General features: G+C 34.1%; 6 protein-coding genes and 1 pseudogene across 8 annotated transcripts; 2 read left to right on the top strand and 5 right to left on the bottom strand.

Moving 5' to 3' along the window:
* Positions 1-1,996: 1,996 nt before the first annotated feature.
* LOC140808429 (DNA replication complex GINS protein PSF2) lies at positions 1,997-5,560 on the bottom strand. Its single transcript, XM_073165564.1, has 8 exons — positions 5,414-5,560; positions 5,248-5,322; positions 5,041-5,155; positions 3,961-4,057; positions 3,856-3,886; positions 3,680-3,775; positions 2,865-3,017; positions 1,997-2,332 (listed from the first exon to the last, which is right to left on the bottom strand). The coding sequence occupies exons 1-8, from the start codon at positions 5,459-5,461 to the stop codon at positions 2,312-2,314; spliced, it is 636 nt and encodes a 211-aa protein (XP_073021665.1). The 5' UTR covers positions 5,462-5,560; the 3' UTR covers positions 1,997-2,311.
* Positions 5,561-7,018: 1,458 nt separating this feature from the next.
* Positions 7,019-10,881, bottom strand: LOC140807084 (receptor-like cytoplasmic kinase 176). 3 transcript variants are annotated; one of them, XM_073163761.1, is made up of 7 exons: positions 10,540-10,879; positions 9,535-9,851; positions 8,792-8,927; positions 8,559-8,701; positions 8,355-8,478; positions 7,834-7,876; positions 7,469-7,742 (listed from the first exon to the last, which is right to left on the bottom strand). In XM_073163761.1, the coding sequence occupies exons 1-6, from the start codon at positions 10,589-10,591 to the stop codon at positions 7,869-7,871; spliced, it is 780 nt and encodes a 259-aa protein (XP_073019862.1). In that variant the 5' UTR covers positions 10,592-10,879; the 3' UTR covers positions 7,469-7,742; positions 7,834-7,868. The 3 variants fall into 3 exon arrangements, with proteins under 3 accessions (XP_073019859.1, XP_073019862.1, XP_073019861.1); XM_073163758.1 differs by lacking the exon at positions 7,834-7,876 and having other exon boundaries at positions 7,019-7,742; positions 10,540-10,881; XM_073163760.1 differs by lacking the exons at positions 7,469-7,742; positions 7,834-7,876 and adding an exon at positions 7,884-8,256.
* Positions 10,882-21,353: 10,472 nt separating this feature from the next.
* LOC140806879 (heat shock 70 kDa protein 18-like) lies at positions 21,354-24,190 on the bottom strand. The gene is made up of 2 exons (XM_073163398.1): positions 23,824-24,190; positions 21,354-23,122 (listed from the first exon to the last, which is right to left on the bottom strand). The coding sequence occupies exons 1-2, from the start codon at positions 24,035-24,037 to the stop codon at positions 21,354-21,356; spliced, it is 1,983 nt and encodes a 660-aa protein (XP_073019499.1). The 5' UTR covers positions 24,038-24,190.
* A 900-nt stretch (positions 24,191-25,090) lies between these two features.
* LOC140808358 (heat shock cognate 70 kDa protein-like) lies at positions 25,091-27,582 on the bottom strand. The gene is made up of 2 exons (XM_073165458.1): positions 27,334-27,582; positions 25,091-26,969 (listed from the first exon to the last, which is right to left on the bottom strand). The coding sequence occupies exons 1-2, from the start codon at positions 27,545-27,547 to the stop codon at positions 25,357-25,359; spliced, it is 1,827 nt and encodes a 608-aa protein (XP_073021559.1). The 5' UTR covers positions 27,548-27,582; the 3' UTR covers positions 25,091-25,356.
* Positions 27,583-44,137: 16,555 nt separating this feature from the next.
* Positions 44,138-46,469, top strand: LOC140808097 (heat shock cognate 70 kDa protein-like). The gene is made up of 2 exons (XM_073165118.1): positions 44,138-44,391; positions 44,703-46,469. Exons 1-2 carry the CDS (start codon positions 44,178-44,180, stop codon positions 46,319-46,321), a joined length of 1,833 nt encoding a protein of 610 aa, XP_073021219.1. The 5' UTR covers positions 44,138-44,177; the 3' UTR covers positions 46,322-46,469.
* Positions 46,470-52,429: 5,960 nt separating this feature from the next.
* Positions 52,430-53,994, bottom strand: LOC140806878 (uncharacterized). The gene is made up of 2 exons (XM_073163397.1): positions 53,518-53,994; positions 52,430-53,458 (listed from the first exon to the last, which is right to left on the bottom strand). The coding sequence occupies exons 1-2, from the start codon at positions 53,992-53,994 to the stop codon at positions 52,430-52,432; spliced, it is 1,506 nt and encodes a 501-aa protein (XP_073019498.1).
* Positions 53,995-59,714: 5,720 nt separating this feature from the next.
* Positions 59,715-62,088, top strand: LOC140808123 (heat shock cognate 70 kDa protein-like; annotated as a pseudogene).
* The last annotated feature ends 7,568 nt before the right edge of the window (positions 62,089-69,656 follow it).

Genomic DNA, 69,656 nt, shown 5'->3' with positions numbered 1-69,656 from the left:
ATTTAAAATAATTAATTTTTTTAAAATAATTTTCTTGAATTTTACATTTAAATTCTAATTAAATTAATTATGTTATTTATTGAGTTCATTTTAATAATTTTCTAGGACTTTAATTTAAATTCTAAATTAAATTAATTATGTTATTTATTGTGCTATTTCAATATTATTTGAATAAACTTAATGATTTATTAAAAATAATTATAATGTAACTAAATTTTAAAAAAACTTCAAAAAATTATATTATGAAAGACCTATGATAAATAAAATAAATTGAATGATTAATTGTTTTAATTTCTCTCATTAATTCTATTTTATTTAAGTCTCTTCATAATTATATATTATCAAATAATACTTAATTATAATTATAATGCCATGACAATTTATTTGCAATCGTAGACTTATTCCCATACGCATATATAATGACAATAATATTGACAAAATGATAATCAAACATCAACTAAACAAATTCAATAAATAATTAATTTGAACGAAAAAATATAATATGTTTTGAGCTCGTTCACTTCTGTTATTTTTCTTTAATAAATTGACTTCGTTGCTAAAAGGATTTCGATATGTGTGGTTGAATATGATTAGCTTATATAACATTGTTTGTCTTTTTATTGTTTAAATATAGACAAATAGTGATATTGTGAATTGTTGTTGAATTATAAAAATATGTGCACATTTGACTTGAAAGAATGTAAATAGAATAATTTGGTGCAAATATTTATTTAACCAATATGATAATTAATTGGTTTATAATGAAATGATTATAAGTTAATTATGGGAATATATGCATTAAGTTTTTTTTATTTTTGATTATTTGCTACTGTTAATATTAATGTGAGTTAAGTGAATTGATTTGTAATGATTTAGATAATATTAAATTTACATTCGTCTATACACTTGTCATTGCATTGTATGCGATTACTATTTAATTTATGCTATTTATTTATTTTATATTTGTTACTATTAAATTTATATTTTCATTTCATTAAAATATAACTATTGTTTTTGAAAATTTAAATATGTTAATAATTATTTTAATTAACTTAGTTATACAATAGTAAAAATACCAAATCTACATAGATCGAAAGGCTCTTTAAGAACATATATTTAAAATTTTAATATCACAAGACACTTATGGAAATTGTATTTTTTTTATTAATTTTATTATTCTAACAAAATTTATTCTTAGGTTAATGAATCAATGATCATGAATGTCAAATTAAATGTTAATATTAACTAAATTTAAAATCTATAACCATTAATTCTCCCTTTAATTTCTTTGAAACTTACAAAGACACCACCTTATTGCCATTGTTCTTTGGAGTATTTGTAAATTGCTAAAGACTTAAGATTAAAAATTTTGATACTGAAATTGTATTTGGGATCATAGTTTTGACCTTCAGTTTCTCTTAAAGAATTGTACATGGGCAAATGAAAAAAGAAGATAAAACAGTTCATTTAATTTACTTGTTTGATTTTTATTTATTTTTTGCTTTTCAAGTGTTATGTCATCCATTTTTTCTTCATTGTACTTACTATATATCTCTATGATATATATTTAGTGATATGTTATAATGATAGTAGATGATTGAGGTCAAAATATAAATTTGAATTAACATCTGCTATGTTATTTATATATTATGCATCTCATTTCATCTTCATCTAAATTATTATTATTTTTTTGTTACTTTCCCTAATGTATAGTGTATTAATCAATAAACATTTTTTGAGTTTTGTTTCAATCCATATTGTTTCATGTGTTTTATTTATTATCATTTACTGATAATACAAGTTTTTAAATTGAATTTTTAACTTTCTATATATATATTTTAATTCATATCATATATAATTAGTTTCAATGCACGTACTTCATGTTAGTATAAAAAGTATACTAAGCAGAATTATAAAGTGGTTTGTTCGATGCATCGTTACTTTATGAAGGATTCTTATAATAAATCAAGCACCAATCTTTAAATTAATAAGCTTTTGTCAACACTCACACTTTTGTCAATTAGTATCCTATCTCACAACCAGAACTCAAAAGTTGCTTCTTTAATGAAACATCAGAATCTAATTTCTATGCAAATTTGAACGGCAAGCTGAATATGATTGTGTAACACTATACTTGAACATGGTACAAATGAAATGATAACATCAAAATGTCATCAGTTAGGTACTCTCACTGAAATGTTCACAACAAAATAAATCTAGTAAAGAAGCACTTTACTGGTAGCGCGAAGAACTCCGTCGATGCTGGTCCATACACGGTTGCAAAGATTTTTCACATCATCTCCAGATCTACTCATCTGTCTTTTAGTTGCCGCTGAACATTAAAAGAAGCGAGGTGTTTGAATTAATAATATCATGGCTTACAAAAATTTAAACACAACAAAGCACTTACGAGTTTGTGACCAAAGGTTGCGCATGGATTGATAGATTTGATTTGGGATTTCAGGAATAAATTTCAAATGTCACCAATTTTGAGTGTATCTGAAATCCACCGTAATTAATATTGAAATTATTTATCTTGATATAAAATTGATTTGAAATTCAATTGAATTTTGACAATCCAAACAATTCAACGAGTTTGAAATCGTAAATTTGAATCCATCATTTTAAATACATCAATCCAAGCAACAGAATTACGCTTTGAAAACAATGAAGAGAAGCAAAAGATCTACAGTATAGAAATTTGACAACAAAATATAACTTTTGGTTTAGTGATTAATTGAGTCTATTTTCATCCAAAATAAGACAAATGTCCATATAAAAAATTTAAAATGATTCATTTTGTAGGATGGAAAAATTGCAAATTCTGAGTTGGGAGAGACGAAAAGCACAAGAGGAGAACTTACTCTGGGCCCACGATTGGTTGCTTGGGGCTGTCTATTGGATATGTGGTCTGTTTCTTGTATCATCTCAGAACTGCTAAGCTTATGAAACGTCTCAAGAGCTTTTGTAACAAATGGGCGAACTATATTTGCTTCCATAGCAGATAAATTTTTAAGCTGCAAAATTTCAAGGTTCACAGTCAGGAGGGAAAGCATAAAATTACATTAAACCATAATATCTCCACGTGATATAAAACCTAGTCCCTTGCCATCTGCACAAAATTGATTAGCAAATTGACATTCATGTTTCCAATCACAGTTCATCTCATGCAAAAAAAGAGCAAGGACAAAGAAGCAGATTGCATGTATAAATGAGGTTTCCACCTAACTACCACCTCTAAGCAAAAGGCTCCCCGAATCTTCACAAGGTAAGGAAATTGGCTTGAATTGAGAAACAAAGTTCCCATATGAAGTGAGTATGCTCAATGTAGACGAGGGAACAGCTAGCAAAAGCCACAATTTTCTTCTTGTGGTATATACTATATAGCAATCAATGGTTCAAAATCCAATCAAAATACAGAAAAATGCTAATGCAGGAAAAAAGCTACTAACTAAATTTCTTGTGGAAAATCAACCACATTCATTTCTGACACAAGGTTGTTTTAGTGGTTTTCTCTAAGGACAATTTATACACCATGATAAAATTTTCAACGGCAAAATTCATCTGAAAAAATAAATTTCCCTTAGGCATCATCAACTTCCATATCAGAAGTAAATCAGCATTGCCCCATATTCGAAGCAGTTGAGCAGTAATAAAAGTATTATCACACAGTTCATACCCTTAGTGCATATGTACGTTCCTTCGAAATTATTTCCAAGCCAGTCCCAATTTTGTGAAACCGAACGTCCTTAATGTCCTCAATAAGAGACCTAACCTACATATACATTGAACACCAGTTTACAGAAAATATTACCAACAAATGGAAGGTATGAACAACCGGTCAACTTTACTAACCATATATACGTCAGGAATATCTTCCCGAGCACTGTATTCAAGAAAAAACATGACAAAAATAGCCATAAACATATACTAGAAATGCTCAAAAGACAATCTACTTACTGATCAAAAAGAAGCCTTGATATTTCTACATAATGAAATGGTAAAGGCTGAAACTTCTCAGAATCTCGCTCTGCTTCCAGCACTTGTGTCAACTTTTCTAATGAAAAAGGGATAACATAATATTAAATCTACTCCTGCAACTTCACATTAGTCCTTAGATATTTAGAAAAATTAAACCCGAAAAGAAACCTTTACTGTGAATCAAGATACCAAAGAACAATTAAACACAAATGCCTATTAACAGAAAAGAAATTTCTGCACCTAAATCATAATTCGAAGTTAGAATAGAATTTACACAAAACATTAACAGCGTTCCCTTGAGAAGCTTTGAAAGCAAAAGGAGTTATTAGAACTTGCATTAGTTCCTCGGTGCTATGTTTGATTCCAATGTAATATCGAAAAAGATGGAAACAGTGCATCAATGTCTAATGCAAGGTAACTTGTATGCCATTCCAAATTGAAAAGGTACATTTACATATTTTTTTGTGCTTCTACTATCATGGGTCATCACATATTTCTCATAGCTCATGTTGTCCCACACAAAGATCTGTTCTCCCAAGTCAAACCGGTTCCTTTTGTGCTGTCTTATCTAACATCACATACAAGGGGTAGTTTAAATACAGAATTCCACAATCGCATGTGATTGGGATATGTTGCGGTGCGCCGGTGTCATATACTGATGGTTTGATTAGACTGTTTTGACGTAATAGCTTTTAATGGAGATATGTGTTCTCCACAATTTCCAAGCTCATTAGAACAGAAGGTCTACTTATTTTGGTTTTTAATGCATTAATGCCTCAGTTTTTCTAGTTTCTCTGAAATGTTAAACATGCAGACTGCACAGAACTAAGTAAATAGAAAGTATCCCAACAATGCATACACGGAAAGAAATAGTTAGCACCCCATACAAATGGTTAAGCAGCAAGTAAAATCATAAGAAAATGAGGATTGGATAATGTACATATTTACAGAAAGGGGAAATGTGCAATCAAGTTTGTAAAGAAAAATTAAAAGCTGAAGTAAAATTGCCATTTAGACAAATTCCACAAAAATAGTTTACTGTCAGATGTTGCAACTCACCTACAGACATCCATTCAGGAGTCCGAATTGTGCACTTGCCTCTCTTCCTCAAGGACACGGCAAGCCAAAGCGGAACTTCAGTTGGTATTTGCGGTCTAAAAGGGCCAAAATCCCCCTATCAATTGCCAGGGGAAAAAAGTGTAAAGACTGGATCACGAACAAAAATGAATTTTTTTTATGCGAATTCACTAATGGAAATATACATACAGAGATGAAATTAAGTGGTTCCATCCTCATATTAGGCACAATCTCTATCATTTCATCCTCCGCGAGAAATTCCATCTGCGGACTCGCATAATTACCGAAAAAATTCAAAATTGATGCATCAACAACAAAAAAATTCAGCAAAAAACGTGGGAGAAACAGAGCATACCTCTGCCGCCGAGAAGGCGGAGGCATGGGGCCCCGATACGCCGGCCATTTTCCTTGATCTTAGCAGATTTTGTGGTCAGTTTGGAAGTAGAACTGCAGGCAGTGTCAAGTGTGTGAGTTGACAGCCCTAGTCGGGAATGTATACTTGATTCGCCTAAAATATAACAAATTTTAACATAAATGTAAAATAATCATTTATCTTTTTTTAAAAAAAAAAATAATCATTTATATACACATAAAAATAAAATTAATATTTTCATTTCATCATTGGTAAAAATTAAATAAAAAATTTCTTCATAATAAATGTTCAATATTATTTCCTTTATATTTTATATTCTAAATTTTAAAAAATTATTTTATCATTTGATTAAAATCATAAATATTTTTTTATAACTCAGCCGATCTCACAAATAAATATTAAGGTAAAAACTTGTGTGAGACAGTTTCACGAGTCTTATTTATGAGACAGATCTCTTATCTGGGTCATCAGTGAAAAAGTATTATTTTTTATGCTAAGGCTATGTTTGGTGTGTGATAAGGAATGGATAGATTCTTAGTCTCATGTTGGTCTCATTTTTTATGGGCCCAATTAATCAAGAAGCCCATGATTAAAAAAACCTATGTGATTGATAAGGCAACCCATTGGTTTGAGAGGATTGTCAATCTCAATCCTAAAACATACCATAAATTCCAATTTGACCCTTTCGTTTTCTCTTGATTGCTAATCACCATAAAATATTTTTCATTTATGTTTATTTTGTAATTAAATTAGTACTTAAAATTTTATTAATTATTATTTTAAAAAATAACTATTCGATAAATATAAGCTAAAAACTAGGAAATAAATATATGAAATAGCTAGTTCGGATAATATAAAGTGAATTTAATGAAAAATAAATTACATAATTTGAAAAAAAATAATAATATTACATAAGTGGTGAATATTGGATCAATTAATTTAGGGTATTTTTATCTCAACAATAAAAAATGTAAAATTTATCCTACTCATTAAAATCTTACCAAACAAAACATTCTTTATCACTACATATTATATATCCTTAACTTGAGTTTTGTTATCAATCCAATTAATTATCATATCCTACACACCAAACATAGCCTAAGAGTATTATTTTTTATTGTGAATATCGGTATGGTAGACCCGTCACACAGATAAAGATTCGTGAGACCATCTAACAAGAGACTACTCAAATATTAATTAGATATCAAATGGATAGAATCCACCACGAATAAGACAAACTTTTTTTAAAAAAAAACACCACTTAACTCATGCAACCCACAAAAACAAAAGGAGAAAGGCCAAAACAAGTGGAAAAAAGATTAAAAGAACCCTTGTGGAAAGTTGGAAGGAATTGCTTTATGGTTTTACTATTTTCTTTCGCTCTCGCTCGTATGATAGAATTATATACGACCTAAGAATGATATATCAGTATATATGTATATAACAATAATAATAATTTATAATGATATTTTTTTAGAGTTTGAGGTAAACATTAGATGAAACAAAAATATACAATGAACTAATACCACATCTTTCGCGCGCAACGAATTCATTGATTTAAGTTTATCTGGTTGCGGGTAATGAAAATTTAGTCTACATATAACTTATCTTTCAATTTCATACAATTCAAAAGCATATCCATACAAGTGTGATGAATTTCCCGGCTGCTCTCCTGTGAATAGGAGTTGTACTCTAGAATTCTTCTAATGGAACAATTTCCAGTGTCATTCATTACAACAAAGAATGACAGACTATACAGTACACATCTCAAAGTGATGGTGCAACCAAATAAAACTCCCAAAAACATGATGGGTTTCATTCAAATCACCGTTTTGCACTTCTATTAATAACCTTAAAACTTATAAATACAGATGAATTTGCCTCCGCTTCTTCCCAATTCAAGCAATGGGCGAGGCCGAAGGCCTCGGATAAGAAGCAGCCTTTCTACTACTATCTTTAGTACTTGTTCTGCGTTGCTTCTCAGTTTCTTCGTTCCTTACGATTCCAGTGTCTTGAAGTTGTTCCAACACGTGTACCACTTCGACCATTTTCGGCCTGTACTTTGGTTCTGTAGCCAAGCATTTGATAGCAAGAGTTGTAGCCTTCAACGCCACGCTTTGCGTGTATTGACCTTGTATACGGGCGTCCATAACTTGGAGTACTCTTCTTTTGCTAGCAAGATAAGGTTTTGCCCATTCGATAAGATTGTGTTCTCCATGGGGTCGGTTCTTGTCTAGCACACGTCGACCAGTTAACATCTCAAGTAGGACGACCCCAAAACTGTATACGTCACTTCTTGCAGTTAAATGACCTTCAAAGAAGAAAGGAACAAAATATCAGGCAAGAAAGTGAAAAGAATTGTATTTTTACAATCGCATGGATCATTCTAACTCTGAGCAGACCTCTTCAAATTTGGAAAATTGGAATTTGTGGGAGGTCAAGTTCCTGAATGTAGAAAACAGAAGCGATAAGAGGGGCGGGGGAAGGGGTCATCTAGAGATTATGATAGTGATTAGTAAGCAAGTTCAAGAATAAAAAAATTTGTCCGCGACGTCTGGTGGCTGCTCTTAGAACAGGCATCTGCATTGATTGCCAGATTTTGGGACTACAAGATTTGTTATTTCGTTGCCAACAGCCATATCTTGCCTTAATGTTAATGTACGCCAAACGCTCAGGTAAGGATATTGATGACGAGTAAATTTCAAGAAGTATTAATTAAGCAAATCTATCAAAATTCCAAGAGAAATGAGATGCCTTACGGCTAAAGGACCCACGTTTTGAAATGATCTTCCTACCGAATGAATACATTTAAGTTTCACATGTTTCTGCACTTGGATTGAATATTTTGTGAGTATTCAGATTATGTAATATAATCTTGACTACATGATTATATTTGTTTCGGTAATTTAAGGTAATTAATTACCTGTGGCCATATACTCTGGAGCTGCATAGCCATAAGTGCCCATCACTCTTGTAGATACATGGCTTTTACCATCTTTAGGCCCATCCTTGGCCAACCCGAAATCAGAAAGTTTCGCGTTGTAGTTCTATACATCCAAAAGAAAAAAGCATAAAACCGGGAAAATCTGACTTTTTTAAAAAAGTGCTGAATTGTTAATCCATGTACCGTATCAAGCAAGATATTTGAGGTTTTGAAATCTCTATATATAACTTTGGCTTCAGGGCTGTGAAGATATGCAAGACCTTTTGCGGCACCAAGAGCCACCTTCATTCGGACGTTCCAAGATAATGGCTGGAAGTAAGATGTCCCTATTGAAATTCATTCAACGATTATAAGTTATCATGACAAATAAAACTCTATCTGCATAATATGGTGAGATCAACAAAATGTCAACATACTCCTGAAAAGATGATTTTCCAAGCTGCCACGAGGCATAAACTCGTAAACCAAAAGTCTGTGCTCCTCCTCTAAACAATAACCGATCAATTTCACTAGATGAGGATGGTATAGCTGCCCCAGATAATTGATTTCAGTCTGTATTCAAATAGGGATAAACATAAGCATTCACTTTATTTTTATCATAACAAAAGTATGGAATGCAAAAGGTGGCATGAAACACTACTACAATTGATAGTGAGATTGGAGCGATTATTAATACATCAAAAGTTATAGCTGATGGTGTGATGCAACTCAAATATTTTGAGTAGTATGATAACCCAAAAGCTGCATTTCATTTGCTGTGCTAAATAAGTTAGCTACTTCACAATAGAAACAATTTTTGCTCTCAAACAACTCGCCTTTCAACAATTGCTCAAATTTCCAACTCGTGTGACTCGAGCAAGCCATTTTTGCTCGCATACCAATTGTAAGACCGACAATAGACGGTTGTATTGGTTGTTACACGCATGATCACCACTATCTGTACAACCGAGCACGCATGCCATAATTTTATAAGTTAAGCTTTTACTACAATGATATATGCTCGGTTTTATAGGTTATAACAGTCACGCGCTATTCACATTCCTTGTACAGTATTTCAATGCAACAGTGTGGTGTTCTTCATCGTGATTTAGCCTACTGGCTTAGTATAGCCGTCCCATACAACATGGAAACGTTAAACTTGCAAAGTCATCATACTCACCAACCATTCCTTGTGACCTTGGAGACCCTCTTGATTCAATCGCTTCGCGGCAATAACCATTCCAGTCCCGGGCTTCGCAGCTTTAAACGTATTTTCGTCAATCCACCCTTTGAAGACACAACCAAAACCACCTTCTCCTAAAACACTGTCAGGCCGGAAGTTTCTTGTGGCAATTCTGAGATCGTTAAAGCTGAAGGTCTTCAGTTTCGATGATTCCAAGATTTCATTCTCGCTTCGAGGGGTCAAAGGAACGGAGAAAGACGAACGTCTGCTGCTTGTGTCTCTCCCATCAATGCCTACATACCTTGAACTTGGTCCTGTGATAACAGTACCCAAAACTCCACCGGATTAATAAACTACAGTTTTTTAACATCTTGGTGAGGCAAAGACATGCCATTTATAAATAGAATTCAAGATCTGATAGCCAAAAAAAGTTAAGTAGAAAGGGAAATTTTAGCATATACTTTCGGATTCCTTTTCAAGATTGCATCTAGGAAAATTAGCTCACACGTATGCGCTCGCACACAAAATGAGAGTATTATCTTAATCATGATATTTATTCCTAAATTTGGATTATGTTGAAAATAGACAGCAATTTTGACACAAAAAATAGACCAAATCTGTCAGAAAAGCATAGCTACATACTTGTACTCTCAGGGGGGGAAATGAAACGATCATAAAGAAACACGATGCTATTATACTTCAAATTCACCATGCAAACACAGAGGAGAGCTCCATCTCCAAAGAAACTTGGAAGCCAAAACAGATCATTAAAATCTACAAATTTAATGCTTTTAACAAAAAGCTTTAGTCTGGCCCCAAAAAAACTTTCGCCCCAACCTCAAGTTTAGGTTCTTGGTTTCTCCAACCCAATCTGAACTTGACCCCAAAAGAAACTCAAACAAGCACAAAATCACCACTAAACTATAATTTACAAAGATTCAATATTTATCAAGAAAAACAAAACTGAGGTAACACAGGCTTTGAAAAACAGAACCCACTAACCATCTCTCCGAGGACTATCAGCCCTTATTCGAACGCTGCAGCAAGAACCCATTAATCAAACACCCCCAGAACTCCTTTTTGAGCTGCCCCTTCAATCTTTCCTCACAAAAACAATAACGGGTCAAAGAGAAAAGGGACTGAAAATTCACTTTAGCGACATTTGTATCACACCACACCCAAAAAACGCAAGCGAAATTAGGCCAAAAGGTCAATCTCGAAGGTGTAAACACGAGTGCACTATAAATATATTTGATATATATCCGTGAATGGAAAAAAAATGTTGAATTCTTTTACGTGTGCTGGGTTGGCATCACGAGAAGCTAGAGCTACAATATTTTATTTCACAGATATAATAATAATCTCTGGAAAGGCCAAAAGGGTTGACTTTTCGTATAGAGCTAAACAACTTGCTTCAGATACAGACACGAGAATTATAGATACATAAATGTTCTGTATGTATGCATTTAACGTGTGGGGTTGGGGGCTGGGGCGTAGTAAATGAAGGGGAAAGGAAGAGTCTTTATCTTCTTTTGTCACAAAAAGTCTGCATTTTTCGGGTTGCATGTATTTTCAGCCATTGGTTGAGTATTAGAGCTGGTCAATTGGTTTGAATGGTATCCTGTTTGATTTGACCCTTTTTCAGTTAGCTTTGAAATCTTTTAAAAGAAATTGGAATTTTTGTTCAAATGTGTTGTTTTAATTAGTGAAATTTGTTAAAAAGTATATGTCCGAGATTCTTTAATTGTCTTAAAATTATATTTAAGAATAAATATTTATCAATATGTATGAGATTAATATTTATTTATTATGAAAATAAACATAAATGACAAAAACTTGTGTGAAACGGTCTCACGGGTCGTATTTGTGAGACAAATATCTTATTTGGGTCATCCATGAAAAAGTATGACTTTTTATGCTAAGAGTATTACTTTTTATTGTGAATATCCGTATGGTTGATCCATCTCACGGATTAAGATATGTGAGATGGTCTCACATGAGACACACTCAACATAAATTTGTTGAAATTTATAGGTAAATACCCTTATTTTTAACTTGAAATTTGTGATGGTCACATATCTAAATTTTGGGTGTCCAATTTATTAGCATTGTAGATTGAGGTCCAATTATCAAATTCCAAGATTCTCGTTTGAGGGATCACTCTACTCCCGATTTGGCTGTCTCTATAATCGATCATTTTTACAGATCTCCAAGTTCGAATCTCATAAAAGCATTTTCTACTCTAGTTTGTTTAGCTTTATTTGATACGTTGTTTGTAGGCTACTGTGTATATATCTTGGATTTACTAGATCCACTTATGAGAGTAATCACAGCGAGTTCTTTGTTTTTAAGAATGAAAAAAATGAAATATGGATTAGATTTTGGTTTGGGGTTCGAATGTAATTCAATATGAATTGAGTTTGCTCAATTAAAGTATAATAAGACAGACAAAAAGATAGAAAAATATGTAAAAGGAGATAATACTTTTCCTAGAAAAATAATAGTGATGATAATTTATTTCCTAGTGCTTGTTATAATTATGAAAATAAATTTTAATTCCCATATTACAAAAAGGAATAAAAAAGTTAGATACAATATTATTGCTCGTGCCATATTTATCAAATTTTTGCAATAAATTTTGTATTTCAATTTGATACTCACTGAAAATTTAGGATCTGGTTCTTGCAAGTGACACTAGTCCAGACGCAGGCCGGTTTCGAATTTGCACTGAGCCTGAAATCACGAAGAAGACCGTTAGAAGGGGGACCGAGAGGGTGTCCCGGCGTAGCCCGTCCGAATGGGAGTGATCGCCAGCAAATGCCCTTCACAATGCCGCCATTAGAGTTACGGGATACACATTCGTAGCTCGCCCTCCTTGAGTTTTAAAAAACCGCCGCGTCAACATTACACTTTATCCGATCCATTTAATAGCAACTTCTTGTAAAAGGTTACTTTATGCTACACTTGGAGTATTTCTCCTCCTATGATGTGGTCAAATGTTAGCGTTTAGATCATCAAAATATTTGTCAACTTTCATAAAATACGTGAGACTTGCATGATCTAATGATATTTGAATATAATAAACACTCCCGGTATTATGTTTACTAACTAGTTTTGTACAAGCAATTAATAATTCACAATTTAATGTTTTATCTATAATCAAAGTACATAAAATTTGGTTGTGATTAATTAGTGAGGACAAGAAGGCAAATCTAGATTCACGCAATCAATAACGGAGAACTTCCATAAAAAAGCATGAGTTATTGTATAGTTTAAAATATTAAAATTATGTTTTTCCATGCAATAAAATTCCCTGCTTTATTGTATGCTATATTTTCAAATTTAAAAAAATATATATATAACAATTTCAATTAAACAAAGACTTACTTGCTAAACAATTAAATTAAACACTAATTCAACATATATATTTGTGAAGAATGTAATGTACGTAGTACAATTTGGAACAAAGTCATTTCACGTTATCATCACCTATATTTTTTGATAAAATAGCTGATACTCGATCCAATAAGGCAAATCTAAAAAATAGATATGCAAACTATTTACAAAAGTGACAATATAATAATTTAAAAATAAAAAATGGCAATGTATCCAAAAAATGAGAATATATATCATCGTCATCAAACGCCTAACTACCAAACAAAGCACCAAGGAAAAAAACACATCTAAAAGTTAAAATTTGCGACACTTGAAACTCGTGATAGGAGTGCTTTGTTGTGTTTTTTTTTACCTTTTTTGACAGAAAATAAATATTAAATAACGTTAGGTAGGCGTTGATTTATGAACAAGTTAAAGACCAAAAAAAAATTCTAATATGTGCTTATAATTTATTTACCGGATTAAGATATATATTTCCACTTTGTCTGGTACTTAATTGACTTTTGATATCATATATTCAATGTCGTGATAATATGCCAATTTAAGACATCATTTGACTCTTTGGATGAACAAGACCATGTGCATTCACATGCAAGCAATACATGCAAGTTACAATAACAGGCATTCTGATAAAAAAAAATTACAAAAAAAAACATTAATTTCTATATCACTAAAAGAAATTTTACATTTCGCGACGTTGACAAACGTAGCAAAATGTAAGCGAAACACGTCGTCGAATTTTTGGCTACGTCAAAACTCATCGCTGAGTTCACGGACGGATCCAGGAATAAAAGTTGGGGGGGGGAGCTTGAACTCAATATGATAAGTTATATATTATTAAAAAAAATTTACATTATATCGTTCAACGAAGTTATGCCCTACGAGATTTTAAAACATAAAATTCATCAATATGTTTAGCTAAATCTCGTTCAATTTTATTGCGAAGTACCCTCTTCACATGCTTCATTGCTGAAAAAGCCCGCTCAGTAGTGACAGTAGACACATGTAATGTCAAAACAAGATGAATCAATCTAGTCAACATAACATAAACACTTGACCGTCCACTCTCGGTCAATTGCTGACACAACTCAACAAGTGTAGAAACCTTTAAATTCTGCATCACATCAAGTTTATAATGTATCAATTCATACTCCAAAGCAACAATTTCTTGATCTGTGAAATCTCCAGGATAAAACTTCTTCGCAAGCTTGCAAATATCATCACTGTTTGAATAAACCGTCGCTATTAGCGACGGTGTAATTAAAACCGTCGCCGATCCACATCGGCGACGGTTTTATAAAACCATCGCAAATATTAGCGACGGTTGTTGAAAAACCGTCGCTAAATTATTAAAAAAAGAAAAAGTGGGATGGGCTACAGCCCAGTACAGCCCTAGAATACATCCGTCTCTGGCTGAGTTACGTCGCAAATTGTTTGTAGGCAAATGTCAAACGGCCATTTGGCAACACGTACGGAAAGTGAAACGCTACTAACGATGTACGCATTTCGCGATACTGATCCTACACGTCGTCAAAAAATATTATCATGTGGCGACGCCTTCTTTGCGTCGCGAAATGTAATTTTTTATTCAATTTTCTTATATTATTGTAATTATTTGGCGACGAAAAAAACCTCATCACCGAAGATATTAGACATTTGGCGACGCCCTTAGCATTACCGATTTTTCTATTTTTTATTCATCCTATAAAAACATTGCCAATATGTGTCATTAATATTATTTTTGTCTATTAAATATGAATATCAAATAAAATAATTATATATTACAAAATTTATTAGATGTACAATTTACTATTCAGCAATCAAATATTTTTAAAAAAGATAAAAAAAAAAAAAAAAAACTAATCAAATCATGTCCAAAAACAAAATTACTCAAATACTAATTAGATAATGTTGCAAAATAAAAAAAAAAAAACAAACTACATAGTCGTTTCTGGAGGCGAGGGAAGTGATGGAGGAGATCAAGTGGAAGAACCTGTCGGTGGAGGCTGAAAAGAGAAACCAAGAATGACCGGTTGCAAGTGTTGCAATAATGCATCAAATTTTTGTCGATGCTCGCCTATAGTATGTTGCTGCTCATCTATAGTCTATTTTTGTTCATCAATCATTTGTTGCAGAGCCATAATTTTTTCATCATCATCATTATGCTTTGAGATGATGTTTGTCGCTCTAGGACCACCCACTATAGATAGTTTAGGTAATGGACCTAAACCCTGGACGTAGCGAGATCGTGAGCCTAAGACTTGCGTCATGATATTAACATCTTTGGGCTTATGCACATTATCAATAGTAGAGACAGACACTTCACCCTCTGGCTGAGTCAAACGAACTTCCAACATTTCAGCATTAAAAGAAATTAAAATATTAGTATTTAAAAAAAATCATGTTACTAAAAATATAATGGGAAAAAAATATCTCTAAAATTAAAAAAATAAAGCATTTAACGGATTTCAATCAATTATTTTCTCTGATCCAAACAAAGAAGCTTGACCATGCCAAAAAAATCCAAAAGCATAAAATAAACAAACTATTAGAAGGAATGACACTCAAAAACACTAATAACAAAACCCAGAAAATATATACACCAATGAACATAAGAAAACCAAGACACATATACATCAAGAGGCAAAAATTGGTATATCACAACCAAAACAATCAATATTCATGGATACCCTAAAAAAATAGTAAAAGATACTTACATTTTGTGACGCCCAATCATTCTTCCATTTTCCTCTTTTGTGAAACAATTGCTCAAAGGCGTCGATGGTGTCGATCATGCTCGGAAGCTCTCCCGTCACAGGATCGGCCTTAAAAATAAAACAGTTATTATCATATAAAATTTTCAAAAATTAATATTATTTTATAATAAAACTTACAACAGCGTGATAATATTGAACCAAAGTCTTCGATCCATGAGCACCTTCAAGTGGTCTACAAAATTGATTATTTGTATTCTTCTCGGATTTTCCCTAAAAAAATAAAGAATAATATTAGTGAAAGTAATAATAAAATATTTATCGACTAATCTAATTATTACTAATCATTTGTTTCTTCTTTCCAAAATAATCACAAAGAAAATCCTAATCATCTTGGCTTACTCCCTTATATGACTTTCTCTTTGGTGCATCTTTATTTTGCAGCCCATCGAGTTGCTTCTAGTGCCTCCTTATCTTACATCTTCATTCTCGAATTGCTCTCATGGCAAGCCACTCTACCTCTGCCTTCATTACACTCGTCTTTGAATATGTAAATTTGTTCTTCCAAAAAAAAAATCATTAATAAATAAATTATTATTATTATATCATTAAAAGTACATAATGTAAATTTTCAAACTTACATCAACACGATCAAATATGAGTTGTTTTTCAACCAAAGTGACATCCTCCCAAGCTATAACACGAGGAGATATTGTATCTCGGACTATTTGAGCTATCAAGTTGTTAAACTATTTTCCAGTTTCTCCAACACTACCCACCTCCAATTTATCATTTTTTTGCTTTCTCTATGCTTTCTCGAGAACTTTACTACAAGATTGTCGTCTCCATGTTGTTTGTCTACCTCTTCCATCCCCTCCCGATCGACCCTCTCTAGTACCAAAAGCACTAGCATTCAAACTAGACATCCTGTAAAAAAATATAAAAAAAATTAATAATATGAATACATTAATGACATCGAAAAAACATTGAATAAATGGACAATAATATAGAGAATAGATAAACCGACAGTAATATGAAAAATATTACTCTTACTTCGTCTTAAGTAGTGTCATTATAATCATTTTCAGTACCATCATCCTCGTCAATTTCAACAGTACTGTCATTTGGTTTATCGTATTCTTCTAATCTGTCGTCTTCAAAATCATCATCACTTACTACAAAATCACCTAAATTGTGCAACAAATGATCGATATTCATAACCTCGGTTGGTTCAACATCATCACGATGGAAGCTGGTATTCTCTTAACTCTGGTAATTCTACCAAAAATTGCAATGATTGTGAATTCAATTCATGCACTACATGAGAATTAGAACTAGTTGTGTCAGCATCATTTTCAACTTTAACATTTGGATAGTCCCATAGATTACGTGGTGTATAAGACTGCACCAATTTCCACATTGGGTCATTCTTGATATCATTCAAGTAATATACTAAACGCATCGGTGGATGTTCATACTGTTCACCGTGGTAGTCCCACACTTTGTATGATTGTTGTATCCCATATTTTATTAGGTGTATCTCTACTAAGAGCAATGGCTGATACAGATGATTGAAGCGAGTATTACATGGACATCTTATTTTCCCCTTTTCATTGACGTACACTCGATAGCTCGTGTTACAAATGTCCGAACACCATTTTTATATTCAAAAGAGATTCTATTCGTCACACTCATCCACTTCTGTCAATCGTCATTTGAAAAACTAGAGTCAACAAATATATACATTAAGTTTCATTCAATGACATGAAAATCAACAATAACAAATATATACATTAAGTTTAATTTTTGGCACAATAACAAGTGCTCGATCATATATTTTTTAACAATGAATGTGTATATTTTTCTTTTTGAAATACCAATGATATTACAAAAAGACACGATAAATAATAATTTCAAATTGAGTCAATTATATATTGTGCTAAATTTTTTTTTTATCGAATGCGATTTTTTTTTTTTTTTTTTGTGTTGCTGTCGGTGTATTATTTTTTTATTGATTTTGTTTTTGATCAAAATGATTCTATAATCTTGTAATTTGCTTATTTGAATCTTAAACTTATTTTTTACTCAATTCGATCGTAATTATTTCTTACATGTAGTAGTATTTAAATTATAATTTGTATCCGTGAAAAAACTCAATTATTTATGCTTCTTATTTTGATGATTTTTATTTTTAGTATTATATTTAGATCCATCTCTGACTTGTGAGATTATACCTAGAGGAGTTAATTCATTCAGCTCTTTTTTAGTTTATATATATCATTTTTTATAAATTAATAAATTTATGTATCATATTGGAAATTGATGTAATTATGTGAATTTAATTATAAGATCGTATATAATATTTTTATATTTAATAAAAAAATTATATAAATTCTTTTCTAAAAATTAACCTAGGGCCTCCAATTTTCTAGAGAAGCTAAGGCTCTGCAATAAGAATCATATATTCAATGGAGAAATAAAATTTATTATTTAAAAATCAAATTATGTTTATTGCAGTATGAATATAAAACAACATTTTTAATAATTTGCGAATTTATTAAGAGAAATTTCTAACGTAAGGGACTCCATTGTTTAATATCCAATGCTTACTTTGAATCAATCGAGTCACTGTGATAAAATATTATTAAATTTTTTAATAATATTTTTTTTAGAATTTTTAAATTATTTATAGGAAACTTGATTATGTCATTCTATTACTCCAGAAACTATGAACCCAATTGCTCAAATTTAATGGTAATAAAGTAATATTATTAACCAAAAATATGAAGAAAAAAAATACTCATATTCCTACCAAACTAAACAATTCACAATAAATAATCTTAAAAAAAATCACAAAAAATAAAGAGTAGGTCTCTTGTAAGACGGTCTCACGAATTTTTATTTATAAGACGGGTCAACCCTATCGATATTCATATTAAAAAGTAATAATTTTTCATATATGACCCAAATAAAAAATATGTCTCATAAAATGCGACCCGTGAGATCGTCTTACATAATTTTTTTACCAAAAATAAAAAAGAAAAGTCAACTACAAGTTGGTATCAAGCATGATAGCATGCATATATAGATTGTAGGGCAGTGGGTAGAGACTTTCTTTGCTTCGTTTTTTTTTTGGGGGTAGGGGGGGTGCATCAAAATTTTAAATTATCACAATAAAAAAACGTAGAAGAAATAATAATCACCACTGAGAAAATTAATTTTTAGCCACAAAAATATAAGGTAAAAAAATTGGAAAGTTGAATTAGGATTGTCAAAATCAGACACGATCCACCAACTCGACACGATTCAACCTAAAAAAAAGCAGGTTTGGGTTTGGGGTTTTTGGGTTCGGGTCATATCGGGTTGGACACGATAACTGACCTGAAAAAATGTTCAGGTTGGGTTGGGTTGGATTGGATTGGGTTAAGGTCAACCCAGATTGACTCGAAAATTTAATTTTTTTAAAATATAATTAATAAATATTACCTACATTTTTATATATTTTATATTTGATAAAATATTTATTGTATATTTATATCATAAATTTTCATAATTTAATATTTATTTTGAATATTTTTTTATTTTTTAGACAATTGTTTATTTGATTTAGTAAATTTAATTTATTTTCTACAATTAGACTTTCAAATTTAAATCATATATACGAGGGAGATTTTGTTATTATGTGTTTAAATTAATTTTTTTTACTTTTATTTAATTTTCTTTTAAAAAAAATCAAAATCGGGTTAATCTTGATTCGGGTTGAGAGTTTTCGGTCACTCTCTATTTCTTCAAAGTTGAATCGAGAGACAAATATTTTAATATTTTTTGTGTGGCAAAATTTTGTCATGTGTATATGGCCATCTTTGTAATTTATTTATTTTTCTTATCGTTTTTCCACGTGACACTAGTGTATGTAATGTAACGATAGTATTCCAGATGACAGATGAGTATAATTGCTAAAAACTAAAAGATTCATCGCTAAAACTCAATTTTGACAACATTGAGACATTTTCTCTATTGCAAAATAGTAAAAAAAGAAATCGAATGATGATCTAATTTTACCTAAAAACAAATAAAGCAAGCTACTTAATTTAAAATAAATTGTTTCGATGGATTTAATGAATTCAGGTGATATAAGCTTCTTATGATTATAAAAAATGTATATTTCCCCCAAATTGAATTATGAGAAAAGATAATTGAATCAAAGTGGGCTGAATAATAGTTTTAAACTAAGCAATTGATTCAAGAAAATAAGTACACCAATGTTCTTTGTCATTCTCCACACGACTTTTAAGAAGAAAATTCAAACAAATGAATATTATATTTTAATTCCAAAAATAATATTAATAATCGAGAGAGAACAAAGATAAACCAGACTTTAGAAATAAAAATACTCACGCATCAGAACTGTGAGGAACAAATACGTATCGCTTTATCAGTAATAATAGCTATTAATAACGGTGTAATTTAAATTTTTTAAACTGTACAACGAGTCAAACACCACGTTTTAAACTGGCTTAGGTGAATGAAAATAGTTTTTTCTAGAACAATTAATTATTAAAAGTATAAATATAAAAAAATACATTTTATGTCTATTAAATTATAGTTGATCATATTTGGATGTTATTAGTTATTTGATGGTATTTTTGAATTACATGCGATCGAGTGCTCATAAGGATTATATAATTAACAACATGACATTTGTGGATTAATTCATTTTTTTTTTTTATGATTTAGATTTTCTGTAAAACATTTACTAATCTCCCAATTCCATAACTTATATCATTTTAATTAATTGATGTTTAGACCAATGTTTTCAAAACCGGACCGGACCGGCCGGTTGAACCGGTTATTTGGATATTTGTTTAATTTTCATCTTAAAAATTAAGTAAAAACTATGAAAACATAAATAATCAATATTTTACTATTTTATTTATTATATAAAATAAATAAAATATTAATTTTATTGATCCGGTTCGACCGTTCGGTTGAACCGGTTGAACCGGTTGAACCATTTTTTAAGACTTGACCGGTTCGATTAACGGTCCGGTTATAAAAACACTGGTTTAGACAATCCAAATTTAGATGAGGTAAGTACTTGTAGAAAGCAAAAAAAAACTGAAAGAAAAGAAAAACAATTCAAATAAGCGAATAGAGGTCAAAGTTTGGGAAAATTTTGATCATAAAGATAAATCACAAAAACTCGTATAAGATGGTTTTACGAATCAATTTGTAATACCGATATTCTATTTGACTCACTTATAAGAAAATATTATTTTATATTATAAATATGAGTATGATTGACTCGTTTTATGAATAAATATGTGAGTCTTCTGTGAGACGGTCTCATGATCTTATTATGTTAGTAGTGAGTCTTATGATGTTAAAAATAAATTAATATATGACCTTACAAAGAAAATTAAATGTATGACGTAAAGAGTAATGTTTTTGTCATAAATCGGGTCCGATTAGATATTAGTCTTACAAATTTGATCTGATCAACAATCTTATAAGAATTTTTATGTAAGTTAAATAATCCTACGAAATCTTAATTAATAGTTTATTTTTACATAACAAACCTTTAAAAATATGTGAATTTCTCCACATTAAATCTTAAATGGCTCATTTAAGTAAATAATTAATTAAAATAACAAGTTTTCTAATTTACTATGATTTTCGTAATACCAACCAAGGAAACACCTAAGTTTAATAATGTATTATATTAACTTGTGAATTAATATCTTGAAAATCAATAATCCCCACATGCCAAGCCTCAAAAATTATGCATAATATTTCAAAAACAGAGAAACGCCAAACGAATCTCTCTCCAAAAGCAATTAATCTTAGTCTATGATTTTTTTTGATAATAGGATCCCAAATGCTCTCCAACTCCTTTCTCATATTTTCATACAGACACGCTTCTTCATCTGTGTGTTCATCCAACCACTTTATAGCAAACTTGATCTTGCCTTCTAGTTTTTTGGCTTCAGGATTTAGTGATTTGGAAGGATATTTTCTGATCATAGCTCTGGTGCCGTAGACATAATTTTCCAGAGAATTCATCTCCTCGAATTTCTTTTTATGCTCCTCATCATCTAACTTCATTCTCTCGGCTTCCTCCAACAATCTGTCAATCTCATCCTCGGACAGCATGCCTTTGACATTGCTGATTGTGATGCTGTTTTTCTTACCAGTTTTTTTCTCTCGAGCAGTCACAGTTAAGATACCGTCAGCATCAATATCAAAGCATATATTTATTTTTGGGATGCCCCTCGGTGCAGGAGGAATGCCAGACAAAACAAATGAACCCAATAGAATATTGTCACTTGTTCTAGGCCTTTCACCCTCGTACACTTGCAAATTTCCATCAGTTTGGTCATCGTAGTGAGTAGTCACTTGTGTTTTCTTTTTAGTAGGAACAGTGGTGTTTCTTGGAACAACTACGAGCATTTTATCATGTACAAGGCACAACCCAAGAGACAGAGGTGTAACATCCCACAGTTCCAGGTCTTTAATCTCATAATTACCGTGTCCAGTCAAAACAGCTGCCTGAACCGCTGCACCATAAGCTACGGCCTCATCAGGGTGAATGCTTTTGCATAATTCCTTACCATCAAAGAAATTTTGAAGTAATTGTTGCACTTTTGGAATTCTAGTGGATCCACCAACAAGCACAACATCATGGATACTTTTCTTGTCCATCTTGGCATCATTCAAACACTTCTCCACGTGGCCAATGCATTCCTCAAACAAGGCCATGTTGAGTTCCTCAAATTTGGCCCGTGATATTTTGGATTCAAAATCGATTCCGTTGTACAAACAATCAAGTCCAATAGTTGTGTGTGCCATAAAAGACAGATTCCTCTTTGCCCTCTCACAAGCTGTTCTCAACCTTCTCAATGCTCGTGGGTTGTCTCTTATATCCTTTTTGTTCTTTCTCTTGAATTCTTCAACAAAATACTTCACCATTATGTTGTCAAAATCCTCTCCTCCAAGGTGGCTGTCGCCCGCAGTTGACTTAACCTTGATGGTACTCTTCACCATTGTGAGAAGAGAAACATCAAAAGTGCCACCACCAAGGTCAAAGATAAGGACATTCTTTTCACCACTAATCTTTTGGTTGAGACTATAAGCAATGGCTGCAGCAGTTGGTTCGACAATGACACGCAATACATTGAACCCGGAAATAATTCCGGCATCTCTAGTCGCTCGCCGTTGGGAATCATTGAAATAGGCAGGTACTGTAATAACTGCATTTTTTACTGTAGATCCAAGATAGGCTTCTGCAATCTCCTTCATCTTGGTGAGTACCATTGAAGATATCTCTTCAGCAGCAAATTGTTTCTCTTCACCTTTGTAGGTTACCACAATCATGGGCTTATCATGGCTACCTGAAATGACCTTAAATGGCCAAAGCATCAAATCTTTCTGGACCAAAGGCTCGTGGAATCTCCTGCCGATCAATCTCTTTGCATCTGCCGAATAAATTATATTGTAGAAGCATTACACATTTACGGACCATATGAATAAGACTATGTTCCACAACAGTTTTTTGTTCAATGAAAAATCCTACAGTTTCCAAATTGTAGATTATCATTAGTATACGCATGAATACAAGCAGAGGGATTATCCAAGCATATCTTAATGATTATGGTAGCTTACAAACTACATAATGCCAAGATTGGGGAAATTAGTTAAATAACCTCAATCAATTCGTTTTTTTAAATGACATCCTGAAGTGTATTTGAAATAGACTTCAGGAGTCATTTTCTTAAAAAAAATAGTGGATCGAGGTTAAAAAATAAAACACTCCTGCCAAGATTGAGATTTAGGTCCAGGACTCCAAAATAATTGTCACATAATCACATATTTCACTCCAGAAGCCTTTCAAATCACATCCGATCATGCTGAACTCAAAACTCGAGAGTTTTCTACAGAAAAGAAAGCGCGAAACATTGGTAGCAACCAAATTGGACACATATTATAAATTCTGCCGATTGAGTTTTAGCGGAGGAGAAAGAAAAATAGAGATAACAAAATCAGAATACAAATGCATCATCATGATATTTCCCAAAAACATATATAAGTACCATATATTAATCTAGACGAAACCCACAAAAACAGCACCAATTGACAAGGTTAATGAATGAAGAAAGTGGGAATCTTGATGCCTCACCAAAAACAGTGTTAGTGGGGTTAAAGGCGACGACATTCTTGGCAGCATCGCCTATGAGACGTTCGGTTTCATTGAACGCTACATAAGAAGGCGTAACCCGGTTCCCCTGATCGTTGGGTATAATCTCCACTATATCGTTCCTCCACACAGCCACGCATGAATAAGTGGTGCCCAAATCGATTCCGATCGCCGGCCCTTCGCTTTCTCCAGCCATGGCAAATCAAGTGAACAGCTTTGAGTAACTTAATCGAGAACTTGTTTACAGAGTGTATGGCCAGAAGATTAAAAAATAAAATTGGGAAGCTGGATTTGCAAAAACATCTGTTGGTATTCACGCTGAATTCGACTGAGTTAGGCAAACCAAAGGCGGGAAATGACTTTCTTGAAATTGGGAACAATTTTTGAACATCAAAATTTAAAAAAGTCCTCTTAAAATGGTGTAATAACTTTTTTTAGTCAATTAATTTGTCTCATGTTGATTTTGACACACTAAATATTGGTTTTTAGTGCATTTGATTTTTTTTGGCTTTTAATTATAATCTGCTGAAAGATTGACGTGATGCGAAAAATACCGATGAGTACTAAAAATTGTTGACATATCAAATATAATGTCAGTAATCGAATCAAAATAGTCGAAAATTAAAATTAAATTTGAATAATTAATGAAAAAAACCCAAAATAGACTATGATCCAAATACATCAAATGACAACAGTTTTTTGTTCAGCAAGAAATCCTAAGTTACACAAATAATACGCCATCATTAGCATATACATCAAGACAAACAGAAGCATTACCCATTTGCAGAAACATTAACTACAGAAAACAAATAGCACTACTTTGTTCTATTCACCAATACACATATACTATAGCACCTGCAGATTGTGCTTCAGTGGAGGGAAAAAAAATACATATCAAGACTCACAAAATTGAGTCGTGAGACCGTTTCAAATGAGATATTTTGAATTTTATTCAAATTTAAATGCAAAAATAACAGAAACATTCTGGTTCAGTCTCAAATATTTCAACTCCTGTCTTTTATTCTCAAAGACATGAGCTTCTCCAGCTTCGTGCTCTTCCAACCACTGTATAGCAGATTTGATCTCATCTTCTACATTTTTCGTGAGATAAATGTTATTTAAAATTCATTATCAAATCTTTCTACGAGACAAATACATCAATCCAACGGCTATCTTATATTTGACACAACAATGCTTGTTACCAACATGAAAATTATATTGTGACAAAGCATCTGATATACTAAATTAGTAGTTTAAATTTTTTCATTTAAAACAACTAATTAACTAAACATCAATGGCAAACTATACATTCAACAAAAAGTGAATTTGAATCGCGCCAAAATTCACAATAAATTTAAAGCATCAATTTTCAGAATCTAAGCAAATACAATACTTTATTTAAGTTACTTTTATAATGATTTTTCGTTCATATTTTGTTGTTACAAAAGCTTTTCTCACGTAAAAAAGAAAAGAAAAAGTTCAAATCACACCAAATGAATCTCTCTCAATCATAAGCTATAATTTTGTAATAATAGGCTCCCAAACACTTTCCAACTCCTTTCTTTTATCTTCAAGCACAGATCTTTCTGCATCTTTGTGCTCATCCAACCACTGCATAGCAGATTCGATCTCGCTCTCTGTTATCTTGGCATCGGTAAGCTTTCTTATCACAGCTCTAGCTTTGTAAACATAATCGTCCAAAGAATGTTTTGCCTCAAATCTCTTTTTATGCTCCTCATCCTCCAACTTCAATCTCTTGGCTTCTTCCAACATCCTCTCAATCTCATCTTGAGACAACATGCCTTGAACCTTGCTGATAGTGATTCCATTTGTACTACCAGTTGCCTTATCTTCAGCCGTCACGTTCAAGATTCCATTAACATCAATATCAAAGCACACCTTTAAGTCTGGGACGCCACTTGGAGCAGGAGAAATGCCAGACAAAACAAATCTACCCAACAAAATGTTGTCGCTTGCTCTAGGCCTTTCACCCTCGTACAATGGGAATGCCACACTAGTTTGGTTATCATCGCCGGTGGTGAACATTTTTTCCTTCCTTGTAGGAATTGTGGTGTTCCTAGGGACTACTACACTCATTTTTACGCCATCAACACGCACACCAAGAGAGAGAGGGGTGACATCCCACAACACCAGATTTCGAATCTCGACAGTACCTTGGCCAGTCAAAATTGCCGCTTGAATTGCTGCCCCATGGGCTACAGCTTCATCGGGGTGAATACTTTTGCATAGCTCCTTACCATCAAAGAAATCTTGAAGTAATTGTTGAACCTTCGGAATTCTAGTGGATCCACCAACAAGAACCACATCGTCGATGCTTTCCTTGTCCATCTCAGCATCCTTCAAACATTTCTCAACATGGACAATGCATTCTTCAAACAAGTCAATGTTTAGCTCCTCAAATTTGGCACGTGTTATTTTAGAGTTGAAATCGATTCCTTCATACAAACAATCAATCCCAATAGTTGTATGTACCATAGAAGACAATTCCCTCTTTGCCCTCTCGCAAGCCTTCTTCAGCCTTCTCAATGCTCGGGGGTTGTTGTTTATGTCTGCTTTGTGCTTCCTCGCGAACTCTTGAACAAAATGGTTCAACATTCTATTGTCAAAATCCTCTCCTCCGAGGTGAGTGTTGCCAGCAGTTGACTTAACCTTAAAGGTTCTCTTCACCATTGTGAGAAGAGAAACATCAAAAGTGCCGCCACCGAGGTCGAAAATAAGCACATTCTTTTCCTCGGAGCTACTAGACATTTTGTCAAGACCATAGGCAATGGCGGCAGCAGTTGGTTCAACAAGGATTCGCAAGACGTTGAGCCCAGAAATGACTCCGGCGTCTTTGGTTGCGCGCCTCTGGGAATCATTGAAGTATGCAGGTACGGTTATAACAGCATTTTTAACAGTAGATCCAAGAAAATCTTCTGCAGTCTCCTTCATCTTGGTCAGAACCATTGAAGAAATTTCTTCAGCAGCATATCGCTTCTCTTCACCTCTGTGGGTAACCACAATCACTGGCTTATCATTTTCACCACAAATAACCTTGAATGGCCATAGCATCACATCTTCCTGGACCAATGGGTCGCTGAATCTCCTACCGATCAATCTTTTAGCATCTATAAAGTAAGTCATATTCATAGAAGCATTACACTATCAGAGACCATATCGATGAAGAAGACTGTCTTAAACAGTTTTTTCTTCACTAACAAATTCTACACTTTCCAAATTCTACAATTTCATTACTACACACATCCAAATCAACAGAAGAGTTATTCGATCATATCTTTAGATTATGATAGTTTATAAACAAGAAACTTGGACCAACAATTTAATCAACACACATATACTTTAGCATATGCAGATTGAGTTTTAATGAGGAAAAAGAAATACAACTAAGAACATTAGAATCCAAACGTATCATCTACATGCAACAAAAAGGTGATTGAATGAAATAATTGGTTATCATGTATAATGTCTCACCAAAAACAGTGTTACTGGGGTTAATGGCGACTACGTTCTTGGCAGCATCGCCGATGAGACGTTCGGTTTCATTGAAAGTTACATAAGAAGGTGTGATCCGGTTGCCTTGATCATTGGGTATGATCTCGACACGATCACGTTGCCACACCGCCACGCATGAATAAGTGGTACCCAAATCGATTCCAATCGCCGGTCCTTCATCATTTCCAGCCATGGTCTAACTATACTATGAGCACACTAGGAGTTAACAATTTATAAACAAGTTGAACTCAAAGTCGATGGTTTTGTTTAGTAAGGGGAATCAGCTAATCCAAAACTCATAATTTTTAATTAACACTAATATACAAATATTTTATGATAATTAAGTGAACAGAAATTAAATACCAAGTGAAGTCTAGGTCTTATTATATACACAAACACACAAATTGTCATATTTTTATTGCTATTCTAGCAAAGATAATTATTGTTTTTCAACATTTAACTCTGATTAAATAACATGTTTAATTGTAAAATATGTCTTAAATGTATCGTGCATATCAGTAAATTAGATACAAGACGCTATTCTCACGATTTAAGAGAAAATTATGTTATTATATATAATTTAAAATTTTAATATATGATAATATAATTTCCAAAGCTTTATATGTTTGAATGCTTCTTACATGAACGAATTGGTCATATTAAAAAAGAAAAGGCTAATGAATTGAATTAAATTATTAAATTAATATGATTTTGGTGTGTATTGAAGTCAACTCTGTCCAGCCATACTCGACCTTGAAGTTCCATTATTTATTTAATTGTTGCAAATTGTACATTAATTAAATTATTTCATTTATTAGTTCTTTTATTTTGTATTCTGCACTACATAGTGTGATAATATATACATACTACATATATAATTGCTAGCTTATATAATTTCCAAAACTGTACTTCATTTGGTGTATTTTTGTTTTTGAGTTATTACATAATTTGAACTATTCTTCATTCTTTTCTTTTTGTGATGCTAAGATTAACAAGAAATAATGTGGGGACCCGAACGCTAATTCATTCCTTAATCGTCTTTAGGAATATTTCAAACAATTATAATAAACAGGGTCTAAATTTTTTTTTTATTATAAAGCGGAAACGTAATGTAATTAAATTCAAATTACATATTAAACATAACATACAATTATTATATGATCTACAATAATTCAACTAGGTTCAACTACATATCAGTCTTGAATCTTAAGTTGCTTCTGAAGCCCGGATCTCCACGCTATCTAGTCCAACCTCGTTCTCTTCTTGACCCTGATCATATCCCACCTGTTGCCATGCACACATACAAACAAGACAACAGCCAGATAACTCCGGTGAGAACTATATTCCCAGTATAAATCATGTATACATGCAATTATATAAACAATATAAAAGCATATAACAAACAATTCCAACATGTATCAAAATCAGAACATGAATCAATACTATACTAAATCATGTTCTAAACATGTACCCTAATCAGGAACATAATCAATATCAAGAATAACTCATATTCTAAACATGTACCAATTTCAGGAACATAAAGGAACATGAACCATATTCAGGAACATAAATCAACATCAATAAATATAAATCAATATAATTGTCACTCAGACTCGTGACTCTACGTTTTAGACTAAACTCAATCCTAGCCTAGGGATCCCGATTTCCAGATGTGGTGTTCCTATATCGAATTCCGTAATAGAAGAAATTCCGATTCTATTTACTTGATATAACCAAATATGATATTCCTATATCGAATTCCGTAATAGAAAGAATTCCAATTCTATTTACTCGATATAACCAAACATCCGGTGCCCTGACCTAACCGTCATGGACTATGGCCAGATAGCCAATATCCTATCTTGTGACATCGTGCAATGTGCCTGTGGCGATCCTGCCACTATCAGGCACCTCTGTCCCAAGATTCCTATACTATCTTGTGACATCGTGCAATGTGCCCGTGGCGATCCCACCACTATCGGGCACTTCTGTCACAAGATTACTCGACTAATACATGCTTTCTATAATTCAAGAGAACAAGTACATCAGTCAATCAATGCCATAAAGTACAGTATGTGATTTAGGGAAACTCGAGTCAAACCTCACTCGAGCTGTGCAATCCCAACTCAACATTAATTTATACCTCTTTCTTTTCGCTCAGAAGAAGAAGAAGAAGTCCCGACTCTATCTCGGTCCATTCCCAATCTGGTAATAACAATACCGAACAGATATAATATCAATAAACAACTCAATTCAGAACCTGTTCTGATCAATACTCAAATCAAAACACATAATCTGATCAATGTCAATTGAGATACAATCTAATCCATATCAACGATATAATCGAAATCACTATTGAATCTGATCAATATCAATTAACTGATGTTTCGACGGTATAACAATACAGTCTATGTCACGCCCCGAGACGGGGGTTGGTTGACACCGGCGTTGCCCTCAAATTTACATTCGAAAACAACAAGCCTCAGAAGTACGAAATTCAGAAACCAGTCTTTTTATTCATAATGCGAAATAATTCATTGTCTGATACAAACTCGAATCACTAATGTTTTACAGCAGAAATGTAAAACAGACAAAACATTGCTTCTACAGATGCAGCGGAAAACATAATTTAAACTGATAATAAAGGTCTTCTTCACCAGCCCCAGAACTGGATCTGCTCTTCTTCTTCTAACATTTCTTCAGTGCTCTTATCTGAGATGGGTTTGGTGGGTGAGTGATATGATTGTCACTCAGTAAGCAGGGGCGGGAATAACTCCCAGTTTTCGAAATTATTTTCATACAGAAACAGTAATTCGAAAATATACAGAAATCTTATTTTCATAACGGAAATCAGTATTCAGTATTCCGAAATCAGTAATCAGTATTCAGGAATCAGTAATCAGTATTCGGAAATCAGAATATAACAAGTAAGCACTGAGCACGTTCGTGAATTTCATGGCTAAACTGATATCAGTCCCCTATATGTTCTCTCCTCTAAGGGGTGAGGCCAGTAATCAGTAATCAGTAATGTTCAGAATATATATTCCTACCATTAGTTCACTAAGTTTCAGTGCTTCAAAATCAGATATCAGGAATCAAGAATATACTTTGCTTTAAAACAGAAATCATCAAACAGTTTTCAAGATATTGAAACATAAGCCCACTTACCGTAATTTGCTGGAGAGTTCGGTTGAAGCCTGGAAATAGTCTTGCTCTCGCTACTGGTTTCTACTGCCCGAAAATAAGCACTCTCTTATCTCAAATATTCAAGTGATCACTCAAGATTTGTGTAACACCAATTCCAGAGACTTGAGGTGTTATTTATAGGCCACAATCTGATTGTTAGGCTCTCTATTAATGGCCATAATCTGCCATTAACAATATTTATTCCGTGTTAAATGCTTCAGTTACAAGTCATGGCTGAATTGGTAACTGTCTGCTGGAATTTCGTGCTGCTGCTGTTGGATTCTGTCTGCTGGAAAAATACATGTCTGCTGAAAAAATACCAGCTTCTGAAAATATTATCTTCTGCTGGAAATTTTGCATTGCTACTGAAATGCTTTTGCTGGAAATTCGGGTTCTCACAAACTTGATGAGCATCTCCTCCTCCTCCTCCTCTCGAAATATTTTCTTACAACCGACTCACCATATCTTGATTGTGTCCAAAATATACTATGATCATATGTAATTTCGAATAACGTCGGTTATCATATTTTGATTGTATCAAAAATAGTATTTTGATGATAATTTGGTAAGATGAATGCTATATATGTTAAGAGTTACACAATGTTACTGTTCTATATTATATATCGATTGTCTTTTGTCAATGTAATTATGCATTTGTATTTTTATATTTAAAGTTTTTTAGTTGATTGTGCGTTTATTTGGCAAATTATCCAAATTATAAGTTATGATTGTTACATGCATGGTCAGTTTTAATGAACATGTCGTAACAATTTTCTTTGTTTTTAATGAGGTAAGAAGGTGACGAAGCTCTTCCAACCTAACTCTCAAATTAGGGAAAATGTGTGCTTGAGTTTTATAAAGTGAAAGTCATATTAGTATTTGAATTTATTTTGACATGGTTATTATAAGTGAGTGAGTCTCATGTGAGACCGTCTCACGGATCATAATCTGTGAGACGGGTCAACCCTACCCATATTCACAATAAAAAGTAATACTCTTAGCATAAAAAGTGATACTTTTTCATGGATGACCCAAATAAGAGATCCGTCTCACAAATAAGACCCGTGAGACCGTCTCACACAAGTTTTTGCCATTATTAAGTGAAACGATGTTCTTACTTTTAGCCTAAAATTAGTTAATATTTAAAATTCTAATTTTTGGTGAAATTGATTTCCGTTGATTTCAAAGTGTACAATTGTTGGAATGATGATGGTTGATGTACAATAATTATTGTAGTGCCCAAATTCGGTACACGTATAACTCATGCATTATTTAAATTGTTAAATATTTTATTTAAGTTTTGGGTTTTTTTTAAAACTAATTTAAAATTTAAAATTAATTTCAAAACTAATTTGAAAAAAAAGTATTGCAATCCGCGCTTACGAAGCGCGGACGTTGCTCACGTGAAGATAAATTGTTAGCAGATTAATTTATATAGCTTGCATCTCTAATGTATTGAGACCAAAGAATGAAACAACGTCTGTATGTATCATGTTTGAAATTATAATCTCTAATTTATTGAGCATGAGGTTTTCTACATCCATCTATCCCTTCATCATCTACTACTAAATTAAAAAAATCGATTAATCCCTGAACCCGTTCTTATCTTGCCACATTAATATTTTTGAAACGGGGATGAAAAGTTGATCATCGTGGTTTCGGGTTCGAGGATTTTCCGAATAAGAAAAAGCGGGAATTGGGGCAGGGCGGGGAGAGGGTGGGGATGGAATTCGGGGACGGGGATGGGGATGGCAAACTCGCCCCCACCCCCGCCCACGTCCCGTCCCATTGCCATCCCTAGATAGAATAGTTTAGATATTTCTATAAATTTCAACGTCTTTCTAGATTGTTCCAGAAGCTTCTAGACCCAAACTTTTTCACAATATTCTAGATCTTTCCACATAGTCTTAGAATTACCAAGTCTTGTCCACTATGTCCTATGCGAACCTAACATTCATGAGCTGTACACAATGTTTTAGTTACCTAGAACATTCAAGTCCTTCATCCTTCTCAAAAGAATGCGAGATTAGCCACTCAAGAAGGTTCCGGGACACAAAACCTCGACAGCTAAATTTGCCAAAATCTTTTAAGTCAATTGATATAAATTCTAAAAAAAATGAAGCAACAAAATATCAGTCAATATTTCAAAATGAGAGAAAAAAAAATTATCTTTTCTTTTTATTTATCTTATGTGAATTTTAATGTGTGTAATATAAGATTTATTCTTATCACATGAGTCACATCGAAAAACATCGGTACTAAATAAGCAATATTAAGTAGATTTATTGGCTTCAGCCCCAAAAAAAATCCAAGTAATTAGATGAAACCAAACTTTGACAAATTACACGATTAAAATATAAAATATTCTGAGTTATATAGACTAAGAAAACAAAATTGGTTGTTGATGACTTCGTGTAATTAAGTTTTTTAGTCAAGCTAGTCTATTTGCATTTACAATAAAGACCAATTTTAAATCTCTTTTTAAATTTTCAGAGCTAACTTAATAATATATTAATATAAAGACTCTACCTTGTATGGTCATTTACTAGTTTGTGAGTATGATATATTTATATACAAAACTAAATTTTAACAATGTAATAAACCAAAACTCAAATTTTATTAGGTTAGTAGGCCAAAATTATCGATATAATATAATGAATATATTTAAATTATAAATATTATTATTCAAAAATTATTATATCAAAATATTTATGTCATTTAAGATAACACCCAAATGATAATGATAATATTTTGTTGTTAAATTGACTTATTTATCTTGGTTAAGTAGAACTGCTATTAATAAAAGAATAGAGAAAATATTTAAAAAATCATATATTATTTAATTTATCAAAATTTTAAACAATAAATAAACATTTTTCAAAAATTAAAATTTTTTGTCGTTTAATAGATGAATAAATTTTGATTAAAAAAATAATTATTTTTTGGACATGTTAAAAATATTTATGTTAAATTTCTATTAAGATACATATTTTAAAGTTATATTAAGATACATAATAATAATAACAATTTACGGACACTCTTTTAAAACATTGAAAAACATAATAATATATAAAAACTTTTATATTTTATTTAGTATGATAAAGAATAGTAAACATAATAAAATACTAGTTACTTTGCACACGCTATACGTGTGTATAATCTTTTTAATCATTATCGATAGACTAAAGTGAAATTTGACAAATTATGGAGGGACTAAATTGATATTTGAATTGTTGAAATAAAAAAATAAAAATAAAAGTGTGTTGAAATTTGGAAAAAAAATTTAAAAAGGTAAAATTAATATCATATAAAGGTAAAATTGGAAGATTGTTTGTTGAAATTGAAAAAAATAACAAAAATGTAATATTGTATCATATAAAGGTAAAATTAGAAGAAAAAGATGGTGTCCTCTCTAGGTAGTTATTATCATATCCTCACACTTAATAATATAGTATAGATATAAAAGTTACACACAACTTAAAACCATAATCGAAATTAAATAGAATGATATAAGCGAGGTAAATATTTAAATGTAATTTATAATTTCAAGTAACATCAAATTTGTGGGGACCCGGACGCTAATCGAGTTCTTAATCATCATTGGGACTAATTAATCAATTATAAACAGGGTCTAATTTTTTTTTTTAAAATGCGGAACGTAGTGAAATCAAACCATATATACATATCAGTATATAAAATACAAGTCCTGTATCACAAACATTTATTCAAACTAGGGTTTGACAACTACTATCAAGTGTTCAACCCTATCTCTAGTCCAAGTCCGGTGCCACCACTCTAATCACGAACTCTCCTCATCTCCTGGACCCTGATCCTGTCCCACCTGTTGTCATGTACACATACAGACAAGACAACAGCCGGATAAACCAGTGAGAATATACTCCCAGTATAAATCAACGAAACATGCAATCATATAAACAATATAAAGCACGTAATCAGGTAATAGATATATGTAACAAAGTCTGAAACATAATCAATATCAAACTGTCGACAATACTCGTAGCTACATCATTAGACTAGACTCAATCCTAGTCTAGGGATCCCGATTCCAGAAGTTGGCATGCGTATATCGACTAGCAGTAATAGAAAAGACTCCAGTTCTATCCACGCCAATATGGTATCGATCAACAGTAATAGAAAAGACTCCAGTTCTATTCACATCGATATGGTATCGATTACCAGTAATAGAGGAAGCTATTATTCTATCCACATCAATATAGTACCGATTAACAGTAATAGAAGCAACTCTAATTCTATCCACATCGATATGACATCGATTAACAGTAATAGAAGAGCTACTAATCTATCCACATCGATACAATACTGATTAACAGTAATAGAAAAAGCCACCATCCTATCCACATCGATAGCCAAACATCCAGTGACAGTCTTTGGCACAACCGCCAATACACCATCTTATGACATCGTGCAATGTGCCCGTGGTGATCCCACCACTAACGGCACTTCTGTCATAAGATTACTCTTCTAATACCTGTAATCTATAACTCAAGAAAACAAGTATATCAATCAATCAATGCAAATATCAATGCAATAAAGTAAAGTATGTGATTTAGGGAAACCCAAGTCTAAACCGACTCAAGTCCATCTCCCAATACCACATTGACTTATACCTTTCTTTCGTCGGTTTCTGGCTCAGTCGAAGTCCTGAACTCACAATCTGTCTGGCAATGACAATACCAATAATCTCATATCAATATGCTATTCAAATCAATAACAATCTGATCCATCTGGATTTATTTCAAAATCAACAGTATAACGGTACAAACTCAGTATTCCCGTCAATACAACATCACCAGATAATAGTTACAATCCATAACCCATATCCAATACATTCTATAATCAGTCCATAATCCGAATCTGTCCGGTATAAATCCATATACCCCAGAAATTCACAACAATTCCATAATCGATCCGTTTCTTAATCTGACTTCGATTCTATGACGTCTAACATATCAAGAACATCATATATGAATCCTATTCAAATTTGACAATAGCATACTTTCAAAGCATGTCAAAACGTAGCAAAACTTACGTCAAGTTGTAGCCTATGTTGATAGGAACACGGTACCGAAGTAGGATTACGATTTGGACGGACGGATATTGCACGGTAGAATTTTGAATCATACGAAGCTAACTTTCCCCTCAATTCACTTCTTCTCTCTGAATACTGAAGGAGACTTACGCTTTGTTCTATATATCATGCATGAGATGCTACGTGTCTCCTCGAAATTCCGCGCAAATCCTCTCGCGCATATGCGCGTACCTTGTTCGCGCATATGCGCGAGACCCTTGTCTCTGCGCGTGAGCTGCACCTCACCTCGCGCATATGCGCGAGGCAAATGCATCTCGAGGCACCCTACTGCCTCATTCGCGCATATGCGCGCATTCACCCGCGCATATGCGCGAAGCCCACTGCCTGCTGCGCGCATATGTGCGCATTGGTTCGCGCATGTGCGTGGGGCTCCTCACACCTACACACACACTTTTCACACGTACTTGTATTGCGTGTCCCGATTAATCCTTTCATAATCATATCAATTATAATTCAATAATTACAGATTATTAGGATTAAATTTCCGGGCATTACATTTCTCCCCTCCTAAGATACGATTTCGTCCTCGAAATCACAAGTATTCAATCAATCATATCATTAAGAAGGAATGTAATCCAAACCGAATAAAATTACATCAGTGAAATAATGCTGGGAATTCCTGTCTCATATCAGATTCAGTCTCCCACGTAGCTTCTTCCACGCCATGACGAGTCCATTGAACTTTCACAAGAGGAATCGTCTTTGTTCTGAGCTGTTTTTCTTTCCGATCGACAATCCGAATCGGTTTCTCGACATAACTCAATGTCTCGTCCAGCTCGGTCTCGTCTGGCTGAATAACGTGATAATCATCAGGGAGATATTTCCGCAGCATAGATACATGGAAAACATCATGTATTCCGGATAATGAAGGCGGCAAAGCGAGTCGATAGGCACAATCTCCTACCTTTTCGAGAATCTCATATGGACCGACGTATCGTGGAGACAACTTCCCTTTCTTACCAAATCTGACAATACCTCTGAAAGATGAAATTTTTAAGAATACTCGGTCTCCAGCCTCAAATACCAACGGTCGTCGTCTGATGTTGGCATATTTGGCTTGTCTGTCCTGAGCTGCCTTCATTTTCTTCTGAATCAGCTTTATCTTCTCGGTCATATCTCTGATCATGTCAGGTCAAGTCTCAGGAACTTCATAGATATCATCCCAATAAAGCGGGGATCTGCATTTCTTTCCGTACAACGCTTCGAATGGAGCCATCTCAATACTCGTTTGATAGCTATTGTTGTACGAAAATTCACAAAGTGGCAATGCATCTTGCCAATTAGTGCTAAAATCAAGCACTACAGCTCTCAACATATCTTCCAATGTCTGAATCGTCCGCTCTGACTATCCATCAGTCTGAGGATGATATGCGGTACTCAGATGTAACTTCGTACCTAGAGCCTGCTGTAAACTCTGCCAGAAGTGCGAAGTGAATCGAGGATCACGATCTGAAACAATCGATTTCGGCACTCCGTGCAGTCTAACCATTTCTTTGACATAGATATCAGCCATCTGATCATATCTGTAGATCATTTTGTATGGAATAAAACATGCAGATTTGGTCAATCGATCAATCACGACCCAAATCGCATCATAACCTCTGGAGGATCTCGGTAACTGCGTCACAAAATCCATGGAAATGTGGTCCTATTTCCATTCAGGAATGGACAAACTCTGTAACAATCCTCCTGGTTTCTTCCTTTCAGCTTTCACCTGTTGGCAGTTTAGACACTTGGCTACAAATTCAGTAACATCAGATTTCATTTGTTTCCACCAATACTGTGTCTTCAAATCATTATACATTTTCCTGCCACCAGGATGAATGCTAAAACGACTGTTGTGCGCTTCTGTCAATACTCGTTGTCTCAAATCCGAAACATTTGGCACAACTAGACAATTATTCACATACAAAACACCGTCACAAACTCGATATTCCGATTGATGACCAACTCTGACCATTGCAATCGAATTCTGTACGTTCTGATCATTTTTCTGTGCCTCTTTGATTCTCAATATCAATTCTGGTTCAACTTGAATCGTATATAATCTCAGAGGCTGACAATCTGTTTCAAAAGCTAATCCAGACAAACAGCAGTCTTTTATCAAATTCGAGACACCTAAAGTCGATAAGGATAGTGCACATACCTTTCGACTCAGCGCATCTGCTGCTGCGTTGGATTTTTCCTGGATAGTATTTAATCTCACAATCAAAGTCTTTCAATAAATCCAACCATCACCGCTGTCTCATATTCAGCTCTGATTGCGAAAACAGATATTTCAAGCTCTTGTGATCAGAATATATCTCAAATTTCTCACCGTACAAATAATGCCGTCATATCTTCAAGGCAAAGACTATGGCTGCCAATTCAAGATCATGAATTGGATAACGAGATTCATGGGGTTTCAGCTGTCTCGAGGCATAAGCAATCACATGCCCCCGCTGCATCAATACACAACCCAATCCTCGGTGAGATGCATCGCAATAAACGACAAATCCACCAGTACCTGTAGGAATCGTCAACACAGGCGCACTGGTTAATCTCTTCTTCAATTCCTGAAAACTGGTCTCACATTCCTCAGACCAGACAAATGGAGCATTCTTCTGAGTCAACTGTGTAATCGGCTTGCCAATACTCAAAAAATCCTTAATAAATCGACGATAATATCCTGCCAAACCCATAAAACTGCGAATCTCCGGCACAGATGTAGGTCTCGGCCAACTAATCACGGCTTCAACCTTACTGGGATCAACTGATATACCGTCTCCCGATATAATGTGACCCAAAAACACAACTTGTTTCAACCAAAACTCGCATTTCGACAATTTAGCATATAAATTTTCCGTTCTCAAAATTCTCAACACAGTCCTCAGATGATCAGCATGCTCAATCATATTCTTTGAATAAATCAATATATCGTCAATGAATATGATTACAAAATCATCCAGATATCTCTAGAAAACACGGTTCATCAATCCCATAAATACCGCCGGTGCATTCGTTAACCCAAAAGGCATGACAATAAACTCATAGTGTCCATACCTGGTTCTGAATGCTGTCTTTGAGATATCAGAGTCCCTGACTCTCAGCTGATGGTATCCAGATCTCAAATCAATCTTGGAATATACAGATGAACCCTGCAACTGATCAAATAAATCATCAATTCGAGGCAATGGATATTTATTCTTTACCGTCGCCTTATTCAGTTGCCTGTAGTCGATACAAAGTCTCATCGACCCGTCTTTCTTCCTTACGAACAGTACTGGAGCACCCCAAGGAGAAACACTCGGTCTGATGTAACCCTTGGCCAGTAGATCCTCCAACTGTTCTTTCAACTCTTTCAATTCGATCGGTGCCATCCGGTATGGAGCTCTCGAAATCGGAACTGTTCCTGGCATCAACTCAATGCTGAAGTCTATCTCTCGAATCGGAGGCAATCCAGGAATCTCCTCCGGGAATACATCAGCAAATTCACACACCACAGGCAAATCCGCCAATGATGGGCTCTTTTTCAGTAAATCAACTGAATAAACCAGGAATCCATCCGCTCCTCTCTGCAATAATCGAGTCATATTCGTTGCAGATATCAAAGGGATTCTTGCACGAGAACCCTTACCATAAAATTTCCACTCCTCAGCCATCTCAGGTCTGAAGCGTACAATCTTGTGGAAACAATCAACTGTAGCTCTATACTTGGTTAATGTATCAATACCAATAATACAATCAAAGTCAGATATCCCAAGTACAATACAGTCTAATTCGATCTTACATCCATCATACTGTAGTATACACGATTTAACAGATTTCACTGACATCAAACCAGTCCCTAATGGAGACGTAATAGACACTACAGTAGCTAAGGATTCAACAGGCAATGCATATATCAATGCAAATCTTTCAGAAATAAACGTATGGGATGCACCAGTATCAATCAATACATATGCAGGATAACCAGAAATAAAACAGTTACCTGCCACCACGTCATCAGGTGCATCATGTGCCTGCTCCTCAGTCAATGCAAAAACTCTAGCCTGCTGTCTAGGAGGCTGGCTCGCTGTCTGGCTCCCTCCTGGCCTCAGATGAGACTGGGTAGGCTGTGCCGTCTGAAAGGAATGCACTGCAGAGGGTCGTCTCCCTGTCTGAGCAACTGATCCAGATGACTCAGCTGCCTGTGATCCCTGTGCACCTCTCTGTGGACACACTCGAGCAAAGTGTCCATGCTGTTTACAGATGCGACAGTTGCCGAACACTCCTCTGCACTGCTCTGTGGAATGCCTCCCTCCACAGGTGCTACAGTATGGTCCTGTATAACTATGACCCTGACTAGTCTGTCTAGAGCCACTCGAACTAGAGGAGCTACTCCCAGCTTTCTTGAATTTCTTCCCCTTAGCCTTCAGGAAGTCTTTCTTCCCACTTCCACTACCACTTTCAAATCGAGGAAATGGTGGAGGCATCTGTGAACTCGGTACTGAAGGCACAAACGAAGCCTCTTTCTGTCTTATCAATCCGGCTTCGGCTCCCTTAGCTCGGTTCAGGGCGTCGGTGAAATTGTTTGGCCTTCCAGTGTTCACCAGGGTAAAGATTTCAGGATTTAGACCATTTATGAACTGGTCTGCAACGGCCTCATCACTCCCAGTCACATGAGGGGCAAATCGGAGCAGAGTAGAGAACTTAGCCACATAATCCTCAATGTTTAACTGGCCCTGTCTCAAGTTTGCAAATTCGGCTCCCTTGTCCTTCCTATATGAAACTGGAAAGAACCGTAGATAAAATTCAGTCTTGAACACATTCCAGGTAATGGCCGTACCTCGTAATTCCAAAGCCCGTTTTGTCGTGTTCCACCAGTGTTTAGCAACGTCATGCAACTGGTGTCCGATCAGTTTCACCCTCTTTTCCTCAGTATATTCCAAAGATTCGAACAACGATTCAATATCGTCCAACCAACTCTCACATTCTACGGAATTCTCCGTTCCTTTCAAAGTCGGTGGATGGAATGACTGAAATCTTTTCAGCAATTTCTCCATTGCTGTAGGTGTCACATCCATGGGAGGATTTGAGCTACTCCCCTGTTCTGGCATTCTTCTCGGAGGCATATCTGATAACAAAAAGGGTTAGCAATTCCAACAATAATCCTGTTTCAAGCCTCCTCGGATCATCTTACAGCTGATCCATTCCAATAATATACAATACCATATCAATATCAGATAATTCAGGTAGCATATATTAAAACAGGAATCATGCTAGCAATCAAAAGCAGGAAAGAAATCAATCTACCCCGCTCACTAGCTTATATCTCAGTCTAAGGGGTCTATCGCTCTGATACCCCTGTTGTGGGGACCCGGACGCTAATCGAGTTCTTAATCATCATTGGGACTAATTAATCAATTATAAACAGGGTCTAAAATTTTTTTTTTTTTAAATGCGGAACGTAGTGAAATCAAACCATATATACATATCAGTATATAAAATACAAGTCCTGTATCACAAACATTTATTCAAACTAGGGTTTGACAACTACTATCAAGTGTTCAACCCTATCTCTAGTCCAAGTCCGGTGCCACCACTCTAATCACGAACTCTCCTCATCTCCTGGACCCTGATCCTGTCCCACCTGTTGTCATGTACACATACAGACAAGACAACAGCCGGATAAACCGGTGAGAATATACTCCCAGTATAAATCAACGAAACATGCAATCATATAAACAATATAAAGCATGTAATCAGGTAATAGATATATGTAACAAAGTCTGAAACATAATCAATATCAAACTGTCGACAATACTCGTAGCTACATCATTCAGACTAGACTCAATCCTAGTCTAGGGATCCCGATTCCAGAAGTTGGCATGCGTATATCGACTAGCAGTAATAGAAAAGACTCCAGTTCTATCCATGCCGATATGGTACCGATCAACAATAATAGAAAAGACTCTAGTTCTATTCACATCGATATGGTATCGATTACCAGTAATAGAGGAAGCTATTATTCTATCCACATCAATATAGTACCGATTAACAGTAATAGAAGCAACTCTAATTCTATCCACATCGATTAACAGTAATAGAAGAGCTACTAATCTATCCACATCGATACAATACTGATTAACAGTAATAGAAAAAGCCACCATCCTATCCACATCGATAGCCAAACATCCAGTGACAGTCTTTGGCACAACCGCCAATACACCATCTTATGACATCGTGCAATGTGCCCGTGGTGATCCTACCACTAACGGCACTTCTGTCATAAGATTACTCTTCTAATACCTGTAATCTATAACTCAAGAAAACAAGTATATCAATCAATCAATGCAAATATCAATGCAATAAAGTAAAGTATGTGATTTAGGGAAACCCAAGTCTAAACCGACTCAAGTCCATCTCCCAATACCACATTGACTTATACCTTTCTTTCGTCGGTTTCTGGCTCAGTCGAAGTCCTGAACTCACAATCTGTCTGGCAATGACAATACCAATAATCTCATATCAATATGCTATTCAAATCAATAACAATCTGATCCATCTGGATTTAATTCAAAATCAACAGTATAACGGTACAAACTCAGTATTCCCGTCAATACAACATCACCAGATAATAGTTACAATCCATAACCCATATCCAATACATTCTATAATCAGTCCATAATCCGAATCTGTCCGGTATAAATCCATATACCCCAGAAATTCACAACAATTCCATAATCGATCCGTTTCTTAATCTGACTTCGATTCTATGACGTCTAACATATCAAGATCATATATGAATCCTATTCAAATTTGACAATAGCATACTTTCAAAGCATGTCAAAACGTAGCAAAACTTACGTCAAGTTGTAGCCTACGTTGATAGGAACACGGTACCGAAGTCGGATTACGATTTGGACAGACGGATATTGCACGGTAGAATTTTGAATCGTACGAAGCTAACTTTCCCCTCAATTCACTTCTTCTCTCTGAATACTGAAGGAGAGTTACGCTTTGTTCTATATATATATCATGCATGAGATGCTACGTGTCTCCTCGAAATTCCGCGCAAATCCTCTCGCGCATATGCGCGTACCTTGCTCGCGCATATGCGCGAGACCCTTGTCTCTGCGCGTGAGCTGCACCTCACCTCGCGCATATGCGCGCACCCTATCGGCGCATATGCGTGAGGCAAATGCATCTCGAGGCACCCTACTGCCTCATTCGTGCATATGCGCGCATTCACCCGCGCATATGCGCGAAGCCCACTGCCTGCTGCGCGCATATGTGCGCATTGGTTCGCGCATGTGCGTGGGGCTCCTCACACCTACACACACACTTTTCACACGTACTTGTATTGCGTGTCCCGATTAATCCTTTCATAATCATATCAATTATAATTCAATAATTACAGATTATTAAGATTAAATTTCCGGGCATTACAAAATTTATATTTGAATTTTAAAAAATAAATTAAAAAGAATTCACATTTATTACTTATTTATTTTTTATTTGTTTAAATATTAATAAGGTAGATGAATGAATTAATAATTATAAAAAATTCTTTTTTAGCATATTACTTTTTGGCGGAAAATCAAAAACTCTGTTTATATATATGTGTGTGTGAATCATATAAAACAAAAAAAATAAATAATACACCTCGATCAAAAAAATAAAATGCACGGGAAAAAATAATAATTTCTTGATAATGAAAAATACATTTTAAACTTGAATCTTTATTGTTTCTATATGCATGTAGATCATATCAACGAACTAATCAGAGTTTAAAGACCAGATTTATTTTTTTAATGATTTACCTCACATTTGTTGTATAACATTGTGCTCATTTTTTAATTTTTATTCTTATTGAAAATTGATTGTCTGAATGTGATGCATAAATCATACTAAAATATTTATACAATTTATAATAATAACTAAATATATTATAGAAACACAAAATCATATCTCATATTAAATGACTTGATATAAATACAAAAATTTTAAAAATAATTTATGTTTTTAATAGAGTTAATTTTTAATTTGAATAAAAAAAATAAAAATATATAATTCATAAAATACATTTAAATTGATATAAAAATAAATTAAATTCAAATTTGAACTAATAAATAAATTAATATAATCAATATAAGTAATAATTAAAGTTTATGTTTTCAATTCAAATTTGAATTTTTTCAAAAGAAGATAAAAAGTCTTTATAAAAAAGGCAAAAACTTATGTGAGACGGTCTCACGGGTATTATTTGTGAGACGGATCTCTTATTTGGGTCACTTATAAAAAAGTATTACTTTTTATGCTAAGAGTACTATTTTTTATTGTGAATATGGGTATTTTTGACCCGTCTCACAGATTATGATCCGTGAGACGGTCTCACATGAGATTCACTCTATAAAAAATATCAAAAAAAATTTAATAAAATTAATTATTCAATAATCATTTATTGTAGTACACTTGTCTCAATATTCATTATATATGGATTGTTAAACTTACCACTCTAGTGTCCTCTTAATAGAGCTAGACAATGGCTGGAAATGATGAAGGACCGGCGATTGGAATCGATTTGGGCACCACTTATTCATGCGTGGCGGTGTGGAAACGGGATCGCGTGGAGATCATATCCAATGATCAAGGCAACCGGATCACACCTTCTTATGTAGCTTTCAGTGAAACCGAACGTCTCATCGGCGATGCTGCCAAGAACTTAGTCGCCATGAACCCCACTAACACTGTTTTTGGTGAGAAATTAAACATGATAACCAGTTTCTTCATTCACCCATCTTTGTTTGTTGCATCTAGATGATGCGTTTGGATTCTAATGTTCTATGTTCTTCCCTATGTTTATGTAGAAAAAACTCTGGTTCTGTTTTCACTTTGAGCTGATGTGATTTTATAAACTTTCATAACTTCATATATAAGCCAAGGATATGCCCGAATGATGCTTTTGTTCAGTTCCATGCTGTAATCTGATGTATTTGGAAGACAAGTCTTATTCATTAATAGGGTCTCTCATTGTATAATGCTTCTATGAATATGACTTACTTTATAGATGCTAAAAGATTGATCGGTAGGAGATTCAGTGACCCATTGGTCCAGAAAGATGTGATGCTTTGGCCATTCAAGGTTATTTGTGGTGAAAATGATAAGCCAGTGATTATGGTTACCTACAAAGGTGAAGAGAAGCAATATGCTGCTGAAGAAATTTCTTCAATGGTACTGACCAAGATGAAGGAGACTGCAGAAGATTTTCTTGGATCTACTGTTAAAAATGCTGTTATAACCGTACCTGCATACTTCAATGATTCCCAGAGGCGCGCAACCAAAGATGCCGGTGTCATTTCTGGGCTCAACCTCTTGCGAATCCTTGTTGAACCAACTGCTGCCGCCATTGCCTATGGTCTTGAAAAAATGTATAATAGCTCCCATGAAAAGAATGTGCTTATTTTCGACCTCGGTGGCAGCACTTTTGATGTTTCTCTTCTCACAATGGTGAAGAGCACCTTTAAGGTTAAGTCAACTGCTGGCAACACTCACCTTGGAGGGGAGGATTTTGACAATAGAATGTTGAACTATTTTGTTCAAGAGTTCAAAAGGAAGCACAAAAGAGACATAAGCAATCCCCGAGCATTGAGAAGGCTGAAGACGGCTTGCGAGAGAGCAAAGAGGGAATTGTCTTCTATGGTACATACACATATTGGGATTGATTGTCTGTATGACGGAATCGATTTTAACTCTAAAATAACACGCGCCAAATTTGAGGAGCTCAACATGGACTTGTTTGAAGAATGCATTGGCCACGTTGAGAAGTGTTTGAAGGATGCGGAGATGGACAAGAAAAGCATCCACGATGTGGTGCTTGTTGGTGGATCCACTAGAATTCCGAAGGTTCAACAATTACTTCAAGATTTCTTTGATGGTAAGGAGCTGTGCAAAAGCATTCACCCCGACGAAGCTGTAGCCTTTGGTGCAGCAATTCAAGCGGCAATTTTGACTGGCCAGGGTACTTTTGATATTCGAGACCTGGTGTTGCAGAATGTCACCCCACTCTCTCTTGGTATACAGACAAATGATGGTGAGATGGGTGTAGTAGTTCCTAGGAATACAACAATTCCTACGAGGAAGGAAAAATGGGGGTGGACCACTCGTTTTGATAACCAAACTACCGCGCGGTTCTCAGTGTACGAGGGTGAAAGGCCTAGAACAGGGGACAACATTTTGTTGGGTCAATTTGTTTTGTCTGGCATTTCTCCTGCTCGGAAGGGCGTGGCTAAAATGAAGGTGTACTTTGATATTGATGTTAATGGAATCTTAACTGTGACGGCTGAAGATGAAGCAACTGGTAATACAAATGGGATCACCATCAGCAATGTTCAAGGCATGTTGTCTCAAGATGAGATTGTGAGGATGTTGGAAGAAGCCAAGAGATTTAAGTTGGAGGATGAGGAGCATAAAAAGAGATTTGAGTCAAAGAATTCTTTGAAAGATTATGTTTACAAAGCTAGAGCTGTGACAAGAAAGCTCACCGATGCCAAGAAAACAGAAAACGAGATCGAATCTGCTATGGAGTGGTTGGATGAGCACAACGATGCAGAAAGATCTGTGCTTGAAGATAAAAGAAAGGAGTTGGAAAGTCTTGGGGGTCCTATTATTACCAAATTTAGCTTATGATCGAGAGAGATTCATTTGGTGTGATTTGAACCTTTTTTTGCCCAAACTTTCGACTTAATTAGTATTCCGGGATAATTTTTTGCCTCATCAAATATTAAGGAAAAATCATTATAAAAATAACTTAAAATCAGGTTTTGTATTTGTAAAAATTCTGAAAATTGCTTAGAATATTTGAGGTTGATGCTTTAAATTACTTTGGTACGAGTCAAATTCACTTTTTGTTGAATGTATAGTTTGCCATTGATGTCTAGTTAATTAGTATTTTGAAATAAGAAATTTAAGAGGCTAATTAAATATATCAGATGCTTTGGCACATTATAACTTTCAAGCTGTTAACGATCATCTTTTTGTTGAATATAAAGTTGCGGTTAAATTGATGAATTTGATTTGTTGAAAGATTCGATTATGGATTTTAAATTATTACTTTTAATATTTTATTTTGAAATATTATTATTACTATTCTTCAAATTATTATCAAAATTATATATATATATATATATATATATATATATACTAGAAAAATGTACGTGTATTGCACGTCAGCAACTTAATTGCTGGAAATATAAGTACAAAATTTTGAAAATATTTAAATGAATTAAAATATGAATAATAACATTTATTAATTGAAACAAATCAAACCACAAAATTAAAAAATCATTACCATAGACGGTATATGAATCGGAGAAGTTATCTTATCAACGTGAAACACTTTTCAATATACTTCTTGGTTGATTTTGATAACTTAAAAACTCTTTATCGTGGTTTGTTATAATATACATATAATCATTTTGATATACTCAGCAAGTATATATAGATCGTATTTAACATCTATCATGCTATTTAAAATCCTCATCTGGGATATGACATGCTCGTAGTTTACTTCCCTATCATGACTTTTTTTGGTTTTCTACATTGTTTTTATCCAGTAATCTTATTTTTCAAATATTTATTTTATTGTTGAATGATTTTTCAGTTTTTGACAATCATCAACTATAACTCATAAGAATAAATGTTGTTTTTAGTCGTGATTGGTTTTTATTTGTGACTAAAAGTATGTATAACATATATATATTCTTTAACAACATAACCAATGTGAATGGTGCTGTAATTTCTTCAAACATCGTGATATTTGTAATATCATTTTTATATATTTAGTATCAATATTATCAGCATATAACTATAAGTTTAATAAATTTTAAACAATTATTTCTCAATCAGTGTGAGAAAAACTTGAAAATCTTTCAAATGACTGTATCTTAGAACTGTGTCATCGTCTAATTTATCGCAATTCAGGAAAGTCATTTCGTTCGTCATTTTTTAGAAGATTTGAAACAATGATTGCATGCATCATATCATGGGGATGATATAGTTTCAATATCATAAACAAAACAAATTTTATTCTATCGGGTTTACATTTTGTTTTATAATATTTTATATATTGTAGGACGGAGCGCTTGCCGTTTTACCAAAAGCTATAGCTAGTAGTAATGGTGCAACTCAAATCTTTTAAACCGCACATCAGCTCAAGCACCATGGTTTGATCGCCCTACCAAGTAAGGGCAATTATTGCACCCAACAATCTCCCTCCCAATAATTACACTCCTTGCAATCAATGGGAATCTAACCCGTGACCTTTGCTCTGATACCAATTGCAAACGCTTTACCAAAATCTATAACTGGTGATAATGGTGCAACTCAAATCTTTTAAACCACATAGCAGCTCAAACACTACGATTCAATCGCTCTACCAAGCAGGGACAATTATTGCACCCAACATATATTGTGTGTTAGATATAAATTTTATTGTGGCGATGGTAACTAAAACCAGTAGACCAGCAGATCAGAACAACTAGACAATTTATTAGTAGCTGCTGCTCTAGTAAAACTAAACCAATAGAAAGAAGGGTAACTATACAAACCAGTAGAGAACACTTTGTAACGTTGCTACCTTAATTGTTACCGTTAAAGTGTTCCTAGTACCAGCATTAATTGCAGCATTAAATACTATACGGAGTCATTTAATGCTTATTACCAAATTAATTATAAAACAAGACTGATTGTTTTATAGCTTTTCTGCAGGAACCTATTTCGGTAATAAAGCTGATTATATCAGTTATCTGAAGACTTCTCTGTTTATGATCGTTGAACTCAGTCGATTATATATACTTGGATCAAATCCTTGTTCGACACGACACTTCGCATAATATCATTTTTCAAGGAACGAAGCTACTCTCTTATCAGAAAAATATCATTCATCCTTGAGCGTTGTCAAGTTCAACAAAAAGAAAAGTAGCACACGCTTCAAAGCATATATCTGACCTTGTTAAAGATCATCTTGTGCTACTAATTCTTACACTCTTCAAAATCTTTACTGCACCAATATTTTATCAGAAGAGTCTGTAATCTGAAAAGAGTCTTTTCAGAACTTTGTGATCCATATTTTTGTAAGTTGAGAAACTAAGAGTTTCAGTAGGCTGAGGTATAAGCCCTTCTGAAGTGGGTGTGTACAAGTGTTGTACTGTAATATCCAAAGTCTTTTAGTTATACCTTCTGGAAACAGAAGAAGGGGAGACGTAGAAGAGTTCATCTTCGAACTTCCATAAACAACTGCTGTCTACTGCCTTATTGTTTTTCAACCACTTCATCAGATTATTTCCGCACATTCTACTGTAATCAGGTGAAAATATTCTCACAAGATCAACTACTATCCTTAACAGGATTCTAGTACTTCATACATACGAAAAAAGAGTAGAGTTTATTCACCCCCCCTCTAAACTCAACTTCGATCCTCAACATTGTGGAACGACATACAAAATTAATTATATTTTAAAATTCTTGAGAAGGACACGAATAACGTAATTAAGATATGTATATGAGATATCATTCAAATATATATATCAAAGTATTTGTCTTATTTAATATCTCATCTAATAATACAATTGTTTAAATTTCATGAGCATCATATAATAGACAAAATTAATTTGATGAAATATTGTATAATTCAATTTGAATTTTACTATTCAGCTAAGTGAATTTATTTGGCGAGTAGTTCTCTATGTTACCATCATATATCTCATGAATTAGTTTGTTAGCCACTTTAACTAAAATAATAGACAAAAACAACCTCTTAGTCACCTCGAAATCTATCGAGATAATATTGGAAGAAATAAAGTGCAACCGGCTCAATGTCCCAATTTACTAAAAATGCACAAAATTGATCTATTGTGTCCACAAAGCTTTAGAATTGTTCTCATACCATTAAAATAGAATGGGAATTATACACATTTTTTTCATGTATTTCTTTTTCTGAATGAAGAATTTTTTCTTTTTGTTTATTCTTTGAGAAATATTGATATTTTATATGGCATGAATATGTTGCAAACCATGAAGTAGCAACATAATCACTATATAACCCTTAAAGGTTTACACATACAATTTTCAAATTTCTTCTTCATTGTGCTGAGTTGAAATTTAAATATGAATCACTCTTGATCTTAATATTTTGCTTTAAATACACCTTAAAATATATATGTATATGTTTCATGTCACTTAGTTAGACATAATTTCAAATATCTAAAAAAATGTGTTTGAATTATATCATACAGAAAAAAGGATATAGTGATACGCAACATTATTTTTTTAACATGTTTCTTTCATCTATTGTGTTTGTCATAAATTTTTTGTTCAAAATTTTATTCATTTCTTAACTACATGTATGAAGAACCAATAAATTAATTAATTCACAGAAATCATATATTATCCTCTTCGTAGAACATAAGACCCAAAATATGTGGCTTTGATTAGTATACTCTCATATATATTTTCATATAAACAACAAGACAAATAATAGAATATCAGAAAAATCAATTGTCGCCAACAATACTAAACAAAACGAATTTAAAAAATTCATGACACAAACTACCTCCATAAAAAAATGGTAACTCAAAGTTCAAAAATAATTTATTTAGTACAATAAAAAAAATTGAAGTATACACGAGCAACAAAAAGCATAAATCACTCTCAAATTAAATACTAACTCATATTATTCAAAAATTTATAAATTTTTCAATATTTTTTTCAAATAAAGAGAAGGCGCCTTATTAATGTCATGGTTTCATAACAGTGTATTTGGTAACCAGGAAATGGATTTGTAAATACCATTTTTAAATATTAAACCAAACACAAAATGGAATTTCAAATACTTGAATTTTCAAATCCAATTCCAAATCCCACGAAATCCTGGCTGCCAAACACACTGTAAATATTTTACTTTTTAAAACATTATGAGAGTGATTTTCTATTAATTTGATGTCATTGTATAAATTAAAGTAAATAAATTTAAATTTAAATTTAAAAATAAAGTAAAATTAAAATAATAAATAGTTTGATTGAGTTAAGTGCTTGATTAATAATCATATTAAACTAACGTAGAAAATAACTTAAAGAACATCATGATCATTATACAAATTATAAAACAAAAAAGGGTAAAATAGTAAGTTTACAAAGTAAAATCAAAATAATAATAAAATTTGATTGAGTTAAGTACACTATTAATTATCAAATTAATCTAATATGAAAAATGACAATAAACAAAACGGTAAAATAGTAAGTTTATAAATAAAAGTCACATATTTATAATAATAAAATAAATAGATGTTAGTAATATTAGCAAAAATTTTAAATGTATAACTTTATGATAAATTTATAAGTAAAATCAAAATAATAATTAATTTGATTGGTTTAAGTACAATATTAATTATCATATTAAACTAACATAAAAAATGACTTAAAGAACCCATGAACATGAAAAATATAAACAAATGAAAGGGTAAAAAAGAAAACTCACAAATGAAAGTTAAGTACACTATTAATTAACAATGTCTGTTTCATTCTCACCTCATTTCATCCTACCAAGCATGGTTTTTTAGTCTAAATAAATTATGAGGTGAATTTGAGTTTTCTTTATTTAAGTTATTTAACATTGAAAATACAGTCGAAATCATGAATTTCAAATGATTCAATCAAAATTCAACCTTCAATTTTCTCCATACAAGTAAGTCAACAAATCGGAAATTTATCCTCTCAAATCTCTCAATCCAAATATAAAAAAGCATTTTGAATTGCGGTCGAATTTATTATTCTTTTAGTTGAAGAGGAGATGTATTGTTACGATCAAACTTGGAATCTTAGTGACGTATGAACTGCAAGTTATCGGTGACCAGATTTACGTCTGTGTGACATGTGAAGGTCAACTTAAGGGGACTAAAAGCACTTGTATCTAGCATTCATCCTACTCCAACGGGATTCCCTGCACTTGAGAAGTATGAGAGAAGACAAAACTTGATGAAGATGAATTGTTGGGCTTTGTGTTAGATAGCGTTGAATGGCACTAGATTTGAATCAATATTGAATTATGATTTTTCTATGAAAATTATTCAGTCTGGAAATATGTATGCGAATGTTTGTTTTATATCTGATATTCATCTCTATCTTCTCTTATCTTAATGGATAATTTAAAAATGTGTTCAACATATGAGTTGATGAAAATCGAGTTAGGTTTCATGTCCAACTTAAAACAATTCAATTGATTACATATTTTGCGAGTTTTTATCTTAGATCAAACATTGTTCAAGCGTAAACAAAGTGGATTTTAACCATGGAATTGGATGAGCTATATTATCAGACAAACTGCATTCTTGTAGAGTTTTGTTGATCTTTTAAGATTAAAATAAGTGGTTATGAAACCATTTTCAGACTGTGTTGGAATATTTGAGCATCAAGAGATTGATATATATTGTCATTTCACATGCGACACTCATCCTATTGAAAATGTATGATACAACAACGTGAGGTAAATATTTGATTATCTCGAGTTTGACTACATGACTGCTAGAGCAACTAGACACACACATAAGTGAGGTTTATGTTGGGATGCATAGTATATGTTGTTTTGAGATATTAATGATAATTGAGCCTTTATGAACTTGATTACTATGTTACATATTTCAATAGCATTGAGCATGACATTATATATTGAGCCTCTTCTTTTGAGATTTTCAATTGATTTTCTTAATATTAGAGGACATATGGAGCTATAGGTGACAAGTTTTAAATTTTCTTATCCACAAATTTTGAATTTTCTTGTGACAAGTGATTAGCGATATAAAGAGTATTAATAGTGCTTTCACTAAGAGGATAGTTCATGGTATCATAAATATTAAACTTTGCAATCTCACCATCAAATTCCATAGTAATGATACCACTATTAACATTTATGACGGATTTTGAAGTTTTCAAAAATGGTCTTCCTAGCAAAATTTGACTGTTTAAATCATCATTTTTCAAGTCAAGCACATAAAAGTCAGCAGGAAAAACCAAATTTTCAACTTTCACAAGAACATCTTCAATTACACCTCTAGGATAAACAGTGGACCTATCAGCCAATTGAATCACAATGCCGGTTTCAATCAGAGGTCCAAGTTCCAAATAATTATAAACAGAATAAGGCATGACATTGATAGAAGTACCTAAATCCAATATAGCCTTTTCAAGTCTAATATCGCCAATAGTACAAGGGATAGAAAACATACCTGGATCACTGCATTTGATAGGAATAGTTTTTTGAATAACAGTAGAAACATGTTCTCCTATCTTTTCCCTTTTACACCCCTTCAACTTATGTCTCTTTTTTGTAGTACACAATTCTTTTAAAATTTTATCACAACGAGGTACTGGTTTAATAACATCTAATGAAGGAATATTTACCTCCTCTCTACAAAGAGTGTCATTCAACTCCTTAATACTTTCACATTTCCTGTTCAATGCAAGAGGGAATGGGGGAATATGTTTATACTCAAATAGAGGAGAAAACTTACCTTTCAGAGCATCATCTTGATTGATTATTTTATCCTCAACATTTATCTCATTCTCTTCCTTTTGCTTGATTGATGCTTGTACCCCAATTTCTTGAACTTCCAATTCTTTACAATTTCTCAAAGTAATTGCACTCACATTCTCTCTTGGATTCACCACTGTCTGAGAAGGTATATTACCTAAATTTTTTGCTTCCAACTTGTGAATTGAGGTCGCCAACTGTTCCACTTGAGTGTTCAAATTCTGAATGCTAGCCCTCGTTTCCTGTTGAAATTTTTGAGTGTTCTCAGCTAAGGCCGTCACAATTTCATCTAGGGACATACCTGAGTTAGAGGCTTGCGCAGGTGATGGATATTTGTGAAAAATTGTTGTGGATATCCTTGTTGACCTCCTTGATTCCTGTAGCTGAAATTTGGGTGATCTTTCCATCCTGGATTGTAGCTATTAGAATACGGATCATACCGATGTTGAGGCTGTCCAGGAAATCCACCGATTGCATTAACCTGCTGCGTTGGATCTTCCTGTAATGTAGGGCACGTGTCCGTCGAATGTCCAACCATCGCACATGTGCCACAAGCTTTGGCCTGTTGTACCTGCCCTACAACCAACTTTTCCAAAAAAGATGTCAAAAAATCTAACTTTTGATCGATAGGAGTAATACTTATCTCATTGAATTGTCGTGGAGGGTTATCTTGTCTAGTTCCAAACTGTTGTGCATTGGTGGCCATGTTGGAGATTAGAGCTCGTGCCTCTTGAGGCGTTTTGTTTACCAATGCATCTCCACTTGCAGCATCAATCATTTTCCTATCAAAAAGTGAGAGACCCTCGTTGAAATATTGGACTTAGAGCTGTTCTGGAATCTGATGTTGAGGGAAACTGGCACATAACTGCTTAAATCTCTCCGAATATTCATATAATGTCTCTCCTTGTAACTGTCTAATCCCACAAATGTCCTTCTTGATGTTGGCTGCTCGCGAAGCTGGGAAGAACTTCTCCAAAAATTGTTGTTTCATATTATCCCAAGTCGTTATCGTCCCAGAGGGCAAGTAATAGAGCCAATCTTTATCATTGTCGGCTAAAGAGAATGGAAAAGCTCGCAATGAAATTTGTTCCTCTGTGATCCCTTGCGGTTTCATGGCTGTGCAAACAATATGAAACTCTTTCAGATGTTTATGGGGATCTTCACCTGCAAGACCACGAAAAGTAGGCAATAAATGAATCAAGCCAGATTTTAATTCAAAAGTAGCATCAGTAGTAGGGAATTGAATGCATAATGGTTGTTGAATAACATTAGGATTAGCTAACTCCTTGAGTGTTCTTTGAGCTTGTCCTGCCATTTCTTCTTGGTCACTTTCGCTTCTTTCTGTCTTAAGATCAAGTTCTGATTCTCTTTATGTATCGTCGGAGACCAATGATGCGTCCAAATCAGGAGATGATGATGATGGTTGATTTTCACGCCTTAATCTTGACTCTTTTCTCAATCTCTTAGTTGTCTTCTCGATTTCCGGATTGTATTCGAGTTCACCTGTACGAGAAGAACGAGGCATAAAAAATAAAAAAATCAAAAGAAATTAACCTTGCACCGTTCCCCGGCAACGGCGCCAAAATTTGGTGTGCTGTCGTTGACCACCAAATTAATTCCTACTCTTTTAAATAAAATTAGTGTAATGGTGAGTAGGGTCGAATCCACGGAGAACGGTAGATTTATTTCTTTTGATACTAAAAATAAAAAGGGGGGATTTGTTTTGATAATTACTAAATAAAATAATCTAAACTAAAATTACCAAGCAAGAAAGAATATTGAATCTAGAATTGAAAATTAATCGACGAGAATAAATTGAAGAATTTAATACGAGAAAATACTGATTCAAGGGGATTCCACTATTTAATTATCTCGCTGTTCATCGGTTAACCAATCATTTATTCATGTTATTCCAAGCAATTAACCTTAGAATAATAGGGATAGCCGCTAAAATTCTTGTGTTTTCCTAAATTAATTGACCAAACACAGCATCCAGTCAAAACTTGCCAATAATCAACTGGGCACGATAGCGTTCCATATTAATTAAAGATAGCATTTTGGTTTTGTGAAAACATTTAATCCTAAAATCTAACAACCGAGATAGCTGCAATTGAAATATCTAGTTCCGTCGATTTATTTAGATTACACATGTTATGATAGCACAACACACCTAATCTATTGCTACTCACGTACCAATCGTTCATGACAATTACGGATCACTGAATTCATGGTTAGCATTAGAAAATCATACATCAAATTAAATTGTCAGATTAATTGACGTATAACATTCATATAATTAAATCATAAATCAACGAATACTTGGGCAAACAAGAATAATAAATTAAAATGTACAAACCTCACAGTGATAAAATTAAAATAGTAGGCTATCCCTTGAATCAGACTAGAAAATTAGCCAAACATAGTTTGATCTACAATATCCATAAAAAATAAATAAGAAGACATAAAGAAATGCAAACTAATTTTTTTTGGGAAAATCTGGAAGTCTTCCTCTTCAACTTGGTACGTGAGGATGGAGTGATATGATTGGAGAGTTCTTTTGCAATTTGATTGTTTTTATTCTTGTGTTGCGGCTCCCTACCTCACGTGAGTGTTGTGTCTTGGGAAGGTTATTGGGCCCAGGAGAGAAGCCCACTAATCTCTTAATTAACCTAAATCTTAAAATATAAAATAATAGATAATATTTTATCTAGATTTTTCCTTCTTGCAATTTTTGGCAGTTGAAACATCGTCACAAGACATGACCACGTCTTGTTCCAGGATCTCTTCTGGTTTGGTCATTCTCTTTCAAACTCTATCTTGGAAACTTCAAATGTGTTAAACATCATCTTTTTAGCTCAATTTTGCTCCAAGACCGTAAAAGTTTCTCCTACAATAAAATTACACAAAAATGTGTCAATTAAACATATCGAAGGTTGGAATAGTGGGAAATATGAAAATAAAAATATTAACTATTATGAGCCTATCAGGTTTCATGTCCAGCTTAAAACAATTCAATTGATTACATATTTTGCGAGTTTTGATCTTAGACCAAACATTGTTCAAGCGTAAACAAAGTGGATTTTAACCATGGGATTGGATGAGCTATATTATGAGACAAACTGCATTCTTGTAGAGTTTTATAATCACCGGTTTTTTCATATGTTGTCTTGTTTTGTGTGAGGCATGGTTATATTTCATTTTTATCTCCGTATTTTAGGTGAAATGTATTTGGTTTTATTTTAAAATAAAAATTAACATGAATTTAAAAGAATGAATGAAAATTTTAAAGGAAATTTGCATACACTACCTTTGTGAAATTTCGAGATTGTTGATAATCTCTCAAGAAATTTTTTTACGGCAATAACTCTCTGTGATTCCACACGAGTAGTGTATGGACTTTTCCTAATTTTAAATTTACTCGCTTTATTTTCATTAATCTAGCAGCGTCGGATCCGGGGCCTCATAACTCACAAGCACATTGAGTACTTCCCATCTCATATAAGGGTGTTTTCATTTGTTTTACTAATTTTGAGAATCCTTACATTTCTTTTTACCAATACTTTTTCGAGTGAACTTGTCGTACATAGCTTGTCTAGTACGATTTACTTGGCTTAGCGTGGTATATAGGCTACTGCGTCCGCTTAGAGGTTCATTCAGTACACATTGAATAGTAGCGACTGTGGCTCTTGTTGGTCACATGTGCGACATATTGAGATATAAATATGAAAATAAATGATAAAAAAGGACACTAAGATTTTACGTGGAAACCCCATAAAAAAATTATTACGGTAAAAATCACGGACAAGATGAAAAGAATTTCACTATAATATTTTATGATATACAGTCACTCACTGTGTTTTCAAAGAAAACACTCTCTTAATGCATGATAATTAACACCTCGGAAATATTATAGAACAAAACACTCAGATAAAATTGTAATGAGATAGGAGAAGATTTGAGAATCAGATGATTTCTGAATGAGATAAGAGTTCTTTGTCCATGTGAAAACGCACGCGTCTTCCAGTTTGAATGCTTCATTTGTAAAATTTGCATCTACGATCGTTAATGTATTTCCCGATTTCATTCATTTCAGTTCTCACATCATAAAAAAATGAAAAAATCTCTTACTTTTATTTGCTTGTTGGTTCCATTTAAGTCGTATTTTGAAAAGGTCAGTTCCAAATTGGAATCAATTAAACAGATTATTTAATCAAATTAAAGTCGTTTATGCACCGATTGATTACTTTAATTCAAGTCAATATGGAAATCTCTATCAACATACGAGGGCATAAAAATTGTTTATCAACAACCATTGCTACTTATTTCTTGTTAATCTTGGCATCAGTAAAAGAAAAGAATGAAAAATAGTTTAATTAATGTACAATTTACAACAATTAAATAAATAATGGAACTTCAAGGTTGAGTATGGCTAGACAGAGTTGATTTCACTACACACCAAAATCACATTAATTAATTAATGATTTAATTCAATTCATTAGCCTTTTCTTCTTTTAATGTAAGAAGCATTCTTTGAGAACCCGAATTTCCAGCAGTTCAGTAGCAAAAGCATTTCAGTAAGCAATGTAAAATTTCCAACAAAAGATAATATTCAAAAGCTGTTACTTTTCCAGCAGACATGTATTTTCCAGCAGACATGTAGTTTCCAGCAGATATAATCCAGCAGCAGAAGAACGAGATTCCAGCAGACAGTTACTAATCCTACCCATGACTTGTAACTGAAGCATTTAAAATGGAATCAATGTTGTTAAATGCACATTATGACCATTAATAGGGAGCCTAACAGTCAGATTTTGGCCTATAAATGACACTCTCAAACATCTGAATCGGGTGACACAAATCTTGAGAGTATCACTTGAATTTTCGAGTCAAGAGAGTGCTGATTTTCGAGCAGTAGAACCAGTAGCAAGAACAAGCAGATTTCAGACTTCAACCGAAACACTTTTAGCAAATTACTGTAAGTGGGTTTATGTATAAATATCTTTAAATCTGTTTGATAATTCTGTTTTAAAGTTCAGTTCTGTTGATTTCTGTTATATGATTTTGAAGCACTGAAACTCCCTAGTGAACTAATGGTAGGAATATATATTCTGAACATTTCTGAATTCTGATTCTGATTCTGGCCTCACTCCTTAGAGGAGAGAACATATAGGGGACTGATATCAGTGTAGCCATGAAATTCACTAACGTGCTCAGTGCTTACTAATTCTGATTTCTGTTCTGAAACCTGCAAATTCTGAATTCTGATTTCTGTTATGAAAATACGAGTTTCTGTATATTATTGTATTACTGTTTCTGTTGAAAACGATTTCGAAAACGGGGAGTTATTCCCGCCCTCGCTTACTGAGTGACAATCATATCACTCACCCACCAAACCCATCTCAGATAAGAACGAGGAAGAATTGATAGAAGAAGAGGAGCAACGTCAGTTTTGAGGCTGGTGATGAAGATCGTTGTTCTTAGTTCTGAATTATGTTTTATATTCCGCTGTATCTGTTCAGACATTGTAATCTGATGGTTTTACATTTCCGCTGTAAAACATTTGTCATCGAGTTGTAACATACAATGATTATTATGAATAAAAGACTGATTTCTGAAATTCTGTACTTCTGAGGCTTGTTGTTTTCGAATGTAAATTTGAGAGCAACGCCGGTGTCAAACAACCCCCGTCCCGGGGCGTGACACATTCAAACATATATAGCTTTGGAAATTATATTATCAAATATCAAAATTTTAATTTATATATAATAACATAATTTTCTCTTAAATCGTGAGAATAGCGTCGTCTGTATCTAATTTACTGATATGCACGATACATTTAAGACATATTTTACAATTAAACATGTTATTTAATCAAAGTTAGATGTTGACAAACAATAATTATCTTTGCTAGAATAGCAATAAAAATATGACACTTTGTGCTTCTTCGAGGGTTTATAAAATTTGAGTTGTACTATTACCATAAGCTATATTAATGAAAATTTTTCAAAAGATCAATACTACAATTGATATTACAAAGTAATGCAATTATTGAGAAATGAATTGTTGGTGCATGACAATAAGATCTTCATGCTAGAATTAGGATCGAAACATGAAGCTTCAGCTGTTTTATAATTTAAAAAGTTTAAGTTGCATTATTTCTACCATTTGCAGCATTTGGTCAAGCCTCGAGTGTTTTAATCATATATATATACGCGAGCGTGTGTGTGTATATATAATTACTTCAAAGGCAACATGGAAATCCATATCAACATACAACATTATGAAATTAAAATAAGACCTAGACTTCACTTGATATTTAATTTCTGGTCACTTAATTAACATAAAATATTTTGTGAAGTCCTGGCCTACTATATTACTATATTAGTTTTAATTAAAAATTATAAGTTTTTTAAATTAGCTGATTCTCCTTACTAAACAAAACCATCGACTTTGAGTTCAACTTGTTTATAAATTGTTAACTCCGAGTACTGCCCTCATAGTATAGTTAGACCATGGCTGGAAATGATGAAGGACCGGCGATTGGAATCGATTTGGGTACCACTTATTCATGCGTGGCGGTGTGGCAACGTGATCGTGTCGAGATCATACCCAATGATCAAGGCAACCGGATCACACCTTCTTATGTAGCTTTCAATGAAACCGAACGTCTCATCGGCGATGCTGCCAAGAACGTAGTCGCCATGAACCCCACTAACACTGTTTTTGGTGAGACATTATACATGATAACCAGTTTCTTCATTCACCCATCTTTGTTTGTTGCATCTAGATGATGCGTTTGGATTCTAATGTTCTATGTTCTTCCCTATGTTTATGTAGAAAAAACTCTGGTTCTGTTTTCACTTTGAGCTGATGTGATTCTGTAAACTATCATAACTTCATAAGCCAACGATATGCTCGAATGATGCTTCTGTTCAGTTCCATGTGTGTGCTAATGAAATGGTACAATTTGGAGACTGTGGAACTTAATTTCTTACTGAACAAAAGAATGTTGTCATCTGATGTATTTGGAAGACAAGTCTTATTCATTAATATGGTCTCTGATAGTATAATGCTTCTATGAATATGACTTACTTTATAGATGCTAAAAGATTGGTCGGTAGGAGATTCAGCGACCCACTGGTCCAGGAAGATGCGATGCTTTGGCCATTCAAGGTTATTTGTGGTGAAAATGATAAGCCAGTGATTGTGGTTACCCACAGAGGTGAAGAGAAGCAATATGCTGCGGAAGAAATTTCTTCAATGGTACTGACCAAGATGAAGGAGATTGCCGAAGCTTTTCTTGGATCTCCAGTTAAAAATGCTGTTATAACAATACCTGCATACTTCAATGATTCCCAGAGGCGGGCAACCAAAGACGCCGGAGTCATTTCTGGGCTCAACGTCTTGCGAATCCTTGTTGAACCAACTGCTGCCGCCATTGCCTACGGTCTCGACAAAATCCATAGTAGCTCCGATGAAAAGAATGTGCTTATTTTCGACCTCGGTGGCGGCACTTTTGATGTTTCTCTTCTTAAAATGGTGAAGAGAACCTTTAAGGTTAAGTCAACTGCTGGCAACACTCACCTTGGAGGAGAGGATTTTGACAATAGAATGTTGAACCATTTTGTTCAAGAGTTCCAGAGGAAGCACAAAAGAGACATAAGCAACCCCCGAGCATTGAGAAGGCTGAAGATGGCTTGTGAGAGGGCAAAGAGGGAATTGTCTTCTATGGTACATACACATATTGGGATTGATTGTCTGTATGACGGAATCGATTTTAACTCTAAAATAACACGCGCCAAATTTGAGGAGCTCAACGTGGACTTGTTTGAAGAATGCATTGGCCACGTTGAGAAGTGTTTGAAGGATGCGGAGATGGACAAGAAAAGCATCCACGATGTGGTGCTTGTTGGTGGATCCACTAGAATTCCGAAGGTTCAACAATTACTTCAAGATTTCTTTGATGGTAAGGAGCTGTGCAAAAGCATTCACCCCGACGAAGCTGTAGCCTTTGGTGCAGCAATTCAAGCGGCAATTTTGGCTGGCCAGGGTACTCTTGAGATTCGAGACCTGATGTTGCAGGATGTCACCCCACTCTCTCTTGGTATAGAGAAAAAAGATGGTGAGATGTATGTAGTGGTTCCTAGGAACACCACAATTCCTACGAGGAAGGAACGGGGGTGGACCACTAGTTTTGATTACCAAACTATCATGCTGTTCTCGGTGTACGAGGGTGAAAGGCCTAGAGGAGGGGACAACATTTTGTTGGGTGAATTTGTTTTGTCTGGCATTTCTCCTGCTCTGAAGGGCTTGGCTAAAATGAAGGTGTACTTTGATATTGATGTTAATGGAATCTTAACTGTGACTGGCTGAAGATGAAGCAACTGGTAATACAAATGGGATCACCATCAGCAATGTTCAAGGCATGTTGTCTCAAGATGAGATTGAGAGGATGTTGGAAGAAGCCAAGAGATTTAAGTTGGAGGATGAGGAGCATAAAAAGAGATTTGAGGCAAAGAATTCTTTGGAAGATTATGTTAACAAAGCTAGAGCTGTGACAAGAAAGCTCACCGATGCCAAGAAAACAGAAAACGAGATCGAATCTGCTATGGAGTGGTTGGATGAGCACAAAGATGCAGAAAGATCTGTGCTTGAAGATAAAAGAAAGGAGTTGGAAAGTCTTTGGGGTCCTATTATTACCAAATTTAGCTTATGATCGAGAGAGATTCATTTGGTGTGATTTGAACCTTTTTTTGCCCAAAATTTCGACTTAATTAGTATGCCGGGATAATTTTTTGCCTCATCAAATATGAAGGAAAAATCATTATAAAAACAACTTAAAATCAGGTTTTATATTTGTTAAAATTCTGAAAATTGCTTAGCATATTAGAGGTTGATGCTTTAAATTACTTTGGTACGAGTCAAATTCACTTTTTTGTTGGATGTATAGTATGCCATTGATGTCTAGTTAATTAGTATTTTGAATTATTAAGAATTTTAAGAGGCTAGTTTAATATATCAGATGCTTTGACACATTATAACTTTCAAGCTGTTAACGATCATTTTTTTTTGTTTTGCAGTTAATTTGATGAATTTGATTTGTTGAAAGATTCGATTATGGATTTTAAATTATTACTTTTAATATTTTATTTGGAAATATTATTATTACAATTCTTCAGATTATTGTTATTTTATTATGGATTTGTTGAGAATTAATGTCTATTTCATTCTCACCTCATTTCATCCTACCAAGCATGGTTTTTTAGTCTAAATAAATTATTAGGTGAATTTGAGTTTTCTTTTTTAAGTTATTTAACATTGAAAATACATTTGAAATTCATAAATCATGAATTTCAAATGATTCAATCAAAATTCAACCTTCAATTTTCTCCGTACAAGTAACTCAACGAATTGGAAATTTATCCTCTCAAATCTCTCAATCCAAATATAAAAAAGCATTTTGAATTGCGATCGAATTTACTATTCTTTTAGTTGAAGAGGAGATGTATTGTTACGATTGAGTTTCGAATTCGAGATCACGTTCAAACTTGGAATCTAAGTGGCGTATGAACTGCAAGTTATCGGTGACCAGATTTACGTATGTGTGACATCTGAAGTTCAACTTAAGGGGACTAAAAGCAGTTGTATCTAGCATTCATCCTACTCCAACGGAATTCCCTACACTTGATAAGTATGAGAGAAGACAAAACTTGATGAAGATGAATTGTTGGGCTTTGTGTTAGATAGCGTTGAATGGCACTAGATTTGAATCAATATTGAATTATGATTTTTCTATGAAAATCATATTTTAGGTGAAATGTATTTGGTTTTATTTTAAAATAAAAATTAACATGAATTTAAAAGAATGAATGAAAATTTTAAAGGAAATTTGCATACACTTCCCTTGTAAAATTTCAAGTTTGTTGATAATCTCTCAAGAAATTTTTTTACGGTAATAACTCTGTGTGATTCCACATGAGTAGTGTATGCACTTTTCCTAATTTTAAATTTACTCGCTTTATTTTCAATAATCTAGCAGCTTCGGATCCGGGGCCTCACAATCATATTGAGTACTTCCCATCTCACATAAGGGTGTTTTCATTTGTTTTATTAATTTTGAGAATCCTTACATTTCCTCATACCAATACTTTTTCAAGTGAACTTGTCCATAGCTTGTCCAGTACGATCTACTTGGTTTAGCGTGGTTTATAGGCTATTGCATCCGCCCAGAGGTTCACCCAGTACACATTGAATAGTAGCGACTATGGTTCTTGTCGGTCTCATGTGCGACATATTGATGTATACATATGAAAATAAATGATAAAAATGGACACTAAGATTTTACTGGAAAACCCCATAAAAAAATTATTACAGTAAAAATCACGGACAAGATGAAAAAAATTTCACTATAATATTTTATGATATACAAGCACTCACTGTGTTTCCAAAGAAAACACTCTCTTAATACATGATAATTAACACCTCGGAAATATTATAGAACAAAACACTCAGATAAAATTGTAATGAGATAGGAGAAGATTTGAGAATGAGATGATTTCTGAATGAGATAAGAGCTCTTCGTCCATGTGAAAACGCACGCGTCTTCCAGTTTGAATGCTTCTTTTGTAAAATTTGCATCTCATCATTAATGTATTTCCCGATTTCATTCATTTCAGTTCTCACATCATAAAAAAAATGAAAAAATCTCTTACTTTTATTTGCTTGTTGGTTACATTTAAGTCGTATTTTGAAATGGTCAGTACCAAATTGAAATCAATTAAACAGATTTTTTAATCAAATTAATGTTGTTTATGCATCGATTGATTACTTTAATTCAAGTCAATATGGAAATCTCTATCAACATACGAGGGCATAAAATTTTTTATCAACAATTTGCACTACTTATTTGTAAGGCCTGAGAATTTGATTACCGTAATCTGAAATGATTTGGGTATAATTACCGTAATCTGAGATGATTTCTTGATTGATTGAAGTGATTATAAACGGAACGGAGTGGACCGGGAAAGACGAGAAAAGACGCGAAATTTATGTGCGAGGGACAATATGCGTGACCAGTAGGTCTCGCACATATGCGCGACTTGAGTTCGCGCATATGCGCGAGTAGTCCAGTAGCCTAGGATAATTTTCAGAGGACCTCGCGCATATGCGCTGAGGAGAGGCGCGCAATTGCGCGAGTTGCCAAGGAGATGTTTAGTTGAACATCTGGACAGAATTTTCGAGATGTTCAGTTGAACATCTGGACAGAACTTTCGGCGCATATGCGCGGACAAACGCGCGACGGAAATATGCCACTTGCCCCTTGAGCATGCACGAGATATATATATACATATATATCTGAATTGCATTTCATTTTCTTCAGATTGAGAAAGGGGCCGAGGAAGCTTCGTGGAAATCCTTACGCCTTTTTACTTCAATCCGCCCGTCTGATTTTGAATCCGAGTACGGTATCGTGTTACTAGCGACGCAGGCTAAAACTGGACGTAAGTTTTGCTACGTTTTGACATGTTTTGAAATTATACTATTGTCAGAATTGAATATGATTCATATATGATGTTCTTGTCATGTTGGACATCATAGAGTCAAAGTCAGATTGAGAAACAGACTGATTATGTAATTGTTATGATTTTTGGAATCGATTTGACTGAGAATTCATATCAGATATGTATTGTTATTGAGATTATGACTGGTATCGATATTGATTATGAGTTCTGGTATTATATCTGTGATGTTCGGACTGACGGGGTTATCGAGACTGTGAGAACCCGAATTTCTAGCAAAAGAATTTCAGTAGCAATGCAAAATTTCCAGCAGAAGATAATATTTTCAGAAGCTGGTATTTTTCCAACAGACATGTATTTTTCCAGCAGACAGAATCCAACAGCAGCAGCACGAAATTCCAGCAGACAGTTACCAATTCAGCCAAGACTTGTAACTGAAGCATTTAACACGGAATAAAGATTGTTAATGGCAGATTATGGCCATTAATAGGAAGCCTAACAGTCAGATTGTGGCCTATAAATAACACCTCAAGTCTCTGGAATTGGTGTTACACAAATCTTGAGTGATCACCTGAATATTTGAGATAAGAGAGTGCTTATTTTCGGGCAGTAGAAACCAGTAGCGAGAGCAAGACTATTTCCAGGCTTCAACCGAACTCTCCAGCAAATTACGGTAAGTGGGCTTATGTTTAAATATCTTGAAAACTATTTGATGATTTCTGTTTTAAAGCAAAGTATATTCTTGATTCCTGATATCTGATTTTGAAGCATTGAAACTTAGTGAACTAATGGTAGGAATATATATTCTGAACATTACTGATTACTGATTACTGGCCTCACCCCTTAGAGGAGAGAACATATAGGGGACTGATATCAGTTTAGCCATGAAATTCACGAACGTGCTCAGTGCTTACTTGTTATATTCTGATTTCCGAATACTGATTACTGATTACTGAATACTGATTACTGATTTCGGAATACTGAATACTGATTTCCGTTATGAAAATAAGATTTCTGTATATTTTCGAATTACTGTTTCTGTATGAAAATGATTTCGAAAACTGGGAGTTATTCCCGCCCCTACTTACTGAGTGACAATCATATCACTCACCCACCAAACCCATCTCAGATAAGAGCACTGAAGAAATGTTAGAAGAAGAAGAGCAGATCCAGTTCTGGGGCTGGTGAAGAAGACCTTTATTATAAGTTTAAATTATGTTTTCCGCTGCATCTGTAGAAGCAATGTTTTGTCTGTTTTACATTTCCGCTGTAAAACATTAGTGATTCGAGTTTGTATCAGACAATGAATTATTTCGCATTATGAATAAAAAGACTGGTTTCTGAATTTTGTACTTCTGAGGCTTGTTGTTTTCGAATGTAAATTTGAGAGCAACGCCGGTGTCAACCAACCCCCGTCTCGGGGCGTGACATTGAAGTGGTATCAGAGCAAAACCGGGTTTCATAATCTGGGGAGGAGGAACTAGAAATAATAAGTTCTTATAGACTTCTGAAAATAAACTACTGTAATAGACTACTGAAAATAAGCTACTGTAATAGACTACTGAAATGATAGACTGAATACGTACAGTTAAGAAAATCAGTAGGAAAACAAATCAGTAGACCAATAGATCTGAAACCAGAACCAGTAGATGGAAACCAGTAGTCGGGGACCAGAACCAGCAGATAGAAATCAGTAGAGCTGAAGGCAGCAGACTGATTATAATAGTGATGGAAAGCAGCAGACGATGCTGGAAAAGCAGTAGACTGATTGCAGAAGCATCATAATTGCAGTAGACAGTGTATTCCAGCAAGCGAATGCAGTAGACCTTGCAAATGGCATAGAAGTTGGGGTGATTTTCGCGCAAACTTCAAACGGCCATAACTTTTGATCCAGGAGGAATTTTTACTATTAAGAGTAGGCGTTGGAAAGCTCTCGACGAGGAGAACCTAACCTAGAACCATTCATCGTTAAAGCACCACCGACGAACCCCAAAATCCTCCGTTTAGATAGGGATATCATCATTTCCGTAAAATTTTCCAACTTTTCGAAACTTTGAGGAATTTTCATTTCCAAATGGCTTAGCATTTTTATACCAAACTTGGTACCATTCATGTTCTTGATGTGAAGGATTTTTAGTAAATGTTTCACGGAATTCTGAGACCGAAAAATTTTGAGCTATTTCTTCTGTTAATTGTATAGGCAATACTGATTCTGTTCATTCCAGTAATTGTCTATAGTTCGACTTGCATTCTTGGCATCGTTTCTGAACCTTCACTCTCCTATTTTGGATAAAGATTATGACTGATCAGAATAGCTACATTAAGAGCTTAGAGAAGAAGAAGTACCTATAGATGTAGTGGAAAAAGAACAGTGATAATGGAGAGATGATGAGGTAGGCTAGATTGGTATTATCATACGAAAAGAAAGAAGTGTAATATTCTTTGGGAATGTACCAAGATAAATTGAATCATATTGGGAATGTACCTATCTGATATAAGTTGGTTTACGTTTTTGGGAAGTTACCTATCGAAGATAAGCTTATGACTTAAGATGAACAGTTTGACTCAAGGATAATAAATTTTTATGAAAATATGAGATAAGGATTATATAAGTTTTGAAATTCAGATGTAGGAGCAAAATTTTTTGTCAATAATTAATGATATGTACATTAAATTTGGGATGCTAAGTGAAGGACCTCCAAAGATTTAGCTTATTCCGTTCAAGGTTGAAAGAAGTTTTAACTAAGTTATAATTATTGGGACTTGAAGCAATCGGCTGATAAGGAGTTATATTCTAAGATTCTATATTGGTTTCAAGATTTGAGTTAGTAATCGTGTTAATTTTAAGATAGAATAAAATAAGTTTGGATACGCATATATTCAGTGCTGATCTTATACAGTGTACTTTGGGAATTGATTGGTTGGACAAGAATCATGTAATGGTAGATTGTCAGAGTAAGAATGCCAAACCCCAATCCAAGAATAAATCGTACTTCGTGATAAAGATAAGGAACAGAAATCCTTCCTTTCTACTTCTCAGACCTAGAAAGTCTAACTAGCAATGATCAATCAGCGAGGTAAATAACGAAGTTACTCTAAAGATAGAGGATATTCCAGTTATTCAGGAATTTCCGGACGTCTTTTCTGAAGAACTCCCTGGCGAACTTCCCGACCGCGAAGTGGAATTTGAGATTAACTTAGTGCTCAATGCTACACCAATCTCAAAAGCACCGTATCGAATGGCTCCAGCAGAATTGAAAGAACTCAAAGAGCAACTTCAAGAGTTGTTGGATAAGAACCAGATACGACCAAGCGCATCTCCGTGGGGAGCTCCTGTACTATTTGTAAAGAAGAAGGACGGCAGCATGATGATGTGTATTGATTACAGAGAGCTGAATAAGATCACAATCAAAAACAAGTATCCGCTTCCAAGGATAGATGACTTGTTTGACCAACTCAAAGGGGCTTCTGTCTTTTCCAAGCTCGACTTAAGGTCAGGCTACCATCAACTCAAGGTCAAGACAGACGATATTCCGAAGACAGCCTTCAGAACCAGATATGGACACTATGAGTTCATGGTGATGCCGTTCGGGTTAACCAACGCTCCAGCGGTATTCATGGATCTCATGAATAGGGTGTTCAAGCCGTTTCTTGACAAGTTTGTCATGGTATTCATCGACGACATTCTAGTGTATTCTTCAAGTGAGGAGGACCACAAGGAACATCTTCGTCTCACCCTCCAGACGCTGAGAGAGAAGGAACTGTACGCCAAGTTCAAGAAATGCGAATTTTGGCTAGAGAGCGTCGCATTCTTGGGACACATAATATCAGCAGCAGGAGTATCTGTGGACCCTAAGAAAGTCGAAGCAATCTTAGATTGGCCTAGACCAAAGACGGTGACAGAAATTAGAAGTTTCTTGGGATTAGCAGGCTATTATCGAAAATTTGTGGAAGGATTCTCTTCAATAGCCATACCCTCACCAAGCTCACACAGAAGAACTCTAAATTTCAATGGAGTGAAAAATGTGAGCAAAGCTTCGAGACTTTGAAAAAGAAGCTTACCTCCACGCCAGTATTGGTATTACCGATGGAAGACAAAGACTACACCGTCTACAGTGATGCATCCAAAGAAGGTTTAGGATGTGTACTCATGCAAGAGGGAAGGGTGATTGCATACGCATCAAGGCAGTTGAAGCCGTATGAACAAAATTACCCAACGCATGACCTCGAACTAGCTGCAGTGATATTCGCACTGAAGATTTGGAGACATTATCTTTATGGAGTCAAGTGTGAGATTTTCACCGACCACCAAAGTCTCAAATATTTGTTTACGCAAAAGAAACTAAATATGAGACAAAGACGATGGATCGAACTCATGAAGGATTACGACTTGACAATAAGCTACCATCCAAGCAAAGCCAACAAGGTAGCAGATGCTTTAAGTCGAAAGAATATGAGTAAGGTGATCCTGACATCACTTTCAGCACAACCATGTCTTCGAGAGGCAATCAAGATGAGTCAAGATAGAGATTCCGCTTTAGTGAAACTAAAAGAGCAAGTTAAAAAAGGGAAATCACCAGATTTCGAGACGAATAACAAAGGAATCTTGTGGATGAAAGATCGATTGTGCGTACCAGACATCGATAACCTTCGACAAGAAGTAATGTCTGTGGCACATAAGATGAAATTTTCAGTCCATTCTGGCAGTACCAAGATGTACAGAGATTTGAAGAAAAATTTCTGGTGGAATGGAATGAAGAAAGACGTGGCAATGTTTGTTTCTAAGTGTCACGTGTGCCAGCAAGTCAAGGCAGAGCACCAAAGACCTGGTGGATTTCTTCAACCATTAGAAATCCCGAAATGAAAATGAGAACATATTTCCATGGATTTTGTAGTTGGTTTACCAAAGTCGAGACAAGGT

This window comes from Primulina eburnea, chromosome 12 (assembly GCF_022965805.1).
Source record: "Primulina eburnea isolate SZY01 chromosome 12, ASM2296580v1, whole genome shotgun sequence".
NCBI classification, from domain to species: domain Eukaryota; kingdom Viridiplantae; phylum Streptophyta; class Magnoliopsida; order Lamiales; family Gesneriaceae; genus Primulina; species Primulina eburnea.
This window is presented reverse-complemented; position numbering and strand designations above follow the sequence as displayed.

Excerpts from the sequence above, each read along its gene's own strand:
- LOC140808429 (XM_073165564.1), bottom strand. The coding sequence starts at position 5,461 with ATGGCCGGCGTATCGGGGCCCCATGCCTCCGCCTTCTCGGCGGCAGAG. Across the intron at positions 5,156-5,247 it reads AACCACTTAATTTCATCTCT|GGGGATTTTGGCCCTTTTAG; the intron begins GTATGTATATTT and ends GGCAATTGATAG. Across the intron at positions 4,058-5,040 it reads TCCTGAATGGATGTCTGTAG|AAAAGTTGACACAAGTGCTG; the intron begins GTGAGTTGCAAC and ends CTTTTTCATTAG.
- LOC140807084 (XM_073163758.1), bottom strand. The coding sequence starts at position 10,591 with ATGGGTTCTTGCTGCAGCGTTCGAATAAGGGCTGATAGTCCTCGGAGA. Across the intron at positions 8,928-9,534 it reads AAGGTCACAAGGAATGGTTG|ACTGAAATCAATTATCTGGG; the intron begins GTGAGTATGATG and ends ATTTGAATACAG. Across the intron at positions 8,702-8,791 it reads GGAAAATCATCTTTTCAGGA|GGACATCTTACTTCCAGCCA; the intron begins GTATGTTGACAT and ends GAATTTCAATAG.
- LOC140806879 (XM_073163398.1), bottom strand. The coding sequence starts at position 24,037 with ATGGCTGGAGAAAGCGAAGGGCCGGCGATCGGAATCGATTTGGGCACC. Across the intron at positions 23,123-23,823 it reads CCCCACTAACACTGTTTTTG|ATGCAAAGAGATTGATCGGC; the intron begins GTGAGGCATCAA and ends TTTATTCGGCAG.
- LOC140808358 (XM_073165458.1), bottom strand. The coding sequence starts at position 27,547 with ATGGCTGGAAATGATGAAGGACCGGCGATTGGAATCGATTTGGGTACC. Across the intron at positions 26,970-27,333 it reads CCCCAGTAACACTGTTTTTG|ATGCTAAAAGATTGATCGGT; the intron begins GTGAGACATTAT and ends CTTACTTTATAG.
- LOC140808097 (XM_073165118.1), top strand. The coding sequence starts at position 44,178 with ATGGCTGGAAATGATGAAGGACCGGCGATTGGAATCGATTTGGGCACC. Across the intron at positions 44,392-44,702 it reads CCCCACTAACACTGTTTTTG|ATGCTAAAAGATTGATCGGT; the intron begins GTGAGAAATTAA and ends CTTACTTTATAG.
- LOC140806878 (XM_073163397.1), bottom strand. The coding sequence starts at position 53,994 with ATGATTGATGCTGCAAGTGGAGATGCATTGGTAAACAAAACGCCTCAA. Across the intron at positions 53,459-53,517 it reads TGCGCAAGCCTCTAACTCAG|GAAACGAGGGCTAGCATTCA; the intron begins GTATGTCCCTAG and ends AAATTTCAACAG.